The 51,578-nt window shown below is 46.9% G+C and overlaps 3 protein-coding genes across 3 annotated transcripts in view; 2 read left to right on the forward strand and 1 right to left on the reverse strand.

Moving 5' to 3' along the window:
• Positions 1 to 2,911, forward strand: part of ankrd33ab (ankyrin repeat domain 33Ab) — a gene marked incomplete at both ends in the record, with an annotated part of 3,480 nt that extends 569 nt beyond the window's left edge. The window contains 3 exons of the mRNA XM_084445422.1: positions 1 to 9; positions 188 to 328; positions 2,094 to 2,911. The exon at positions 1 to 9 is cut by the window's left edge and continues 121 nt beyond it. Coding sequence (XP_084301548.1) covers positions 1 to 9; positions 188 to 328; positions 2,094 to 2,911 — 968 coding nt within the window. The remainder of the gene's footprint in view (positions 10 to 187; positions 329 to 2,093) is intronic.
• Positions 2,912 to 5,385: 2,474 nt separating this feature from the next.
• Positions 5,386 to 25,533, forward strand: LOC311315068 (activin receptor type-1B-like). The gene is made up of 9 exons (XM_084445669.1): positions 5,386 to 5,511; positions 17,342 to 17,587; positions 17,821 to 18,087; positions 18,555 to 18,785; positions 18,940 to 19,107; positions 21,826 to 21,982; positions 22,108 to 22,232; positions 22,402 to 22,532; positions 22,740 to 25,533. Exons 1-9 carry the CDS (start codon positions 5,421 to 5,423, stop codon positions 22,863 to 22,865), a joined length of 1,542 nt encoding a protein of 513 aa, XP_084301795.1. The 5' UTR covers positions 5,386 to 5,420; the 3' UTR covers positions 22,866 to 25,533.
• Positions 25,534 to 25,824: 291 nt separating this feature from the next.
• On the reverse strand, positions 25,825 to 32,152 carry prkag1 (protein kinase, AMP-activated, gamma 1 non-catalytic subunit). Its single transcript, XM_084446245.1, has 13 exons — positions 31,943 to 32,152; positions 30,987 to 31,044; positions 30,718 to 30,818; positions 30,525 to 30,606; positions 30,367 to 30,425; positions 30,064 to 30,109; positions 29,904 to 29,958; positions 29,253 to 29,379; positions 28,848 to 29,013; positions 28,700 to 28,737; positions 28,423 to 28,569; positions 28,118 to 28,217; positions 25,825 to 28,015 (listed from the first exon to the last, which is right to left on the reverse strand). The coding sequence occupies exons 1-13, from the start codon at positions 31,949 to 31,951 to the stop codon at positions 28,005 to 28,007; spliced, it is 999 nt and encodes a 332-aa protein (XP_084302371.1). The 5' UTR covers positions 31,952 to 32,152; the 3' UTR covers positions 25,825 to 28,004.
• Positions 32,153 to 51,578: the final 19,426 nt, after the last annotated feature.

Consider the following 51,578-nt stretch of genomic DNA (forward strand, 5'->3'; position numbering starts at 1 on the left):
CTCAAGCAGGTTAGTCCCACAGAGAGGACATTTGAGTCGGCAGTATCAGATCAGACTGGTTAACATCTTCTGGATACCTACAATATCACACAAACGCTGCACAATGTGTATGGTTGGTATTCTATTTTGTTCTGTGCTATGGTTCCTGATATTATGTTTGAGTTCCTCATTCTGTGTTGCTGGCCAGGTCACATTAACACGGTGAACTACCTGCTGAACTATTACCCTGGAGCAGACACAGAGGTCCGGGACTGCCGCGGCTTCACAGCCCTCATCAAAGCTGCCATGCAGGGTCGCAACAACGTGGTGGCCGCCCTCATCATGGCAGGTAGAGGAGAGCAGGCTCAGTTCCGTACAGCAGATACAAGACTTGTATAAAAGATAGGAGGAGTACAGACGAGTTATCCTCAATATACCTGGGATGTGCTGGTGACCAGAATATGCAGACTGGCTATGTGCTCACTCTAGCCAATCGGTGCTTCACTCAGTGTGATGCGTCCATTGACATGAGGCATGTACTGTAAGTACACTTATGTGTGTAAGATAACAAGCTCATCAGTCCTCATCAGACGCAGAGTGAGTCCAAGGCCCTTTAAGGTCAATCAGGGTGAAGGGTTTACGGTAACTGTGGTTATAAACAACCTGTCAGACTGGGGGATGTTTATATCACCCAGACAGATGAGAAAAGACATAAAAGGACAGATAGAGAAGGATAATGACAGAGAGAAAGATAATAGATCAAGTAGATCAAGAGTGTAAAATGTGAATCAGCAAAACCATTCAGTCCAAATTTTAAAATGGCACCTGTCATGATATGCACCAAAGAGTATGGGTGAGTTAGAGATTTGGTGAGGTGTGTGGTTACAGTATTGTTAAGCTGACCCCACAATTGATCTGTCCGTGTTTGCAGTCTGCTCTCTGCAGTCTTTGCAGAGTGCACTAGTGACACTAGACAGGGATCATTCTGAGAGCATCATCCCACTTTAACACACTCTCAGTAATCTTTGAATTGACTGCCGGTCCTGCCTGACACTGATTAACTTGTTGGAGGGCTATTTTGGTAAGTCATGACATCATGTCCAAGTCAACATGTCAGCTAATTCATTCTTAAGACTGCCACTTTCCTTAGGTCTTTATCAGAGTGGAGGTATTTGGTGTTTTGATGAGCCAAATGAAATTTACTGTGGGCCTCTATGCCGGGCCAAAACTCTCTTGATCCATCACAAATCCATTCCTTAAAGGGAATGTTTATGTATTGATCATTATTATGGTTCTTTGATGTTTGCCAGCTTTAAAATGATGAGATGATGATGATATCTTAAAATCTGCTAGTTTTTGACAACCTGGACCTTATTTACGACATATTATAAGACGTTTGACTCACCGAGATCACTTTGGTGTAGTTCGGAGGCATGTAGAAGAAATGTAAAATCCAGCTCGAGCCAAGTATATCCATGAAATGGCGGTGGTGGGGGCACCGAGAATGCAGTTTCTAAAAATCTATTTTCTGCTGCGAAACGGTTATTTTCATCAATCTGTCTTTATGAATCGCTAGTTGTGCTTACATAGAGCGTAGGCCTGTTGTGGTTTTTCAAATGCCTCTGTAATATGATCTTTAGAAACATCTTTAGACACGAAATAGCTTCCTCACTTGCTCCAGCACGCATGCGCACAGCGTGCTGGAGCAACGATTGCGCGCTGTGCGCATGCGTGCTGGAGCAAGTGGGGAAGCTATTTAGTTTCGAAAGACGTTTCTAAAGATCATATTACAGAGGCATGTGAACAACCACAACAGGCCTACGCTCTATGTAAGCACAACTAGCGATTCATAAAGACAGATTGATGAAAACAACCGTTTCGCGGCAGAAAATAGATTTTTAGAAACTGCATTCTCGGTGCCCCCACCACCGCCATTACATGGATATACTGGCTCGCGCTGGATTATAAATTTCTTCTACATGCCTCCGAACTACACCAAAGTGATCTCGGTGAGTCAAACGTCTTATAATATGTCGTTAATAAGGTCCAGGTTGTCAAAAACAAGCATTGTCCTTTAACCCTCTTCCCTCCTCTGCTCTCTCTCTCTCTCTCAGGTGCTGACATAAACGCTGTTGACGCCACAAAGGGTCGGTGTGCCCGAGACTGGGCCCTGAAGACGGGCCGCTTCGATACCCTGCAGCACCTCCGCCGCCTCAACCTGCGGCCTGTCGCCGAGCAGTTCTGCGAGAGCTATGTCTGCGAGTGGCCCGAGCTCAAAGTGCTGGTGGTCAAGGCCGTGGCCAATAGGAGCGCAGGGGCCAAGATAACCCAACGGCTCAAGTCCACCTTTGGCTTCAGCTTCCCACGGGACCCCCGGGAAAATGGGGTGCTGGACCACATGGTGCGCATGACCTCGGGCCTCCACAGCCCCCTGGTGGCCACCGCCTGCCGCCCGCTCTGCCCCACCAGCCCCCCTGAGGTGGGCAAGAGGCGTCTGACCGTGCCAGAGCTGGTGAAGAAGCACACGGCGGAGGCGCTGGAGGAGAGCTCCGTGTGCCACAGGAACGACTCCGTCTCCTGCGTCGCCCCCTCCGTCCACTCGGCCGAGGCCATGGTCAGCGCCTGCTGTCCGGACACGGAGCGCAGGGGCAGCGTGCTGTCGCTGACCACCAGCGGGGTGGTGCGCAGCTTTGCGGCCCGCAGGAACAGCGTGTTCCCGTCCGGCTGCGTCCCCCAGATCAAGGTCATCCGGTCTGGGGAGTCCACGCCCAAGAAAGAGAAGAAGAAGAAGAAGAAGAGACACAAGGGCTACCTGGAGCCACCCAGGTGGAAGTACAAAGAGATGAAGGACGAGAAGAAAAAGGAGAAGCAGAAGGCAGAGAAAGAGAAGATGGAGAAGGAAAAGAACAAGAAAGAGAAAGGGAAGAAATGAGAGATCCATTGTATACACTGCCAATACATGTCATTGCCACATATTTCCAGTATATCTCCATATACCGGGTGGTGCTCCTGCCCTCTCTGGCTCGCAGGCCTGCTGTGAGTTTGTCACTGTGTGATGTATTCCTCTGTGGACTCCAAGCTCTCCAGTCCAGGAAGATCCAGATCCTGATTTCACTGTATTATGCAGTCTCTTTTTGCAGTCTTTTGATGAAGCTATCATTGAAAAATATGATTTGGGGCTTAAGAAGATGAATGTATAGACTCAAGTTTTAGAATGACCACAAGGTCAAAAAATATGAGAAGTTCTGCATCTCTCTTTACCTGTGAAGCTTTCTTCCCACGTGCCACACATTTTATACCTTCTACTTCACCACACACACACACACACACACACACACACACACACACACACACACAAACACACACACACAACTCAGGGACGAATAACAAGGCACAGTATACAGTCTCTGGGTGTACAGAACGTTCTTAAAATGTAAATGACTGTAAAGTGCAAAACATTGGAATTATGCTGTTTGTAAATATGTAAATGGATGGCCGATAAGTCTTTACTGAATACATTTAATTAGACATAGCCTACAGTATATTACAGCTGTAACATTTAAGTCAGAATTCTTTTTTTTCTTTTATTCTTTTTTATTTTACAAATTCCATCACACAACTCATTTTGTGAATAAGACTTATTTTGTTAATGAGTGCATCCGGGATCTTATTGTTTATCTTGTAAATAAACCAGTGAGACATGGATGTTAATGTTGTGTGTTTGTTGTGTGGTTGTTGATGACCAAGGCTAAGAGAGCTGAGGCTATTTTTAAGGAGAACATGTAGGACAAGTTAAGACTGTAATCTTGGCTCACACACTTACACAACTGACAGTCTAAGACAGGACATCAAGTCAAAAGAAAATGGGATAGAATTAACTCTAATTTGTACCATAATCAAGTCTGTCATGCGGTCAAAAATGACTGTTTATTATTGTGTTTCGACAAGAAGAACTCTGAAGTTCATTACATGGTTACTGTGATTAGGGGTAAGAAGCACAGCCTATATGTAGATATGCCACATGGTGGCGCTGTAATCAACACAAAGTTCATTATGCGTGTCAACTTGCTTGGATCCTGGTCATTCCCACTTGCTGCAAGTATATTTTTAGCAGGTCCCCGTGACTCTGGTGGTTTGTATACTGTATAATCAGAACTGACCACCAGACAGCACCCTTAACACCCTCCTCGGGCCACTATTCCTCACCAAAGCCAGGCTCGAGGCGAATGTGTCTGCCTGTCTGGAAGTCGGCTGTGTACCCTGTCTGTGTGTGAGAGAGGTGGTGAACTTTAGAGAGAGATAATATCCCCTCAAAGGCTCCGCCTGTCTGGTGATCTGCCAAGCCGCGCGGACAGGATATTTCACGGCGTCAGAGGACACTATCTGCATCAAGTTCAAGGCTTCTTTCAGACTAGACAATTAAGTTATACACTACTGGATGTTGCATTGCATTCATTCAACACATTCCTTAAGATTATATTTGGGAGCTTTTTATAGGCAATTGAATACAGGGCATAGAGTTGCAGAGTTCAGAGGAAAAATGCCACAGACATATCACATGTTTGTCATAGCCTTCCTATCTACGTAGATGGTAAACATCACCAGCACCCTAATTGTTTATCTAATGTATCTGTTCAGTATTCTGAGAAAGAGAGAGAGAAAGAACGGAAGAAAGAGAAAGAATGAAGATGGTTAAGAGAAAAGAGAAAGTGAGTGTGAGTGTGTGTGAGTGTGTGCGTGTGTGTGTGTGTGTGCACGCGCATACACGTGCACGTGTGTGTGTGTGTGAGAGAGAAAAATAGAGGGAGAGAGAGAGAGAGATTTGTGTGATAAGCAAGTGATTGAGTAATACAATAAACTGGATCAAACCAGCTTGCTCAATAAGCGACATACCTGAGTAGGGCCACGCCCTCCTCTCCCCACATTTCACCAGTATGGGCCAGATTGGAGACAGACGTCTCTCTGATGATCCTCATTTGCTCTGACAAAAAAAAAACGCTAAGTGGAAACAAGGGTTACACATCAACCGATATAGGGCCTTGTCTGTGTTTATGAGTGTTATTAACAAACAGACTCAGTCTGGGGAATGAGGTGGGGAAGTTAGCTTGCTGTTGTACGTTTATTGTTTATGTACAAATATTTCATTACTGGAATAAAATACTGCCATTAAATAACAGTAATGGTCTGCTTGTGTGCTTTATATTTAATTCCCCCATTAGTGCAAATTGCCTTCCAATGAATGCTTTCCTGTCGACACACTAGAAAAGAATAGCCTCACCTTACCTTTAAGTCATCCATCCCTTTAAGGCGTCTGACTGCTTGGCTGGCTGGCTGTGTGTGTGTGTGTGTGTGTGTGTGTTGTGTGTTGTGTGTGTGCGCGCGCGCGTTGTATGTGCGTCTGTCTGGCTGCGCTGTCTGTATCATCACACTAGCCCAAATTAATGCAATGCAATGGGAATCTAGCGATCATGGCTAAGAAACTGCTTTTATTAACGCTTTTCTTTCTGTTTGGCATATACGGAACTTGTAATGGTGAGTATATTCAATATTGTTTGTTAGTCCTCGTTTCACGACTGAATAATGATATAATCTCGGTGTGTGGCTCAGCCTAGCATTGCCTAGCACAACAACATGGCGCAAGGATTTGGATGCTATCTAGCTGGCTGACAAGTTAGCTGCAAGCCAAATTGGGAGAGGTTGATTGGTAAACTGTTAGGAAATGCGGCTATAAGTCAGGTCGTCGTTCATTTATCTCAATAAAATATTGTTTGCAAAAAACGACGTTACCGTCGGACATTGAATAGTTGAGGACACCGTCTCCAAAACAACTCTTCTTGATTTGGCTAGCATAGCCAACAGTGTAAACAACCAAATAGAATCACTTCGCTACGAATCATTATGAGCATTTGAACTAGACCTCTCGATATCAGTAGGCCTATAACCACTCTTCTACTGCCTCTTGCTTTGTGGAATTCCTTGAAATTATAATAGTAGGCTACACAGTTCTACACGCATTACTCAGTGTTTTGTGTCCCAATTGAGCCTCTTTATTTTCTCACTGTTTCATGATCTGCCTTGAAAAACAACATATGTTTGAAAAACAACATACACCAAACAGTGTGCAGCTTTTTCTATCATTAGGGTTAGAGTATTATTTCTATATTATTTCTGGAGACTAGACTCCCAACACAATACTCTCTGGCAAGCAGGCACGATAGATTCCGAGTTTGACCTATTTAGCTTTCAAGAGCGGCTGTAGGCTACATTACAGAAGGGGCTATTGTGTTGAGCCTGGGCTAGCCTGAAGCTTATCATAATTTGATGGAGTAGGCCTACGGGCTATTGAGAACAGTACAAAAGGTAAATTAAAGGTTAAATTGGGAATGAGGATGAGACATGGCACAGCTAGGTGTGTGTGTGTGTGTGTGTGTGTGTGTGTGTGTGTGTGCGCGCGCGCGCGCTTGTGCGTGCGCGCGCTTGTGCGTGCGTGTGTCCGAGATAGTGATGAGTGTTGAAATGAGCCTGACAGCTGCCCCTCAGAAGGGTCAGAGATTGAGAGAGTGAATTTATGCATGAGGTCCTGTCAGAAGTCTGAGCTAAAATCGGAGTCTTTGTTTATTTTGTGTGAATGTAGGGCGGGGAGGTGGGGGGTTAGATCGCCATGCACACACGCGTACCTCTTTACTTTTTCCCAAAATTAATAGGAGGAATTCCATCTCTCCTTCCCTCTCTCCTTCCCCTCTCTCCATCTCTTACTCAGTCTCTCTCCCTCCCTTTCGCTGGCATTTCCCAGTCTTCCATCCATCCCTCTTCATCTCTCCCTCCTCTCTCCCTGGCCTTTAGATGTTTTCATACACATAGAGATAAGAGGCTGCAAGGTCTATAAACACAGTGTCCACCTTCTGGTAAAGCCCGGATTGGACACACACTGTTTTGAATAACATGGAAGATAATTATGTTTTGACCCCTACTCTGTCCGGGCACTGTTCTCTTCATTGTTGTTTCATTTATTATGATAGTGTAAACAGAGACTTCCTGTCCTGTAGACCTACTCCCCTTTGTTAATCTGGTTAATATGTGTGGCATAGTCATGTTTCTGAGATTTAAAATATCCCAACAATGGGATAATGGAGATCTTTGTCATGTTATCTAATCTGCCAGATAGAAGGATGTTGAGAGCCAGAACTAACTGGAGAATCACTGCTCCTCTCCTTCAATATAACAAGCAACGATGACACAATCTGACCTCCATTTATTAAACTAGCTCCTGACTGCTATTTGACGGCTGTTTTTAATACCACAGAAGGAGAATGTGAAACAGAAGAGGTGGCTTTTTAATGAATTAATTATGTGAAATTAATGATTTTAAGTTAATCAAGGCTATGAGTTGAGAACAGCTGTGCGAATTAGGTTATAGTTCGGCGATTCGCACCGCCCGTGCCGCCCGCCGCCCAGTTCGCGCAAATTGTATTGTAACACAGCATTAGTAGTTGTTGATGATAGATAGCCTCTGCTTTGACATCACAAGAAAAAAAGTGATTGTGACATCACAAACAGCAAGTAAAACTGCACACATCAAAGGTGAATGGAATAGAAACGATAAACCCCTTGGCTCCACTGCATCTGTCAGCGTCAACCATCAGATGCTAAGGAAATTAATCCATTGTAATTAATGACAGTGGCTCCGCTGCAGCTGTTACGTCGTGTTCGACGCCTGTGTCCGACATTAGAGAAGAATTGCCGACGTTCATTTTTTGATTTTTGACACTGATGATTGACACTGATGGACGCAGTGGAGCCAAGGGGAAAGGGTGCTCAGAGAGCACAGACCTCCGCCCATGAAAGGCATTTTGTTGGTGTAACCGAGTTGAAATGGTTAAACTCACTCCCAGTGCTCAAAATTAAGGATGTCCCCGAGAAATAGTACCTGGGACACAAGGATACTGTGTCTGGGACAGTAGTGAAACTTTATCAATCACAAATGAAATTACGTTCATGCGTCATGGAATTCTTTTAATTGTTGGGTGTTCAAATTTGAAATGTCAATTCATTACTCAAACTATTAATATGAGCTGTGCTCTCTTCTCCCCAACACAACAGCCAATTGGCACATGCACTGCAGTTCCCACATAGCCCCGCCTCCTCACTCATTGTAGTGCTGTCTTCTCGTCACACCGCATAAATAACATTGTCGGAGCAGTGTAGCATTTCATGACGATGGCAGTTCCAGACTTTTCCCCCAACGTGTCCCCCAATTGTCCCAAATTCTACTTTCAGCTGTCTACTTTCAACTATCCCAGACTGTTGTGTACAATAAATCGTTACTTACGTAGCTATCAACTAGCTATCTGACCTAGACTAGCCAAACCTAGTGTAGTCAGCTAACGTTAGCTTCTGAGGCTGTAGCTATGTAACATTCGTTCACTTCATGATAGCCTGGAAGACAGACTCATCTAAAAAAAAAAGAAAGATTTCACGACAGAGTCGTGAACTATTTGAGTTTTCCCAGAAAATGGGGCACCAATCAGGAGGCTGCATTTTAACTGCCATTCGCCCCCAGTCCCTGATTGGTTCCTGTAGATGAAATACAACAGGAGTCTTCTAGTAGAATGAAGCAAGCAGTAAGTAAACGAGAAGAGAAGAGAATAATTAGAAGAATAAACACAGCCATAAGTACAGTTATTGCAGAAATAGAAAAACAACTTTCTTCTGACTGGATTTGGCAAAAGTTTGCTCTCTGTTTTGTTACGCTGATTGGCTGAAGGAGTTTGTCAAGGCAAGTTACTCCCACCCACTCAAATCGTTCTGGGTGGCTGGAAGTCCAGACTATCGTGAAAACAACTTTTTTCGCGATCAGTCTGGCTTCCAGGCTGTCTTCATGAATCACTGATGGTTGTAGCAGCTTGCTATGCATTCCCAATTGTTAGTTTAGTTAGTAGCTAGCTAAAATTTTGTGAATTTATCTGATGATAAGGCTCAGCGTGTAATTTTGCATTATCAGCTGGCTAGCTAGGTAGTGCTAGCTTAGCTGAAGCTTAGATGATTTTAAGAGTTGAGAGACAGGGCAACACACTGGTTTAAATTGTGTATAGGCAATACCATCCACACCTCTCTCTGTGCTACCTGTGCTTAGCCTAGTTTGCTTGACTCTAGTTAATTCCTCACTGTGCTGAAAAAGCAATATGATACCCCGATGCCATAGAGCACTCACACTTAACTCAAAAATTGAACAGAGTGAGTGAAGTGATGTGAGCTACTGAAACAAAGTTATTGAACTAGTTATTATGTATAATGAAAAAATATTGGGACAGTGGTTGTCAAGTCTGGGACAGTTGTAAGTAGAATTTGGAACAGTTGCGGGACACTGAGGAAAAAAGTTAATTTTGAGCCCTGCTCACTCCTTAGTATAAATATTGCATGCTTGCACCATCAAAGAGTAAGCTTTTCGGTGGCGTAACTGGCAGTGGTGTTTATGACAGGTGATCATGTATGAACACAAATCAGATGACCTGGATATGACTGTTAAATCAGCAGTTGTTGAATGTGTAAGTGGATAAAATAATCAGACAGTGATAGAAAGCAGCAAGGTCTCTCTCTCCCTCTGTCTCTCTCCCTAGGATATCAAAGTGCATAAAAGGCGTAGGGTACAATAAAACCTCAATAATAAATCTTGACACATTTATTAAACATAAACATAATTTACAAAGTATTAAAACAATCATGAAACATGATTAAATACGAATTGAATAATATTCAACATTTAGTCTACTATACAATCACTATTTCCTCTCATCAACACTACACTACACTTAGTGTACTACATACATTACTACACTATAAACTACTTATTCTGCTTGGGCCTCTGTGTCCTTTACAGTCTTGTGTGCTTCTGCTTGGGGTGCATCTCTTCTCTTTCTTGGGTTGCTGTGTCCTTTACATTCTGCTCCCCATTGCCAGACTCTGCATCCATGTGTTCATGAAGTACAACATAATATTGTTAAAGATACAAGAAGTATGTACACTTATAAGTATTAGGTGAAGTCTGGTAGAAATCATCCATTGCAATTGCATTATGCCTATATTTGAATATTCAGGGGATAGTCAGGAATCAATAAGCTATGGTCCGACACCTAACCTGAGCCTAGCCAAAGTTAGTATTACATGTTACAAAGCTACCATGTCGGTCCCAGTCAGGATTCGAACTGGCGACTCCAGTATGTTAAGTCGTGCTTTCCCAGTGCTCAAGACATGTGCTTTCCCAGTAGGCCACAGAAGGCTCTGGTTTTGTAATGGAAGTCGCATTGATAAAGATCTGAGCTTAAATCCAAAAGTGAAAGTGACTGGGCAGGCACGTTTTGTTATAGTTTGTGGATCTGCCCAGTGATTTGGATCTGCTCTGGGTCCTAAGTTGGCCCATGCTACACCCCACCACCAAGTTTCGTGAAAATCGGTCTGGTAGTTTTTGTGTAATCCGGCCAAAGAACGAATGAACGAACCAACCAACACGCAACCGAAAACATATCCTCTCTCCCTGTGATGATGTCTCTGGGGCGAAGGTAAGAATGTTACCTGTGAACAAGCATCCACAAATCATTTCAGTCAGGCTTATTTGACTAAAGTTAGAAAACTTGTCTTGCTTGCCTCCTCTCTCAACCACCCCCCCCTGCCCCCCTCCTCCTCCCCACTCCTTTGTCCGCATAGAGCTCCGTCACCAAACAATACCTGCCCTGTCCCGGTGAAACATACCACGCCCCCTCTTGTGACCATGGTCCTCAACCTCTCCTTCTGTTCCGCTGTTGGCCCAACAGGTTGAGCTGTTTGTCAGCACTGAAATCGGAGACATATTGCTGTAAAACATGTCCTCCCACTCACTGTACTTCTCCTTGTCTCTGCCTGCCTGTTGGTCATTGTCTGTCTGTCTGCCTGTCTGCCTGTCTGTCTGTGTGGGTGTTGGATGTTAAAGGGTTGTTGATGTGCGTGTGCCACTTCCCTGTTCAAACAGTCGGATGTCGGGCTGAAGAGTTCTCCAATTTCAGAAGGGAAAAAGAAAGTTTTAGGAAGCTGGAAAGATGAAAACATTGCTAACATCCTGCCCACTAGAAAAACCTCAATAATGTGATTTCATGCTAACTTTTATCTAGCTTGGCCCTCTGCGCACTATGGTTTTCCACATGCGTATGACTGCTGGAGATGGCCTTTTACAAAGCCACATCAGTAGGTGTAGCCTGTGTAAGTCAAGACCAGAGATGTCTTCAGAGCAGTTTCCCCCTCTGACGTACGTAGACAGTTCCTACACACTCTGTTAGATACCCTTCCTCAGACCGCACCAGCCGAGGAGAGATGGCGTGTGTGTGTTCAACGCCATGTAGAAAAGATCAACCCCAAATGAACCCCACACCAATCCAGTCCAGGGGAAATGTGAACCCTCAGCTGTCTGCTGCGGTGTCAAGGTTGGCGAGGGTGGAGGTTTCTCTCTCGTCAGGCCTCTTTTGATGATTTGAAAATCCTTTTATGTCTCTGTTTGCGCATGTACTGTACAGGTATGTGCCTGTTTAGACCAGAGCATGGAAGCAACATGCTAGAGGGGAGTTTAAGGCCGTGCCTCAGACAGTTTTGTTTAGTGCAAGATGTAGCGCCTAGACTAGCTGTTTTGTTTGTTTAATTCTGTTGAGAACTGAAGTGAACACCTGTTGCCTAACGGACCCTGAGTTTGTAGTGGGCAGTTACTGTCTGAGAAGTGCATGGATGGAGACTGGCTTGGGATGCTCAGGGTGAGAGGAGAGGTGAAAGCTAGACAAGAAGATAAATAAGCATATACGACTCTAGTTCATGGAATCTGGGAAAATGGCTGCCTAATCGCATTGAGAGACGTATAAGATGCTTTCATCGGCTATCTTCTGCCAAATTAGTCAATTATATTCGTTGTTTAAAAGCTCTGTTTTTCCCTCTCCTATCTCCCTTCTATCAGCACCAGCATCTAGACCCCTCCTCTTCTCCGTCATTGATTTCCATCGTTTTTTTCCTCACAAATTGAGATGCGGCTTCCTGTCTGAAGTCCAAGGACTCGTGTGTCAGGGCCTCGGGTATCTGAGGTCAGCCTCCCATGGGGACCATAACGGAGAGACTAATCTAATCACGGAGGCCGACTTGTAGTCCAGCTTCAGTCTGTACCTGCATTAGGGGCTCTGGCTTGGTTACAGGCCTGGTTTGAAATCAGAGCAGACTGGCACAGCGGCAATCTCTGTGTTTCATACTCACATGCACGACAGCCACACCATTTGCATATTTTCCATTATTCCCGTCCATACACTGATTGCAAACCTGCTTCCAGCCAGCAGTCTCTTGCTGGACTGTGTAACGTGCACACACACACGCACGCACACTCGCACACACATACACACACACACAGTCGTCAGTATCGATCGTGTAGGGTGGGGGGGGGATGAGTGGAGTGGAGTGTGTTTTCTGCCTGGTGGCGTCTGGCAGTCTTAATCAGCTGCCTGTCTGTGTGTGTGGATCTCTCCTTCCGCCCTCCTCCTCTCCCCTCATCTAGGCTAACAGCACTTAACAACCCACCCAATGCCCAAACGCCCTCACCATGTCCCTGGTCTCAGTATCTCCACTCTCAGTATCTCTCTGCCTTTGCTAGGCCTACAGTATCTTTTTCATGGCCTACTCTTCTCAGGGGGCAGAGTTTCACATTATGATAGGTCTATGATCATTAGATTAACCCTATACTCTCCAATATATCTGTGCTACCCCCATGTATTACATAGCCAGAGCCTGTGTGTGCGTGTGTGACTGAGTAAAAAATCCCCCTTTGTTTTTTTGCAAGTGGATCTACCCACAGGAAGAGCTTTTTTGTTTGAAACCAAAATCCCAAGCTTGTTTCATTGGGATGTGTGGTTTTTCCTTTTCTTCTGTGCAACAGAGACTTGAGCGTTTAGCCTACACATTGAGGTCATCTGCTGACAAGACGAGAGAGAGAGGGAAAAAAAAAAACATTACCAGGATTACTGGAATTTCACACCGTGTCGGCGCTTCAATGAAATTATCCCAAATTTCACAGTGCTGGTCTTAGTCTAGACTGGCTTTAATGACGGTCACAGACACGCACCAAAAATCCTGTCATTCCCTTTACCTCCCCCCGACAGCATTGCTGCTGGGGGTTTTGTAAAGCTAGCTACAGTGAACGCCCATGCCGGCCCCCCTCCCTGTCTGTCTGTCCTCACCTCCCCCCTCTTCCCCCTCTAGATGCAGGAGTAATCCCAGAACATCCCCCTAGAAACTCTCTGGCTCCCTCACTCCCCCCATCTTATCCTCCCACCCTTACAACCATCTAACCTGGATGGTGGATTTTCCTCTAATCGCCACACAAAGGCCCTGTGTGATGTCACAAACTGAGGGAGAACGATTGCTGGGTAGAGTTCATTTTTGACTGACCGGCAGTCTGTACGGGGTGATTAAACTCTCTCTCTCTCTCTTATACAGAGAGGCCTTTTGTGTTTTGAACTTTATTCCCTCACACAGCACATGTGTGTCTACTGCTATACAGCCTGTAGGCTGACTATCAAATTACCCAAGTCTCTTGTATGTATGTGTCTTTTGTTGTCTGAGCCAGCGCTTCATTGAGTACAGCGTTAACCATGCCAGGTTTGAGCTAATATTTGGTCAAAAAGTACTATAAAACATGCATTCTTAAAGCTCAATGAGATCTCTCAATGAGATCATTTTTTATAGTTCAATATTCACCTTTACTTGCATTACTTGAATTCAATTAAATTCAATTGGTTTATGAATTGGCCTTAGCAGGACCACAAAAATCTTTTTTGTGACATGAGACCCTGTGAATTTACTATTTTAGAATTTCTGAGTACTGGCTTGTACACTGGCGGGAAATCTTGTGGTGGAAACGGAAGTGATGCGTTTTGCGTGTCACAATATCAGGAAGAAAATAAACACTTTGCCCCGTGAATTTATCTACATGCACATAAAAGAAAGAAGACCGGCATTTACCTGCATTGAAGCCATCCTTCCAGAAAGTCCATTGAAGTAGCTACAATCTTCCAATCCAGTCTGCTCCACCCGCGTTTGTTATCATATTTTTTCCCATCATTACAGTGAGTTAGTGGGGGATAGTGGGAAGTGTGGTACTTAAAATGCAGTGCCGATTTTATCACGACCAGAGGGGCCGCTAAAGTGCCGAGGTATCTCTAGTTTTGGCACCCCTACAGGTTCACTTTTGCACAACTGTCGTAAAACATAAATACTGTGCACATTCAGTCCAGCTGAACAAATCATATAATGCTGCACTTCATGGCTCCTGACAATCCACTTGTGGCTACTAGCCAACTAGTGCTGCAAAGATAAGTTAGCTCACAAAACTAACTTGATTCCACAAAATCTCACAACTGTCAACACTTTGTCAGATTGCCAACTCTAACTCAACTAGCCTTACACTAGCTAGCACACGCCTAACACACGATGTAGTCACTATATCATGCATCCTCAGACATTCACAGCTAATACAGCCAAACCTCAAGCAATTCTCACAACATAAGAGATAGCTAGCCAGCTTAGGCTAATAGCTAGATAGCATCCTCCTCATACATTCACAGCTAACACAGCCTAACATCAAGCAATTCTACAGATAGCTCACCATTTAACATTAGGCTAGCTACATTACAAAAGAGGCCAGATCGGCGTCAGTCTCATAGCCTTTCATTACACTTCATCAGCTCGAAATGTTCCTCTTTGTTCTTTTCGCCTCCATCACGATGTGTATAGCCAGCAGAAGGTGGTGTGTGACGTAGTGCTGTAAAGCACAACAGATTCTTCCACAAATAGCGGCCCACTACACCAAACTTAGTCTCAACGCCAGACCCATGAGAGTTTTTTTGCTGATACACTACGTAAGCTAGGCTAACTACGTTACTGCATGCTGCAGATCTCTCCATGGGTCTGGGACACTTCATGCAAAAATCTGGTGCTCAAATCCTGGCAATTCATTGCTTTCGGAGGAATCCCTGCAACACCAATCAGAAACGACTTAAGCGGTCAGGCGTTCCCACCCATAGATATGCCCCGCCCACCTAACCTGAGCTAGTGTCTCTCATTTTCTGCTGCGACCTGTCACTCTTTCAATTTTGAACCGTCGATACGCCCTCAGAACACCAGCTTGGGCAGCAAAGTGGCACAGACTCTATGATGTAGTATGCGAAGCACAGCGACTCAATGTAATATTTGAGTCTGGAGAGAGACTACACCAAACTTATTATTGCAAGAAGAAGCGTTCGGGGGGAGAGGTGGGAATGAAAGAGGCACCATTCTGCCTATTACAAGGCAGTGTTATCAAAATGATTTTGAAGCTGTTATTTTAAGGTTAAAAAAATTACATTTAAAGGCCTGCCCCCATTTCTCTTAGGTACGGCTTATTCAAGATAGCCTATCTTTAAAGAGCTGACCCACCTGTCTGGGAAGGCCAGCACTGGTTAAAATGTGCATTTGGTGGCCATGAATAAGTGATGTGTTTTCTGGAGAGCTGTAGTCTAGTTCAAAAGGTTGTTGACCGGTCATTAAACTAAAGGTTGTTTTCCTCGGTAACTGTAGGCCTGTCTGTGCTCCATGTCAGTCCCTTGTACTTTGGCTGAAATATGCTCCCTGTAACTGTAGCCTATGTCTGGAATCTTTGGTCACTTGTATTTATTCAATATAATGCTGGATGTCCTGACTGCACTGCTTGCTGGGCCTTCTCTGATAAATTATCAGGCTGTGTGTGTTTGCTTTCAACTGATTTATAAGGCTGCAAGATTTCACTTGGTGTATTGCTTCATCTCCACAATATTAGGCCTATTCAGAGAGCGTTTTATCAAGGGCACTGTGCTCTTATCTTGGCAAGTATGCATGCCTGTGCAATAGCCTACAGACTTGCAGAGGTAAGATGGTGTCCATTAAATTGAATTAGCCAGATTGTGTAGAGCGCTACCTCCACCTGTCCTGTGCTGCAGTCTTTGACTGCCCTCTGCTGGACATAGCCCAGCCCATATTTTAAAGTTGGAGAATGAGGTGTACAGCAATGTAAGTCTTCCTTTTGAATTCATTACTGTTCTGTAGGGTTGAAAAATTCCGGAAATATTCAAAGTTGGAAACTTTCCATGGGAATTAACGGGAATTAATGGGAATAAACTGGGAATTTTGGGGCTATTTATACCAACTGTATTTACCTCATCATAAACATACATAAATATAAACATTTTGTATTGTCCTAAGCAGACATTTCTAATACAAAATTTAAAGATCACATTTTTAGCTTAGTCTATTTGTGAGTGGATTCCACACCCCTCTTGGTGTGCAGGATTCTAGGGATTTGCTGTGCATGTGATGGAAGAATGCCACTGCACCTGTGATGGATAAATGCACAGTACAGGGTTGAAATTCAACTGAATTTGCATTAAATCTGGTTGTTTTAACCAAGATCATGCTGCAAGATCTAGAATTGCATTTAGTTTTTTCCCTGACTAGGCTACATTTAAGTTCCCTGCTATAGGGGTCTGTGGTGGTGTAGCAGTCTAATGCATTGTGTTCCAGTGCAGCTGCCCACCGGGAACCGGTGGTCTCGCCAGATCCGAGCAAGGCCGGATCCCAGAGCGGCCTATTGGGCCACCGCTCCCCAAGGATGTTTAGTTTAATCTCAGCTTGAGAGTTCGTCACACAACAGCAATCCTGTCTGGTGTTGGAAATATGGTTGCGAGCTGAGATAGTCAGGGAGTTGTCTCTCCCTTTCGCATTGCTGACCGGCCGGGTTGTGTGACGAATCCTCAACAGTTAGTAGGGGGAAACTGGACACTAGGTCAGGGTCAATTGGCTACCCAATTGGATGAAAAATTGATAAAATACTAAAATAAGTATATCAAATAATATAAAAAATAGTTGAAAAAAAGCTGTTATAGGCTACAAAAAAGGTCAACATTTCCTAAATTCCTGAGCTTAACTTCCCATGGAAAATTTGCTTTTACTATTGTCAGTTTTGCCATTTGTATTGCAATGTATATACTTTGTCTATATATCACTTGCCCGTGTGGTTAAAATTCAATACAAATATTTTGAAAAGAAAAGAAAATTTCCGGAAAGTTTCCGGAAATTTACCGGAAAATTTCCACCCCTTTCCAACCCTACTGTTCTGTTTCTGTTCTGTTTTTAGTCATTTAAATAATTCTGCCCCTCACTCCCTCCATCCCTCTCTCCTTCCCTCTCTCCCTCCATCCCTCCCTCCCTCACTCCCTCCATCCCTCTCTCCCTACCTCCATCCCTCACTCCCTCCATCCCTCTCTCGCTCCCTCCCACCCTCCCTCTCTCCCCCCAGCTCTGTGGTGTAACTGCACTACGGTGCAGTGTGCGAAGACGGGCTCCCAGTGTGAGACTGATGGGGCCTGCATGGCCTCCACCTCCTTCATAGACGGACAGGAGCAGCACATCCGGATTTGCATCACCAGGGACAAGCTGGTACCCGCCGGCCAGCCCTTCTACTGCCTCAGCGCAGAGGGGCTGCTCAACACGCACTGCTGCTACCACGACTACTGCAACAGCATCGACCTCAAAGTCCCCTCCGGTGAGGGTGCACAGACTCGCATAGAAAGGGCAGATAGGACAAGATCATGCCAATGCACTCCAGTGCTGCACGCATGCACACACACACACACACACACACAAACATACACACTCCTCCGGAAATAGGTGTTATATTGCTGACATATTAAATGTGTGTGTTTCTTCCCTGCCTCCCTCCCTCTCTTTCTCTCTATGTCTTCCTCTCCCTCTCCCACTCTCTGTCCCTCCCATCAGTGACGCCTCGGCTGGGCCTCGGGGGTGGCTTCGGCCCCGGGGGGGCGTGGGGCCCGGTGGAGCTGGTGGCGGTGATCGCAGGGCCGGTGTTCCTGCTGTGCGTGCTGCTGATGCTGGGGGTCTTCCTGTTCCAGCACCACCAGAGGGCCTACAGCCACAGGCAGAGGCTGGAGGTGGAGGATCCCAGCTGCGACCACCTGTACCTGGCCAAGGACAAGACTCTCCAGGACCTCATCTATGACATGTCCACCTCCGGCTCTGGCTCCGGTCAGTATGCTGTACACGATCGTATGGTACTGATCCGCGACAGCGCTTAGGGACTGACCTGGTCAAACTATGCATGTGTGTAGCGCTGGAAAAGTTGCAGAAGCTTACATTTAGTTTTTTTTTTTAAATCTAAGATATTTTAGGGCATTTCTGCTTTATTGGATAGGATAGTGAAGATTGACAGGAAATGTGGGGGAGAGAGAGAGAGGAGAGGACATACAGCACATGGCCAGGGCCGGATTCGAACCCGGGCAGCTGCGGTAAGGGCTAGCCTTTATGGTACGCGCCTTAACCCGATGAGCCACCGGGGCGCTCCAGAAACGTATGTTTTCATGTGACCTTTTTAGCGCGGAGGTTAAATTGAGGCAGTGGTACTGTATGCTAAGAGGGAAAACTGGGGGCTGGGACCGGGCACCACCGCTGTAGCGCTGGCTGTGCAGTCTGACTGGCGGTCTCTCTCCATGCAGGTCTCCCTTTGTTCGTGCAGCGGACCGTGGCGCGGACCATCGTGCTGCAGGAGATCATCGGGAAGGGCCGCTTTGGCGAGGTGTGGCGAGGGCGCTGGCGCGGCGGCGACGTGGCGGTGAAGATCTTCTCGTCGCGCGAGGAGCGGTCCTGGTTCCGGGAGGCGGAGATCTATCAGACCATCATGCTCCGCCACGAGAACATCCTGGGCTTCATCGCCGCCGACAACAAAGGTAACGTCCAACCCCAGGAACCCCAGTTTTGACAGCACGGCCGTCTGAGGAAGCGGGATGGATGTGTTTTTGTGTTGTGCGTGTTTAGCTTGTTATGGGTAGAAGGGATAGAAAGCATGTCTCTAAAAGCAAATTCCCTTTGCCCTCCGCCTAGATAACGGCACATGGACGCAGCTGTGGCTGGTGTCAGACTACCATGAGCACGGCTCTCTGTTTGACTACCTGAACCGCTACTCGGTCACCATCGAGGGCATGATCAAGCTGGCTCTATCCGCAGCCAGCGGCCTGGCACACCTGCACATGGAGATCCTCGGCACGCAGGGTGAGAGCTGTGTGTGTGTGTGTGTGTGTGTGTGTGTGTGTGTGTGTGTGTGTGTGTGTGTGTGTGTGTGTGTGTGTGTGTGTGTGTGTGTGTGTGTGTGTGTGTGTGTGTGTGTGTGTGTGTGTGTGTGTGTGTGTGTGTGTGTGGTGTACGCACGTGTATGCAGTACGTGCATAAGCACATGTTAACTGGATGAGATAGCGAGTCCATATGTTTGCCCAAGGTGTGTTTGTCTTCTGTGCTGTCTCTTTCTCTCTCTCTATTCTCTCTCTCCCTCCCTCTCTCTCCGATCATTTTCCCCACTCCCCTGTCCCTTGCCCCCAGCTCTATAACAGTGAATCTAGGCCATGCGGCCCAGCTGGTAGGAGACTATCAGCTATCCCAGTCAGCAGCCAGGCAGCTGGGTGATTGATCTGACCGGGATGAGTTACACACCACGATCACTGAAGCTCCTCTGTTGAGTGTAGTGACTCCAGGACTTTCCAGAGAAGCAAATTACTTTGCATAATGTTGGAATGGAATTGGAATGTTTTCTCTAAAAATGTTTTTCTGGCATCCCGTTCTCACTACATTTGGCATCCAGTCACACCCGACTAGGGTTCCTCACCGGGAACTGGGGTCCCGGGATTCCTGGGACAATCATCAGTCTCCTGAGTACCGGGAATGAGCAACGAGTCCCGGGGTTTTTTTAATGTTGTATTCGTTTACCTTTTTAAACTTCAAGACACTCCAAGTTACTCTTTACAGTAATGAGATTTTGCAGGAAAACAATAGCGTTATGTGAAATCGATTTTCATCAGCAGCGAAACGTAGCTAACATTATTGTTGCCTACAACTGGCATAACCTAATTTGCTAGCTAAGTTAGAACTTGCTAGCTAACATTAGATAGCCATGCTCTGCCTTACAACAGAATCTTACAACGTAGAAGCCTTATCTGGTGAGAATTCGGTATGAACGCAGAACAACGTGAATGAACAATTTATAGTTTTGCAGACAAATAATCCAATGGAAAGACAGATGAGATGAGTAGAAAACAAACATTAGTTTTGTTTAAGCAACTAATAAGGCTCTGCGTCAACATGCAAAAGCAAGCTGCTGGCTAGCAAAGTAGATACTGTAGCCATGTCAACGATTACACCGTAATATCTTTAAATTAAAAGTTGATTGTTGCTGTTGTATCCTAGTTTTTAGAATAATTTTGGTTAATACTGTTGTTAACAGTCAGTCCAGTACAGGGCATACCTACACTGTCTTGAGTGCAGTTACGGTAGAAGTGAAAGGTCAATATAATTTTATTTCTATAGCACCATTCATACAAATGGAGCGGTGTAGCATACAGTGGAGGGGTGTCGCATGGGCCAACTTACAACCTCTTGCTCTTACTGTATATTTTGGAGAAGATCCAAATCACGGGTCGGGTCCATGGGCCGCCCAAACACACTCGGACTGCCCATTCACTTTCATTCATTTTTTGGACTATGATAACGCAAAAACTACCAAACCAATTTTTATGAAACTGTGAAGGGGTGTATCATGGGCCATCTTAGAACCCTTAACATTTTGGAGCAGATCCGAATCAAGGGCCGAATCCACGAATGAAAAGAATACTTAGAACAAAGCCAGCTCCCTGTGTGGGGGTGCTAGAGACACAGGGTTTGGTCTGGGGTGAGAGTGCACTGCTCTGCCCCCCGCTGGCTGTGAACCGAGCAAGCTAAATACAGCCACCCTTTCACCTCCAGTCATTTTTACCTCTGCCTCAGTGAATCATGAGCCGCTCAAACACGGCCATTCACCTCCATTCATTTTTGGGACTAGGATTACACAAAAACTATCAGACTGCTTTTCATGAAACTCTGTGGAGGGGTGTAGCATGTGCAAATTTAGAACCATTCAATTTTGGCATGTTCAAAGCCACAAAACTCTCAGCCTCATTTTAAGTGGTGGGTGAACTGAGTTTGCTTGGGTTTACCCTCCACTACACCCCTGGCCACACCAAAAAGAGTTAGTAAAGTTCCTTAAAAGTTTTGAATGTTGTGGATTTTCATTTCTTCAGAAGTTACACCAGTCGCATGGTTGACAACAAGTTTACCGAAGCATCAAGCTGCAGGGAGCAGCTGACACACTTCCATATTTGAGTCATTCAAACATGTTTCCAACCCCAGATCCCCTTGTTGTATAGATATTGTGTTCCAGTTTCTACAGGAATCCCAGGAATTCCCGGGAGGGGGCTTCCCAATCCTAGGATTTAAAAACGGTCTGATTCTGGAATTTTGAGCAACCCTAGACCCGCTCTATTGTCCAATTGTCCACTGTCGCTGCTGTGGAGCGTCCGGTGATCGGAGATCCAGAAGAGACAGCCAGCTACCTGACTCAGACACCAGGGGTCACTGTAGAGCGGCGGACCCACGTGCCAAAATGAAACTAACTGCCAAAATTAAACTAACCACCCTCGGGCGTGGTGACCCAATATGCTGCTCTCCCGTGGGACTTGGCCATATTCAGATCGGGCAAGTCCAGGGCGCAAACCCTGGTCCCTGGTGGGCAGCTGCACCAGAACCCAATGCTTGGACTGCTACACCACCACGGACCCAATAGTCTGTGTTGTTATGTAATATAGTGTATGTAGTGCAGAGTTTTTGTTATGTAACATTGTTACATTGTTATGAATGCACAGATGATTTTCAGCAACTGTGCTGTGCTGTGCTGGCGGTCCCTAGGTAAGCCTGGCATTGCCCACCGAGACCTCAAGTCTAAGAACATCTTGGTGAAGAAGAACAGTACGTGTGCCATCGCTGACTTGGGCCTGGCCGTGCGCCACGAGTCTATCACCGACACCATCGACATCGCCCCCAACCAGCGAGTGGGCACGAAGAGGTACACACACACACACACTTAGACTGATGGGTACCTACCTCCACAACCTTAACCACCTACCAACACCTTTAGTAGACTTGAATGAATGTCCTTATCTTGACCTACTGGTGTTCCTTTTCTCCCAGGTACATGGCTCCTGAGGTTCTGGATGAGACCATCAACATGAGACACTTTGACTCCTTTAAATGTGCTGATATCTACGCTCTGGGCCTCGTCTACTGGGAGATAGCACGCCGCTGCAATGCCGGAGGTTGGTCTCTCTGCACAACTCACTCACTCAGTCACTCACCCAGTCAGTCAGTCTTGATAAAATAGTTTGTATTCGTTTCAGTTAGCGCCGATAGATGTGAATTGTTGTTCTAACGAGCTGAAATGGAGTCGACCGAGATGGTGACCTGACCTTCGACCCCTGTTCCCAGGTATCCATGAGGAGTACCAGCTGCCCTACTATGACCTGGTTCCCTCTGACCCCTCCATAGAGGAGATGAGGAAGGTGGTGTGTGACCAGAAGCTACGACCCAACGTGCCCAACTGGTGGCAGAGTTACGAGGTAAGGCAGGAAGGCGTTCAGTCATCTGAACAAGTTTGAACTGAGCCCTGTGCATGTCTGGCCCATATTTGCATATTTTAAGTTCCTTCAGCTCATTTGACTCATCTACTCATTTTATCTACTCATCTGCCTATTTCACTGAACCGTCGCTCCATGTTTCCTGCTCGGAGCTTTAGATGAAACTGTCTTGTCCTCTCCTCCCACCAGGCCCTGCGTGTGATGGGCAAGATCATGAGGGAGTGCTGGTACGCCAACGGCGCCGCCCGCCTCACCGCCCTGCGCATCAAGAAGACGCTGTCTCAGCTCAGCGTCCAGGAGGACATCAAAGTCTGATAGATAGAGAGAGAGAGAGAGAGATGAGCAATGGCCCAAAGACTTGGGGAGGGGACGGGAGGGGGAGGGTCGCGGGAGACTGTCTCTATTCTAAGTCTTATTCTAAAGAATGCACAAGTTAAAGAAAGAAAATACAGCATTGTGATAAACTAAATGAAAAGAAAAAAAAAGATCACTCCGTAAACTCTCCTGCCAGTTTTCCAAGCCACCTGAGTTGTGACCAGCCCTACCTCGCCTGCTCAGCCAAAACTACCTGTCCGGTCCTCTAGCATCCTAACAGCCTGTCCCTGTCCCTGCCCTGGCTCCATACTCTGTGTTCATACTAAAATGGCTGCACAATGCAATTACCTACTATATACTACTACTACTATTACTACTACTACTACTAATATTACTATTACTACTACTACTGCCCTCTACTATGTCCCTGGTGGGAATATACTGTATACAGCTGCTCAGTTAGTAACAGGAGATGTCATTTAATTGCATCCTTTTTTTCACACGTACCTTTGACTTGTCAAATCATACTTCTGATTGTACCTATTGCATTGATTTATATGTTGTTCTGTTGCCTTTTCCACAAGTCTGTATGTGAATGCTCCGTAGTATCTGCACACTCAACACACACAGAAGTCGGGTTTTGAATATATCACTACCTTGTCTTGGTTGTTAGTCCTGCTGAATGATGGTTTGAAGCTGAACAGTAGGTTGACCGTTCCTCTGCTCCCTACTGCTGCAGCCATCACTGTTCTTATTTATTTATCCCTTCTCCCGTCACCACAATCACTTCCAAGGCAGAAACTGACCCAGACTAGACAGGCCTAGCTTTGCTGGGCCGTCCCTCTTCAGATCCTTCTGTACTGTGGTCTCCAAGTGTGTATTGAAACACTGAATGGCCTAATCATTGTAAATTGCCAGGTATAAATTGCTGTCCTGTCAGACAGCGTTATGCGTGGGGTGCAGCAGCACATGGGTTCACCCGGGCACCACGCTGCGCCGGTCAATGCACCAGCACCTGTAGCCTACCACCTATGGAAGATGAGTGGCCCATTCATCCTTGTGATTAATATATGAATAATTAACTTATCTCAGGGGGATTCTCCCTATGATATCCTCAGGGGGATTCGGAAGCTGGTGGACAAAGTTAGGGAGCCGTGTCGGTATCAAGTAAGTTTTGCCGCGTGCTCCATTCTCCCCCAGTCGGTAGACGATGCTACCACCAAACAACATGGTTAGGGCCACAAACAGGCTTAATCTTCAAATGAACTCATGTATGGTATTGACTCAGTGGCGTGCAGATCTATGGACTGTATAGTAGCCAACAGACTTCTGAATCTTATTTTGGTTCTGTCACACGTCCATGTCGTTTTCCCCTCAGGGTTCATTGTCCCTGGCCAAGTTTAACCACTGTAGAACTACTTTAGAAGGCCAGACCATGTACATAATTCCTGGAATTTATTTTTCTTTGTTATTTAAATCATGTTTTAGAATTCTGGACGTTGTGGTTGAACCTTTTATACTAGTTGTAGATTGTGAGAACATGGGAATGATTTATTTGTGCTCGATTGTACACTACTAAACCAATGGATTGTCTGACCTCCAAAGCAACACTACTGTATTTGTTACTCCTGAGTCAATAAGAGCATATACTGAACCCTCCTGTGGTCTCATGAATGTGGAAGAGTATTCTAGTTTGATTCAATATTTCACTCCATATTCTGTAATTGTGCTCTCTACTCAACCCAAAACCTCCTTGATATGCAAATTGTAAATAGTTTGTATCATGTAAGCTGATGTTTCTCTGATGTCAAATATTACTGGTTGTTTACTCCAGATTATTTTTTAATTTGGTTTTGTCATCAGGAAACATTAGGTTTGGATTTATTTGTCTCTTTTTTTGTTAGAATTTAGAATTATTTTATGAGCATAATCTGAAAAGGTACTGCTGACTGTTCCTCTGCATATTCTCAAAGCGTGCCACTTGGCTGAGTTCCCTATGGAAGGCCTTGTCAGCAATACTCGGCCCACAGCACCAGAACCAAACTGTTCTCAACACTGAAAGTGAATCTTCAAGTCACAACCCTGACACCAGAGGAGATGAGTGAATTACTTTGCATTTGAATCACAGCTCCTGGAAGTGGGTGATACTGGGAGATTTTAAGTAACTGGCAGTGGCAGGGTCAAAACTACTCCTGAACCTCTGGCATGCGCGCTATTCAGTGTGTGTAACTCAAGGTTGAACTTGATTGTGAAAAGAAAAAATATTACTGATACTTATCAGTGCTATCTCACAGATGTGTGTGCCCTGTATTTATTTTATTTTATTCAAATTGTTAGTCTTTTTCATGTTTTTGATTTCATGTCCATGCACTGTATTTTGTAGTCTTTGGGAGATGTCCTTAAATCCTAGATTCCTGAAATTGATATAGCTTGTGTTTTTGACTGTGAGTGGAGACCAGGGCCTGGGTGTATACTGTTTTTTGAGTGGATTGTGGAATGATGATTTTATGCACATACTGGTGGTAAGGCCAGAGGTTTTTCACCTGGCAATTTGTATTGCACTACTGTTTGTTTTCGATAACGCACTGTCAATGAGAATACCCAGGTCTCTATACAGGCATGTGGACTAAAAAGCAATTTATTCCAAGTAAAAACCATTTCAGGACTAGTTTCCAATCATGTAAATAGGAAATATTACATAGAGTAATAAATACATGTTTTCCTATGTCGTCTGTTTCTTTAATCAACACACACAGGGAGCCATGTCCCTGTCAACCCCTGTAAAATGCTGTTATTTACTGAATGATGAGTCATATTCATATAGGGCTAGTCTGACAGAGTATTACATCACTTTCTGTTCTTCAATAACCTGTTCGACCTACACAAAACGTCATAACTTAGGCCCCTTGAGTGCTCAAAAAAAAAGACAACTGCATAAGAGAAACAATATTTATTGCTCATGCATTAAATTAAAATGTATTTCACGAGTGGTAGTAGAAAAACTGTGCTTTTACACTCATATACATCTTATCCACTTCATGACCAAAGAGTAGAAGTTGAAAAGGAAAATTGAAAATGAGACGAATGTCCAATGAAGTCCCTTTTATACACTGTGGTATCACTGTGTGGCCTCGGAGCATGTACAAAAGTGCTGATAGATATCTAATATTCTGATAGAGATCTATGTTCTGATAGTTAATGGAGATCTAATGTTCTGATAGTTAATACAGATATAATATTCTGATACTTAACAGAGATCTAATGTTCTGATGCAGCATGGTGACAATGTACAGACACTGCAAAAGGGGAATGTCCAATATCCCAAGTTTCAGCGACAAACCATGAAATTAAAAATAACAGCACACTTGCATTTAATACATCCAAACAGGTGAGAGAACTGGGTAGGTTTCAAGAACATGAAAATCTTATCACAGCAGAGGAAAACATTTTAATCCATTGAATTTTTCTCCACTGGACGTTTTGAAATTAGCACCTTGGTCAAATTAGTCTTGAAACATTTTTCATGAGGGATTTTGCAATGCTATGCAAGACCCAACACATTCATTCCTACTTATGGTGTTTAAAGGTGCAATAGTCAAGGTGTTGATGTATAGAAATATAGAAATAGTAGGCCTACATCCAGAGCTTTTAGAAAGGTGCGGAATAAAAGTATTGCTTTTACCCTCAAAAATTTATTTGATGGGTCCAAAATGAATGTTTTGTTTACATCTGAGATGTGAGGTTTGGTTTGGTTCCCACCTCTAATAAGGCTTGTGAGCCAATAGTATTACAACAGTATGTTGGGAGGTGGGAGCGATCAGGAGTCCTAATACTATTGGCTCACAAGCCTTATTAAACGTATAAGGTTATTTACGATCATATACAACGGCCGATATCAAAGTTTCATCAAACGGTGCACTTTCAAGATATAGCCTGTCGCCGCTAACACACTCAATGAGTATGCATAGGCGCACAAAATCCCTAAAAACACCATAAACTTTTTCAAAGACAGGAAACTCACCAAGTGGTCAGTGGTGTCCGTTGATGTTCTGACAAAAAAATCACCACAAAGTCTGCTTCCGATCGGTAAAAGCAATACTTTTTTCCGATCTAGCTTGTCTTTCGTCTGGATGTGGGTGTAAAGACAAACACGCTAACATAAACCTTGCAACCAGTGATCCAACTTGCTTGTCAAAATAAAATAAAACATTGATAATGAGGATGTATACATAATGTCAAAGAGTAAATCAGGGATGACTTACATATTGCGTGGTGGTGCATTAAAATAAAGAATAATTTTAACTCTAAAATGATCAACTCCCAAAAGCAGTCCCATCTCCGACATTTGAGGCTTCATCTCATAGCTGCTAAAGGTGGCTTCAGGTTGCGTTCCCAGCTGGCTACACTGCAATCAGGCGGCACAGCCTGAGAAATGTTTATGTCAGTAACCACATCAATATGATATAGTAATCTAGGACACTGCACAGGGCACTGCACAATAGCGGAGCTGGAACGCAACCAAAATCTTTCTAGTTGCACTATGACAGAAGTTGTACTAGGATTGGCTAGTTGTGCACCAAGACTCACTCCAGCCCTGAAGGACGATGACAACCAAGTAACTAAACGCTGGTTGATGAAGGAAGGCCGTCACAGGAAGTGACCCCACAGGTCTACTGACTAAACACACTACAGAGTAGTGAGAATGAATCTGTCTGACAGGTGAATCCTCATTCTCTTTATATAAAAACATCTGATTCATGTGAAGCTCCAGCACCATAGCAGCCCCGGGAGCCAGACGGGCTGGGCTGACTGGAGGACACCGCGGTTCCACCTCTGCTCCCGTCTCTTGTTGGGGTCTTTTTGGCTTGGTTCACAGACTTTCTGTATATCCCTTGGTTGTTACTGTACATTATGTGTCCATATTGCTGCATTGAGAAAAGTCATGGACTTCACATTGTTGCAGAGAGGGAGTGAAAGAGAGACCCGTGTGCAAATGGATGAGAGCTGTACATGAGGGGGACGATATGAGCATGTTCATATCCATGTCCTCACGTGTTACTCCTCTTTCCCTCTCTCCCCTGGCTTCCTGTGTCCTGTACTTCTAATTATCGCTGGAGGAGTTTTCCCTTCGCCAATCCGTCATGCACTTCCTAATGGAAAGAATAATGACCACGTAAGTTCACCTTTAAATCATTCAAGTCACTCGAATGGTCGTGGCTCTGCTGCTAAGCGAAGCAGGGAGTTGTGCTCACCCTCGTCTCCGTCCGTGAGCACCAGAGCCTGAAGAATGTCCGAGAGGGAGACGATGCCTTTCACCACCTCCAGCTCGTCCACCACCACCAGCCTGTGCACCTGACGACAAACCAGCATGTTTCGTTGACCACAGGTTACCATGTCCACAGCACACGTGGTTGTATCAGTGATTTTTCTCTTGTACTGAGAGGATGGGTACTGTGCCACAGCCTAAAGCATACATGTTTTATGCTTTGAGTAAAGTTTGCTAATCATGTTTCAATATTGGGTTTTGGACATTAATAATAAGTTCTGTCTCTCTCACCTCTGCCTCCACCAGTCTGTTGATGATGGCCTCCAGGGTGTCGTGTCGGTTGCAGGTGAGCACTCCCTCAAAGTACTGGGAGCGGTGCTGCAAGGCTTTGGTCACGGTCACGTCCAGGTTGTTATACGTCTTCTCTGCTGCCAGGTTCTGAGCAGACACAGACACACAAACTGGGGGCGTAAAGTGTCTCACAAACATTCTCAACCAGCAAAAGCAAGACTTCTGTTGATCGCTGTATATTTTGCTGTCCACTGCAGCACAGCTGTCCAATACTTACAATGACGTCAAATTTGGAGTAGATGTCCACCACTCGACCTGTGCGTGGGAGAGAGTAAATAAATGAGTAGACGGTAACAAACAAGGGACCAACAGGTGTGTTGACTGGACGTACGCTTCGATCGTCCCCTCTTCTCTGCCTCGCTTACCGTTGTCATCCACTACAGGCAGAGCTGAAACTCTCTGCTCCACAAAGATGCCCAGTGCCGTGTAGAGAGGCGTGTCGGGGCGCACCGAGGCAATCTTCTGGAATGTTCCAATGCCCAGATCCTCCAGGGTTTTACCTAAGAAAGCCGGTTTTGGCATCTCCGATATCTGAGAACAGTAACACACACCGACCATGCGCCTTTATCAAGTGGCCTGGCAACTTGGCAATGAACCACAGTGGGTTACCTTGATAAACTTCGGTATAGGTTTCATTGGCTAGGCCTGAAAGATCTTGCACTGCCCTCATCTTACCCTCTTTACTGTTGACAATGAGATGCTGCAGGAACAGTAGGTGACAACATGGGATGAAAGAATCAGCAAGAGGCAGAATGAGAGAGTAGACTCACAAAGAGCTTGAGGAACTTGAGGATCCTTTTGTGTGTGAGAATGTAGAGGGTGTTCCCTGTGAGGGGGTCGATCACAGGCAGCCTGTGGATCTTGTTCTTCAGCAGAGACGACACAGCGTCATACAGACTAGGGGGGCAAAAGCAAGGTGTGTCACCATACTGTCAATGTGGTCTATTAAATCATGAATAAGACATGAGACATGTGACTCCTTCAGCCCTGCTAGCCAGGTCAAGCAGTCAAGGGCCAATCATTTCATATACACTATGTAATTGGTTTATTTCACAGTATACAGTATGGAATTTAAATTTCACAAATACCCTTTTGCAGTTTAACATGAGTTAAAGTGAATTGCTGTGCACTTGTGGGATACATCAAAAGTTAACCAAATAAACAATACAATCAAATATATTTAAAAGCATTTAGTGTTTTCTAAGGAAAATCAATCCTGAGATAATGCAGCACATTTGATATTTGTGTGCTGTCACTGTATCTAGTGAGTCCATGTTCTATATTTAACAAGTTCCAAATGATGTTTTTTTCCTTCTCATCTACGACACCAGACAAACTTGCAAGTAGTTGTGTTGATTGATACAAGTTACTTGGACCCAGAGTCCTGTGACAACATTACAGTATCAGACTACTGGACTCACCTGGCATTGGGAGATATGCTGACGAGGGGCTTGAAGGAGTCTTGAAGGTACAACTCTGTTACAGAAAAAAGACACCACTAGCAGTTGTAGTTACCCCTCTAGTGTGCTAGTCAGTGGATGATCAGTCACATATTATTACCCAGTAAATGAATGGCCTTACCTCTCCATGTCTCGATCTTGTGTTCTTCCAGCTCGTATATCTGGACCTGAAACATTAGCAAAGTTTAAAATGCTGACCCACAGAGCAAAGACAGAGGGGGCTGAGTCAGGGGTACAGTGAGCTGAGAGAGGCATGAAGGTCAGCTGTTCACTACGTGGAGGGACAGCTGTGCGTGGTCATCATTGCTCTTGCCCATTACTCCTTCCACCTCTGGTTCAAAGTGATATGTAGTGAGCCACCAGCAGAAGTAAGCTATACACAGGTGGAAGATGGTGAAGGAGAGCAGCAGCACAGCGGTCTTACCAAAGGTGACTTGTAGTAGCGATGGAGAATGTTGATGAAGTCTGTGATGGTCAGCATACCTGTAAGTAAAGAGCAGCAGGCATTAGTACTTCAGTACAAACCAACAGTGACCTTGATACTGTATATTTAAAATCAAGCCAAAGGCAAAAGACTCTTACCAACAAAACATTGCTTCTTACTGTCCCAGAGAGGGGCTGCTCTTACTCCATTTGACACCAGCGCAAAGAATGCCTTCTTTACCTGTGAAGTAAACCGAAATTCACAAAAATACATTAGATCTACATTTATGCCTGAATGAATTTAAAACAACTAGGTTTGAAATTCAAAAGAACCATGACTCTGTCTTCTTGCCTGAAGTGATGTATCAAAAACCACCAGCTTGGAGCTAGTTGGGACCAGGTCATAACACCGATGGGACTTCATAAACCGGGTGTACACATTGCGTTCCGGGTCTAACAATGAACAATGAAGAGGAGAGTGTGGAGTTAATAGTCATAGATATTTATTAACGAGATAACTTACTCAGTTTGACTTGTGTTAAATTTCCATAGGCTACATTCTGTATTTTATATTCTGTATATTAACCTATATGAATGACGGAGAAGAAATATTATATTTACCCTCAATGAGTGTCTCTTTTTTACTTTCCAAATCTTCAAGACTCAGAGCTGCTGGAATCTGAAGCGAGAAGGTCATACTCGGCATGATTCAAGTTGCCAAAGAACACTTGTGTTTGTCCTGCACAGTGGCTTTATAAATAGCAGCACTTGTTTTTTCACTTTCTAAATTGTATTATCATTAGCTGTCTAGACAGACGCCAGGCTTTCTCAGTAATATGCCTAATGGTTTACACATGGCAATAAGTCACATATTTGAGCCTTGATTGAGGAAATGGTTCGCATATTTTCGATGTTAATAATTTAAAACACAGGGAGCACGAATTACACGTTGCATGAATTATACGTGACTGATATCCCCAAGTCAGAGCGCTGCGAACCTGGCTGGTGTTGAACAAGGACAGCTTTGATTGACTAACTCCGCCAAGTCCCCGTTGCTAGCATGCTTAAGTCATGTAGCATAGGTAGATACATACGTAATACTGATAGCTAGCTAGGTCTCTTCGTCTTCGAGAATTAAAGGTCAGCACTAACTAGTAGCTACACCCTTGGCTTAACGGTAATTAGCAGAATTAACCAGCAAGAACGCTGTCAACAGAGTTAACGAGAGCTAAACGGTGCTGCTGACCAGTTAGCTATCCCTACCCAACAACCGGCTAGCTAGCTAAATAAATAATTGTGTATAGCTAACGGTAGCTAGCTATATACGCTAGCTAACTATATTAAGCTAGCTAGCTAAGGTTAACTTGGCCAACACAGAGTTCTAACTAGCTAGCAAGCTAGTTTGCCAGTCGTGCAATAAAATGATAGCTAGCTAACGTTAGCTGGTCACGTTAGCTCCGAGGAAATGTTAATCTAACTTGTTTGATAACTTGCTAGATAACGTTATCTAACGCGCTGATGTAACGTTACTTAAGACCGATCCTTTGAACACAAGAAGGCTTAGCGAAACGACTTACACACTCCATATTCCATTCACTGTTTTGTCATTCACTTGGTAAATCCACAAGATAGACCAGAGCGTGCTAGACTAACTAGCCAACTAGATTGATAGCCTTCCACGGCCGCAACGGACTTGTTTCCTGAAAATATAGCTAGCAGGCTGGCTGGCTGGCTGGCTAACTTAACTAGCTTGACTTCCGTGTGCACAGTACATGCACTGTTTAGTAGCTAACTAACCAAACACTTCTTCGACTTGAAACTACACTGCTGCGATGAGTTCCGATGGTTCCGATCCCACAAACCCCTCCTCTTCCCGAGCTGCCGCTTCTCTTCCGCATGGATGTCAAATCACTTGGATGCGCATACGGAACGTGGTCTGGTCCAGACGTCAATCGAATCTAATCATTTCACATGCATTAGGCCTGTCTCTTTCGCAGTTGCGCCGGTCTGGAGGGGAAGCGCCTAGGATGACGCATCGAGATCATGGATGTATTAATAGAACTGGATACAGCCACTCCATTCACTGAGCGCTATCACAAATGAAGCCCTATTGAACCGCGCCATCTTGGCAAATTTGTAGTCATTTGACTATTTCCGGTGACTTTTGTACTTGCGCAGTTGTGCTTTTCTGGCTTTCCGGTGACTTTTGTACTTGCGCAGTTGTGCTTTTCTGGCCTACGCGGGTCCACGAACAAGTTCACGAAATGTAGACGCACGTTCCCGGCTCTCCCCGCTTTGATTTAGCAATGAAAACCAGCTTGCATATCAACCTGTTTTTGTCAAATATATCCATTGGAGACATTATTTTTTTATCCAGGCATCTTAGTTTTAACAGGTTAATCATAGCTGAACATGTTTTGTTTGCTAGTAGAAGGTATTCATTCCGTTCGCGATAACGTTATTGCAGCCAGGCTAATTTCCTCCAGGGAGCCGGTGACAGGCGAGTTGAAAAGCTTCACTCCCCGCCAGCAGGAGCTTGGCTGTCGCATCTCGGATAACCCGCTGAGTTTGTGGCTACTATTTCACACTCGCCCTTGATCAATCCCAATACCGATCCATGGTAATAATGAATCAATCGTATATATATATAAACATATATATAAACTCGGCCCCACCTTGTGAACCTTAGTAATGCCGAAGATTTGACCCCGTGTAAAAGGCTTGCTCAATAAATTGTTGATTCGACCGCATTTTTCTCCTGAAGTACTTTTTTACTCAAAGTTGTGCATTTGAAATATACGACATTTCGAAGGCAAAATTAATTTCATTGCATTGACTGTACTTTTAATGTATATGACAACAATAAACTAAACTAAACTTGTATATCCTCATTTTGATAAGGCAAGTTTATAGCACATTTCAATAACGAGGCAATTCAAAGTGCTTATATGTATAAAAGACATCAAGATAGTGTATAGCAACATATGGTTATATAAAAAGACATACATTTAAGAGTTAAATAGAAATTATTTTTCTATCATCAAAAACCACACAATAATGTTTCTTAAGAGAATGAACCTTTATTGCACAAATGAGACTAGTAAAATCTAGCGTTTCATACAATAGAACATCAGTATTTTCTATGAAATGTGTGGTTTGTGGTCATAACTAAGGGCAAATCAGCTCTTTGATCAGGCGACAGTCGAGCGTTTCCCATCATGCCCTGGGTCTTGCAGCAGAGCCAGGCGGCTGCAGTTGCTCTCCACTGACTGCAGCCGCCTGGCTCTGGGGACCGGGCCACCTTGATCTCGTGAGATTATCGTTACCGGCATGACGTCAGAGCAAGTCGGATGCACTCGGGTCCACCACATAGATGTAGAACTGGATAGGGTCACTCCATTCACTGACTGCTCAAAGAAGTGAAGCCCTATTGAACCATGCCATCTTTGGAAAAAAAAACGCGTCACTGATACCTTTGACATGCGCAGTCAAAGGTATCAATGACGCGTTCTTGTAGTCCACGAACAGATGGCTCTCCCCGCTCTGAGTTAGCGATGAAAAGCGGCTTGTTTATTAGTCTACTTTCGTCAAATATACCCGTTGGAAAACCTTTTTTTTTTATTCAGGCATCTTAGTTTTAACAGTATAATTGTGACTGAACATGTTTTGTTTGCTAGTAGGTGGTATTCATTCTGTTTCGAGCTCGGCGGGTTAGCCGCGAACCAGGTCCCCTGGAGCTATTTCGCCTGGCTGCCCATCGCGTTGTTGTGAACAGAATGAATACCACCTACTAGCAAACAAAACATGTTCAGTCACAATTATACTGTTATGGTGCGTTCGTTTATAACTGGGAGGTGGCAAATTGCGACTTGCTACTAGGAATGATTAAATAAAACGCTGCATGAACTCGCACTTCCTTGTCGCAAATTCGGATATGTTTCTCAGCCCCCAGTTGCTCGAATGCACTAGATATAACTAGGTAACTGTGATATAATGGTATATAGCTCGAATGCACACAGGTCGGAGGTAGGTATTTTGCCACTTGCGACTTGCCACCTCCGACCACAAACGAACGCACCATTAAAACTAAGATGCCTGGATAAAAAAATATGTTTGGAAATACATCGGACTGAATGCAGCTGACGGCTAACTATGGCTCATTTCACCTCCATGTATTTCCAAAGCGAAAACAACGGCAGTGAAAAACAATCAGAGTCTGGTAATGATGAGTTTGTAACTCCGATAGTGTATTCAGCCTGTTATTTTGACTATTTCGGTTCTTGAAGTGGTGTTTTTTTACAGCGAACCTTTGACATTGAAGTCAATGGGCACGCATCCGCACCCCAGACTGACCAATATGGCTGCCAGGTGAATAAGGCGAATAGGCTTCACTTTAGATTTCGAGGGCTGCGTTCCGAATCGCATACTTCTACTTCTTACTACCAGTACCTACTACAGCTGCCCTTAGAAAGTACGTACTTTGCAAGGAGTAGACATCCAAATGGGACATACTACTCTGTCATGACATTGCGCCCTGAAATCTGACGACATCCGTCGCAGTCCATAAAGCGACATTCGCCCACAGCTGTCCGCAGAGACGCGCAAGATTCGAAATGGTTGGCGCAGTAAATCCCTTGCAGATGCACGAGAACGCCATTCGTCGAGCTCGCCAGAGACGCCAATACCGTCGGGGGACAAGAGCTCCCCTGTTGTTCCTTTGTAATATATGTAGTTTGAACTGAATTGTACATTTTAACCTGATCAAGGTATTTATCCACGTCAGTAAAATTACATAATGCATTTCAGTCATTGTCATTCTATGTCCTGTCTGCATGTGAAGCAGCCTCACATTTAACTTAGTAACCTTAGTGTAAACATTCTTGCCAATTCTGTTGTGTAACTTAGTTGACTGAACCTACATTTTACAAACTTTGATATGTGACAGTATATAATCAGATCATTGCAGTCGTAATGTAGTGTCCTTGTATCTCAAACTGGAAATAAACCATTCATGCAATTAAGTTAATGCACCCATCCTGCAGCTCTACTTTGATGGCGTGTCCAACCTCCGCCCTGACAAGAGCATCCATAGCAGCACTCACAGGTGCCCTTACCCTGGAGGCTGAACATGGCTGGGAAAAAGAGCTGAAAGTCCTCATGTTCCTGTACTGGCTTGCCCATGCAGCCTCCTACAGGGTAGTCTCCAGGGCTTTCGGCATCCCCAAGACTACAGTCCACAGGACCATACACAAGGTCAGCTGGGCAGTGGTTGGGCTCCTGAAGAGGATCGTCCGCTTCCCTCAACCAGACCACATTGAGGAAGTGGGTGCTGGCTTTGCCCGGCTAGCGGGCTCTCCAGCATTTCGCGTGGCAGTCGGTGCCATCGACGGCTGCCACATACGAATCAAGCCCCCTGCAGAGGATGCAAACTGCTATTTCAACAGGAAGCTGTTCGCCTCCATCCAGCTCCAGGCTATCTGTGACCATCGTGGCAGGTTCATAGATGTGTTCTGTGGTTTCCCTGGGTCTGTCCACGATGCCCGTGTGCTGAAGAACAGTCCTGTCTATTCCCAGCAGCTCTACCCACCAGAGGGAAGATGCATCCTGGGTGATGGTGGCTACCCCTGCCTGACTGCCCCCATCCGTCTGATGACGCCCTACCGTGAGCCTGTCCAGAACGCTGTGCAGGCCAGGTACAACAAGAAGCTGTCCAGAGCCAGGGGCATCATAGAGCGCTCTTTTGGAATGATGAAGACCCGTTGGCGTTCCATCTTCTTCAAGTCCCTAGAAGTGAGCCACACTTTTGCACCTGTTGTCGTCACCTGCTGCACCATCCTTCACAACCTCTGCCTAGACAACGGCGACATTCTGAAGCCTGAGGAAGATGATGATGAGGCAGGAGAGAATGGCGATGGCCCAGAACCTGGAAACAGGGATGTGGAAGCAGGTGAAGGTGTCAGAGATCTCCTGGCTGCAGCAGTTTCTGCACCACTTGACTGTGTTCCAGCTCTCCAAGAACACGATTACACGATCCAACATTAGGATACACAGCATCACACCTCATTGTTTCTTCACCAAAACCAAGCTTGATGCCTGTTAATTTGTTCTTCATTTTGTATTGTCACCCTCATTTTCCCAAGCTACCATTATGCATTATGTTTTGTTTAACACGTGTATAAATCCAATGATCAATCATGACTTGTGTATTGTGTACTGTGTAATCCACACATCACTTTGTCCCAGTTTCACCTGTAACTTTGAAGGAAAAGGTGTGGATGCTTTGAAAGACCATTTCAAGTCCAGTGGAGGCCAAGCTACCCCTGTCAGTCAACAATTATTCAACACTCAGGATACAGTATATTTGACTGATTGAGCTCTAAGAAAGCACAGGTTAGTTGGTCGAAACATTTAATGAGGCATTTTAAGCAAACAAATGAAGCTAATTAAATTAAACATGCTGCAACACAAGACAAACAAAACAAACAAAGCTAAATTATTATTTCTTGGCGAGTGCCTCCAGCAGTGCCAAAAAGCGGTCCTCCCGCCTCTCCTCTCGACCGAGACTCATCCTCTCTCCTCCTGGCCTCCTCGTCTCTTCTCTCCTCCCTTGTAAGTTGTATTAGTCAGGTGCACATCATACAGGTATAATATGCACTGGAATGCAATTGCTAGCTCCCAAATGTGCATAGTACAGTAAAAAATAGAAGTAATTAAGTAAAAGACACTAAAAATTGAAAATAGAGTAAAAATACAGCACAATCTTGTTATACTGAGGGAGACTGGAGTAGTCCACACCATCTTGTATTTGTCATACCTTATTCTGGCTGCCTCCTCTCTCCTCCTGGCCTCCTCTTCTCTTCTCTCCTTCCTCCTCCCTAGCCCTGGCCACCTCCTCTCTCCTCCTGGCCTCCTCTTCTCTTCTCTCCTCTCTCCTCCTGCTCTCCTGGTACCTCTCTTCCTCCCTAGCCCTGGCTGCCTCCTCTCTCCCCCTGGCCTCCTCATACCTTTGCCCCTCTAGTGCCTGCTGTCTTGCCTCTCTCTTCTCCATCTCTCTAAGGTACCCCAGTACCTGGCTACTGGACTGACCTCCCTCCCTCCTTCTCTTTCGCAGTTGTATAGCAGGACACTCGTCCTCCACAGGAATGGGATCAGACACAGAGGGAGTTGAGACTTCAACAGCCTCCTGGCTTGCTGATGAAATTAGCAATGGTGGGGTGATGGATGGCTTACTGCCCAATGCAGCATCCATCACCCCATACCATTTCCAAAAGGCTGCTGTTGACTCCCCTCCCTCTGTGCTGACCCCTGTTTTAGGACACTTCAAATCCTGCAAATTAGATGACAGGATTAGTTAATGACACTAAAGCATAGTAAATGGCTAATCGAAGGCATACACATTACACTGGTGACTGACTTTGTATTTTTGTTTGAGGTTCTCCCATTTCTTTTTAATGGTGGCTGGTGTCACCTTCCCCTCCAAGCCATGCTCGACCACAAACATCCTAAGGGGACAAGGAACATGCCCAGCAATGACAAATGCTCCTTTCATCACATTTCGTAAAATAGGGTCAAGTGTTACTCACTCAAACCCCTTTATCGCTGCATTTCTCTTCCCAGTGAACAGCTCCTCCTTCTCCATCCTCCACTGAATGAGTTGCTCAGTATGTTCATCTGTCCCTAACAAATTAATGTTTTCCAGTGAGACAAAGCAGTTGACTGACTAGTACTTCAACTACCTAGTTAACGTTAGCTAACTGACGTCCTGGATAGGCTCGTGCATTATCAGCAAACTATTTTCTGGTGAGCTGAATTGGTATGTCGTACGTTCTATTAATACATCCATGGTCGTACCTTACATAGCTAGCTATACTGACTTGGCTTGCACTGTCCCTAACAAATTAATGTTTTCCAGTGAGACAAAGCAGTTGACTGACTAGTACTTCAACTACCTAGTTAACGTTAGCTAACTGACGTCCTGGATAGGCTCGTGCATTATCAGCAAACTATTTTCTGGTGAGCTGAATTGGTATGTCGTACGTTCTATTAATACATCCATGGTCGTACCTTACATAGCTAGCTTTACTGACTTGGCTTGCATTCTGCTTTTTGGCAAATTTGACAGAAGAGTGAGAGGTAACGTTGTTAACTTCAGTGCACAACATAGCTAGCTAGCTAACTAGCTGGCTAGTTGATGTTACAGAAGTAAGTTACGCTAGTAGCTACCACTATAGATACCACTAGGCCACTGGCTGAGGTTATAGGTTTACATTTGCGCTCATTTATCTACTTAGCTTCGTGCAGCAATAGTATCTTTTAATGTTTCAATTATACACACAACACGAGTCGCTACAAATATGTAGTAACGTTACTGTACTTACACTTGAATGCGCTGCCGCTGCCGCTTGCGTCCGCCATCATTGCACATCCGCAGGATTCATAATAAAGCCTCCAGCGCAACTCGCACGTGATGTAATTTCCGCTGCGCACAGGATTGTGGGTCAGAATAGGCAGAAAAGCCTGCTGGCTTGCATACTGCAAAATACGACCGGATGTAGTAGGACATCCTGGTATTTTTGCCATACTGCATGAGGCATACTATGTATTGGGACATACTAAATTCTGTTTTGGCATACTATATAGTAGGGTAGTATGCGATTCGGAACGCAGCCCTGGGGGCCTGGGTCCACCTCGGACAGAAAACTAACCGGCATGCACTGTGCGCTGACCACCGCTGATCGATTCTGCGCAGCACTGGCTTATCTCGAACGCACCTTCTTCCGGTTTGGACTGGAAGAACAACAGTTGTTGTATCTATAAGACGCTGCAGTGGCTTCAAATTTGTGACATTATGTATCCGGCACACTTCTTCCATGACTTCTTGAAATATTTCTTCAGGTATGTCCATGTTTTCTTCCATCGATGTAAATAAAGCAAGCGGAAGTAGGAGGCGGGCTCTACAGGCTCGAGCCGAAAGAAGGGGCGGGCTTAAGGCAGTAAAGTAAATAGACATCGGAGTAGACTGGTGACGCGAGGCTAATGCATTACAAGTAATATAGGCTACGCGTGATAAGATAAGGAAGGGTAGAATAGAGCAGTGCCTATAAAATGTATTCACCACCTCAAACCTTTTCACATTTTATCACATGGATAAATTTAGGTTTTTATTGTCACTGATAAATACAAAGTACTAAATAATGTCAGTGAAAGATATATCGACTTAATTGTTCAATTAATTACAATGAAATAACAATTAAGACGCCTCCTTCCCTCCACTAGTCTGGGGGTCCACCTTGGGCAAGTGGTAGTACCCCCTAGCCCCCCTACCTGGGGTTACAGGTAACATCCCCATGATGATAAAACAACCAAAAGGAAGAGAGACCCGGCCCGGAGGAAGCCCGGGGCCCTCGTCTGGAGCCAGGCCCAGACGGAGGGCCCGCATGCGAGCGCCTGGTGGCCGGGCTTACCACGGAGCCCGGCCGGGCCCAGCCCGAATAAGCAACGTGGAAGCACCATCTCCTCCTCCATCGTCCCGTGGACCCACCACCCGCGGGAGGAATTGTCGGGGTCGGGTGCGCTGCCAACTAGGTGGCGGTGAAGGCGGGGGACACCGACGGACCGGACCCGGGCGGCAAAGGCTGGCTCTGGGGACATGGAACGTGACCTCGCTGGGGGGGAAGGAGCCGGAGCTTGTGAGGGAGGTGGAGCGATACCAATTACACCTGGTGGGGCTAACCTCCACGCACAGCACCGGCGCCGGAACCAAACTCCTGGATAGGGGTTGGACCCTGTTCTTCTCCGGAGTTGCTCACGGTATGAGGCGTAAGGCAGGTGTGGCTATACTAGCTAGCCCCCAGCTGAGCGCCTCTGTGCTGGAGTTCACCCCAGTGGACGAGAGGGTCGCCTCCCTGCGCCTTAGGACTGTGGGGGGGGGACTCTGACTGTGGTTTGTGCTTATGCACCGAACAGCAGTTCAGAGTACTCAGCCTTCCTGCAGACCCTGAGTGGAGTCCTTTTGGGGGCTCCTGCAGGGGACTCCAGTGTCCTACTGGGGGACTTCAATGCACACGTAGGCAATGATGGAGAAACTTGGAGGGGCGTGATTGGGAGGCATGGCCACCACGATCTGAACCCGAGTGGTGTTTTGTTGTTGGACTTCTGTGCTAGTCACGGTTTGTCCATAACAAACACCATGTTCGAACACAAGGATGCCCACAAGTACACCTGGCATCAGAACACCTTAGGCCGAAGGTCGATGATCGATTTCGTTATCGTATCATCTGATCTGAGGCCATGCGTTTTGGACACTCGGGTAAAGAGAGGGGCAGAGCTGTCCACTGATCACCATCTGGTGGTGAGCTGGTTTCGATGGCGGGGGAAACTTCTGGACAGACCTGGAAAACCCAAGCGTGTAGTGAGGGTGAACTGGGAACGTCTGGAGGAAGAGCCTGTCCGGAGAGATTTCAATTGCCACCTCCGGCGGAGCTTCTCAGGCATCCCTGTGGAGGTTGGGGACATCGAGCATGAGTGGTCGGTGTTCAAAGCCTCCATTGCTGAAGCTGCGGCTGGGAGCTGTGGCCTGAGGGCCATAGGTACCTCAAGGGGCGGTAACCCTCGGACACCGTGGTGGACAGCGGTGGTGAGGGAAGCCGTCCGACTGAAGAAGGAGGCCTTCCGGGTTATGTTAGCCCGGGAGACCCCAGAAACAGTTGCAGGGTATCGACTGGCCCGGAGGGCTGCGGCTTCGGCCGTGACCAAGGCAAAGCAGCGGGTGTGGGAGGAGTTCGGAGAAACCATGGAGAAGGACTTTCGGTCGGCACCAAAGTGTTTCTGGAAGACCATCAGACACCTCAGGAAGGGAAAGCGGGGGACCATCCAAGCTGTATACAGCAAGGAGGGGACACTGCTGACCTCAACTGAGGAGGTTGTTGAGCGTTGGAAGGAGCACTTTGAGGAACTCTTGAACCCGACTAATCCACCCTCTACGATCGAGGCAGAGCCGGAAGATGATGGGGGGTCGTCAATGTCCTTGGAGGAGGTCACTGAGGTAGTCAACCAACTCCACAGTGGCAGAGCCCCAGGGACTGATGAGATCCGTCCAGAAATGCTGAAGGCGCTGGGTGTAGAGGGGCTGTCTTGGTTGACACGCCTCTTTAACATTGCGTGGAATTCTGGGTCAGTGCCGAAGTAGTGGCAGACTGGGGTGGTGGTCCCAATATTCAAAAAAGGGGACCAGAGGGTGTGTGCGAATTATAGAGGCATCACATTACTCAGCCTCCCAGGGAAAGTTTACTCCAAGGTGCTGGAAAGGAGGGTCCGGCCGATAGTCGAACCTCAGATCGAAGAGGAACAATGCGGATTTCGTCCTGGTCGTGGAACTACCGACCAGCTCTTCACTCTCGCAAGGATCTTGGAGGGGGCTTGGGAGTTTGCCCAACCTGTCTACATGTGTTTTGTGGACTTGGAGAAGGCTTACGACCGGGTCCCCCGAGAGGTCTTGTGGAGGGTTATGCGGGAGTATGGGGTGAGGGGGTCCCTACTTAGGGCCATCCAATCCCTGTACACCCAGAGCGAGAGCTGTGTCCGGGTCCTCGGCAGTAAGTCGTCTGCCTTTCCGGTGGGTGTTGGCCTCCGCCAGGGCTGCGCTTTGTCACCAATCCTGTTTGTGATTTTCATGGACAGGATATCGAGGCGTAGCCGGGGGGAGGTGGGTTTGCAGTTCGGTGAGCTGGGGATCACGTCACTGCTTTTTGCAGATGATGTGGTCCTGATGGCATCAACTGCCTGCGACCTCCAGCACTCTCTGGATAGGTTCGCAACTGAGTGTGAAGCGGCTGGGATGAGAATAAGCACTTCTAAATCTGAGGCCATGGTTCTCAGCAGGAAACCGGTGGCCTGTCCGCTCCGAGTAGGAAATGAGTCCTTACCCCAAGTGAAGGAGTTCAAGTATCTGGGGGTCTTGTTCACGAGTGAGGGAACCATGGAGAGGGAGTTTGGCCGGAGAATCGGAGCAGCTGGTGCGGTTCTGCAGTCGCTATACCGCACTGTTGTGACGAAAAGAGAGCTGAGCCAAAAGGCAAAGCTCTCGATCTACCGGTCTATCTTCGTCCCCACCCTCACCTATGGTCATGAAGGATGGGTCATGACCGAAAGAACGAGATCACGGATACAAGCGGCCGAAATGAGTTTTCTCCGGAGGGTGGCTGGGGTCTCCCTGAGAGATCGGGTGAGAAGTTCAGTCATCCGGGAGAGACTCGGAGTAGAGCCGCTGCTCCTTTGCGTCGAAAGGAGCCAGTTGAGGTGGTTCGGGCATCTAGTGAGGATGCCTCCTGGGCGCCTCCCTAGGGAGGTGTTCCAGGCGTGTCCGGCTGGGAGGAGGCCGCGGGGTAGACCCAGGACTAGGTGGCGGGACTACATCTCCGCACTGGCCTGTGAGCGGCTAAAGATTCCCCAGGCAGAGCTGGTTGATGCTGCTAGGGAAAGGGATGTCTGGGGCCCCCTGCTGGAGCTGCTGCCTCCGCGACCCGACCCTGGATAAGCGGATGAAGATGATGATGATGAGATGATGAAATAACAATTTATTAATTGATTGAGTTCTAGCATGCCTCTATACCCCTCCGTTGACCACGAGATCAGATTGAGCGGAGTGAGCGCTTTTTCATATGCAAATTGAAACCCATTTACCCAGTACTGTGCCTTAATTGCTGTAATCTGATGTATAGTATTGTGTTTTAATTAATTAACCTGTTGTTAATGTTTTTACCATATTTGTTTGTACTGATTTTAATTTGGACCACAGGAAGACTAGTCTGTCGCTTGTGCGTCGACTAATGGGGATAAAGGTGCTATGCTAGTTGGCTAGCCTCCACACTCAATGCCACTGTGACAAATGTAATTGTCCTCTTTCCCTGACTAAACATGATAGCGTTAGTGCCCATGTTATCTCCACGGTTGCATGTTCTATTTCACTATAGGGACTATACTAGCCCAGACTCTAATGGGATTTTCCGCCTACGGCGGATCGCCAAGGAATTTGCAAAGATCAAAGAATTTGCAACGCAAGGGGGTGATGCGGCCATAGCCCCCTTATATAGCCGCGCAGGATCACCCCCTCTTTCCTCCCTCGGCCTTTGCAAGGTTGGGTGAGTTTCATGTTGACCGTGCGGTATACTCTGTTACGGTGAAGCTAATTGTGCTCCTCCCGTAGAGTGCCGCGGTGTCTTGTGTTGTCTGTTAGACTTCTTACAGGTTACTTTTGTGACGTGCCTCGGTTGTAGAGTCTACCTCGGAAAGAGCTTGAGCTTACCTTGAAGGGACTCTTCTCAACTGTTGGTTGCGTGAGCTAGCTACGTTACTCGCGCCGTTTTTGGTTATAGTGAATCGCCTCGACATTCCCTGGAATAACTTGTAGGGATTCTCTCCCAATTATTGTCCGGTCGTAGGGAACCGCCTCGATATATTCCCTTGGAATATTTTGTAGGGGTTCTCTCCCAATTACTGTGCCTGGTCGTAGGGAACCACCTGGGAATTCCTTGTGAGTTTTCTCTCGAGAATATCCTTGTATGGATTCTCTGCCCGGCATGACGGCGCGAACTATTAAGCTGCTGCTAATTAGTTCACTGGCTAGTCTCGCATCAGGCATATAGTTGTTGTGTCTTGTCTGTCACCGTTGCCCCATGCTACTAGCGCTGTACGGGTTAGCTCTTGCTAATTCAGTCTGTCGCTAGCTGGCCTTAGCCAGTGGGAGAAGGCGCCTATCCCAGCTATTTTTAGCTTAAGGTCCTAGCCCCGGAATGCGGCCGTTAGTCTAACCTGTAGTATCTGTACAGGCTGGTTGTTTGGTTCCCGTGGGGCGTGGCTACTGAGTGTAACCTGTATCGCCCACGAAGGCCTGAATTGTAGTCCGCCATACGTGTAGCGGCTTTCCAGTGCTTGGTACGAGCTAGCTGGCTTCACAGCTCAGCTGGCTGCCTTGCAGGCGCCATGGCGTACACGTGCGCTCAGTGTGGCTTGACCTTGACATCGGTCGATGGTCATCCTGACTGCATGGTCTGCCTTGGACTGGATCACGCCAAACTAGCAGTGGAGACACCTGGGTCTTGCATGGCATGTGAAATCTTCGGTGAATGTATGTGCAGTGCTCATTTGGCTAAGATGCTTGAACTTGACAGCTCTCAGGGGAGGAAACGCTCAGCTCCTCCCACTTTGACCTTGACTTCAGGTCCGCCTGTTAAGTCATTGAAACGAAGTTTGGACCAAGCAGCCCCTGCTCCACGAACTTCACTTGGACAGGGGACCTCCCATCGCACCGACTCGCAGTCTGGCCTTTCCCAGTCTGGTTGCCGTTTGGATTGAGCCCAGACCAGCGACCCCAACTACCCAGAGAGACATTGTGGTGACTTAAGCTCCCCTTCACTGATGATGATTGCATCTCACTGCTTGCGGGCTCTGAACTACAGGAAGATGAGGAGGGAGAGGTTGTGGACGATGCCTCCACGTCTGGCTCTGCCATCCGAGACTCTGAGGTGGAGGACGACGTGTCCCCCCGTTTCAGACAACCTGCACACTTTATTGGTTAGAGTGATGTGTACTTTAGGGGTATCAGCTGACCTTGCTCAGACTGAGATTCCCCTGTCACCGCGCTTTAGTCTCAGACATGGTCTAAGGCCAGCACTGGTAAGTTTGCTGTGTCCGGTCCGTGCAGGAAATGGGTCCATATGGTAGATGCTGCCAAGTTGGGATTTAGCCAATACCCTCCCATGGACCCCATAATAGCGGCCATGGTCCTCCCTGACAGAGAAATGATTGGCAAGGTGCCTCGACTCCCCTCGGGCCCATCCCGGATGGCAAACGAGTGCTTTGGGAGACACTTACTCCTCGACTACGGTGGCAGCCCGTCTGCTTAACTCGCTGTTCATCCTTCAGTCCTACCAGGCCGATCTGCTCAGTCGAGGTTCTCCTGAGGACGGGTCGGACCTTGGGAGTGAGCTATCCGAAGTCTCTAATCTGACGCTTCTCCTGCTGCAGGACTTGGCACGTGCCCAAGGCAAGACCATGGCAGCTGTGCTCTCTTCTCGCAGGTTGCTCTGGCTTGCGAGGACTAAGATTCCTCCCCAAGCGCAGAAGCCTTTTCTGGAGCTCCCAGTCACCCCAGGCCACGTCTTCGGACCCGATGTGGGAGCCATTTTGGAGCAGACCTCGCAGCTGCGCAGAGATCGTGAGGTGTTACAATCCTTTATGCCTGAACCACGTCACCCTCCTCCCGTTGGGCGCGGTCGGCCACGAGCACAGCTCTCTCACACTCCTCAGCTCTTCGCGGCCATGAGAGGCTGCCTTGGGCCACCTCTTTGTGCACCTCCTCATGCGCCCGCTGTAGCACAGCAGTCCTTTCAGAACCCTTCCCGGCGGCCACCTAACCGTGGACACAGGAGTGGAAGGGACAAGGGGTCCCGCCCCGCTGCTCCGGCAGCAAAGCACCCCTCATGACGGGTTTGTTCCCGACACCGGACGCTTCTCCCATGCCCAAATGGGAGGAGCTTGTAGAGTCGCCCTGGGTTCTGCACACAGTCCTAAGAGGGTACAGACTCCAATTCCGGTGTCGGCCTCCCCCCTTTCGAGGGGTGCTCCAGACCACTACCGCCGACCCTTTGAAGAGGGTCGCGCTGCGGTCAGAAATATCCGCTCTGCTAGACAAAGGGGCCATCAGGCTACTCGGGAGATCAGAACAGCACTGGGTTTTACGCCACATATTTTCTGGTCCCGAAGAAAGAAGGCAGTCTATGGCCTATTATGGACCTGAGAGACCTGAACTCCTTCTTAAAGCCTCTCCCCTTCAAGATGTTGACTCCACCATGGATCTTGCGGGCTATCAGCCCGTGACAGTGGTTCACCACTATCGACTTGAAGGACGCATACTTTCATGTTCCGATACACCCCGAACACAGGAGGTTTCTGCGCTTCTCGTTCGACTGAGCTGCATACGAGTATGTCCTACCCTTTGGTCTCTCGCTGGCTCCGAGGACTTTCACAAAGTGCATGGATGCGGTCTTGGCCTCGCTCGCCTCTCGCGGGATGGTGGTCCTCAACTACACCGAGCAGCTTCTGAGACACATAGCAGGGCTGGGTCTCACACTCAATGTATGGAAGAGCAATCTCATTCCCACTCAGAAGGGGATCTTCGTGGGCATGTGCATAGACTCCGTGCTAATGAGGGCCTCCCTGACTCAGCAGCGAGTTCTATCCATCCTCAATCACCTCAAACTATTCAGGCTGAGCCAGACAGTGACAGTACTTCAGTGCCAGAGGCTTCTCGGCCTTCTGGCCGCAGCCTCGTCACTGACCCCACTGGGTCTCCTGCGTCTATGACCCTTTCAGAGGTGGTTCAACAGCCAGTGTGTGCACCCAAGAGAGAACAGACATTGTCGCCTGCTTGTATCCAGGGAGTGCATCTCGGCACTGTCGCCATTGAGTTCCCCCTCCTTCCTAATGGAAGGGGTGAGGCTAGGCTGGGCCCACCGAAGGGAACTGGTTCAGACCGACACCTCCCTGACGAGATGGGGTGGGGTACTGAAGGGCAGGCACCTGGCTCTACAGTCCTTCCTCCCGCTCCTACGGAACAAACACGTTCTAGTCGAGTCGGACAACACCACAGTGGTGGCCTACATCAATCATCAAGGGGGTCTGAGCTCTCAAAGACTACATCTGATGACTCACAAGCTCCTGATGTGGTCATGGAGGAACTTAGCATCCCTGCGTGCTGTTCACCTCCCCGGAGTGATGAACACAGCGGCGGACATGCTACCCAGGGGCGGACCGCCACAGAGGGAATGGAGACTCCACCCCAGGACGGTGCGTCAGCTGTGGAACAGGTTTGGGCCAGCGCAGGTGGACCTGTTTGCATCTTCAGACAACACGCACTGCCCCCTGTGGTTCTCGATGTCAGACCCCCTGGGTCCGTTGGGTCTGGATGCCCTGTCGCATGACTGGCCGGATCTGATGCTGTACGCCTTTCTCCCCGTCCCTCTGATTCCAGAGACTCTGGACAGGGTATGAGCGGTGGGCCACCAGCTATTCTTGATAGCCCCGAAGTGGCCCAGGCGTCATTGGTACGGGTCAGTACTGTCTCTCCTAACGGGTACGCCATGGTGCCTACCTCTGACAGAGGACCTGTTGACTCAGTGCGGGGAACACAGTGGCACCCGTGCCCCTCCCACCTGCAACTGTGGGCCTGGCCGCTGAGCGGCGCAAATGGGCAGGCATGAGCTTTCACCTTGACATGCTGGACGCTCTTCAGAAGGCCAGAGCTCCATCCATCACTTTGTGCTATGACAAACGGTGGCAGACCTTTTGCTACTGGTGTGGCGAGAGAGCCATTTCACCAGAGTCTTGTGACGTCAGAGTGGTGCTCGACTTCCGGAGATGTCTGTTTGATAAAGGGCGTGCAGCCTCTACACTTAAGGTGTATGCAGCAGCGATTTCCGCTTGCCATAATGAGGGACCTGAGGGCCCTATCGGCAGCAACAAGTACCTCACTCGGTACCTCTGGGGGATATGGCGTATGCGTCCCCCGAGAGCTCCTTCGGTTCCACAGTGGGACTTGGAGCTAGTACTAGATGCCTTGTCCAAGCCACCGTTTGAGCCTTTGGTGTCGGTCAGCCTTAAACACCTCTCACTTAAGACGGCGTTTTTGCTTGCAGTAGCGAGAGAGAGTTGGTGAGCTACATGCATTATCCATCAGCAGTGACTGTTTTCGGATGAGCCACGGCAGATCGAGTGTGACTCTGCGACCCAACCCCTCATTCTTGCCTAAGGTGCTACCTCCTGGCTACATTAACGAAGGTATGGTGCTGGCGGCCCTTGCCCCTTCCTTTGAGGTTGGAGGTGTTGAGGGGCATGTTTTGTGTCCGGTAAGAGCTCTGGACACTTATGTCAGCCGAACCCTGTCTGCGGCGCACAGATTAGCTGTTTGTGTGTTATGCTAAAGGTGTGAAGGGGAAACCCCTCTCTAAGCAGAGGCTGTCGCACTGGATTGTCGAGGCTATTTCCAGTGCTTATGTCCTTGCAGGTCGCCAACCGCCCTACACAGTGGCACACTCTACTAGGGTGTGGCAACTTCCTGGAAGCTACTGAGGGGAGTATCCCTGCCTGAGGTCTGCTCTGCGGCCAGTTGGACTTCTCCCGGGACTTTTGCCAGGTTCCACTGACTCAATGTGGCCACCCCTCGCAGGGTCTGTTCGGCGGTGCTTGCAACAACCTCTGCTCCTTAGCAGTTGGATTGAGCTAGCAGATCGCAGTGGTGATCGCGCTTGACCTCTGCACAGCAGTGGGTCGATGCTAGCGGACCATGGGTGTTTGTGCGTTGAGACCATATGATTTATCTTTTCAGGCCGTAAGACTGTCTCTGGGGCGTCTTGCCCCATTCCAGCTGTGAGTCCGAGGTTCTGTTGGCTCTGCCCCTTTTTTGGCTCAAGTCCGGCTCTGGAGCCTGCTCTAACCTGGTCATTGAGACTGTTGTTTTTTGTTTGACTATACCTTCTTTCCGTCCGTAAGTCTGGCTCTGGGACGGTGCTCCTATCCCAGCTATAAGTCCGCGTGTTTGTTTCCATTCCGGCTGTTAAGCCCGGCTCTAGTGCGGTGCACTGACCGGCTGTAAGACCGTGGTATAGTTTGGCTTGTGCCTCTATTGTGGCTGTAAGTCTGGCTCTGAGACGGCTGCCGTGAGACCGAGGGCTGACGCCTTCCTTTGTTCCGACAGTAAGACTGTTGCTGTTCCAGCAGTAAGACCGGTTTGTTACGTCCCTATTCCGATTCAGTAATATGTCTGTCTCTACTCCGGCGGTTAGCCTGGTGTCAGGGTACCCGGTGGAGAAGGCACTTCTTTCCCCCTTGCTGCTCTCAAATCTGACTCTAGGGTGGTGACCCTACTCCGGCTTTGAGGCTGACCCTGTTCCTAACAGTATGGCTGTGGTCACGGTTTGGTGCCCGTTGACCGCGGTGGGTCTGGTGTGCTGACTCTGTAGTCTCTGTTACCCCTGATGTGGTCAGCGCGGCTGGCTCGTTCAACTGTGTGGTTCTTGGAGACTGCGGGAACTGACGTACCCTGATATTGTCATCCCATTAGAGTCTGGGCTGGTATAGTCCCTATAGTGAAATAGAATGAAGGTTACTGTCGTAACCACGGTTCTATGAACTAAGGGACTATACTAGCCCTTCCTTGACAGTTTCCTTGTGGCCTCGGGAACTGTTTTGAGGAAGTGGGGGTGATCCTGCGCGGCTATATAAGGGGGATATAGCCACATCACCCCCTCGCATTGCAAATTCTTTGAAATTCATAATCTTTGCGATCCGCCCATAGGCGGAAGATATCCCATTAGAGTCTGGGCTAGTATAGTCCCTTAGTACATAGAACCGTGGTTACGACAGTAATCTTCGTTGTTACCTCTAGCTACATTCGCTAGCTACTGTAGACGCCACCAGGCTATATGACACAATTCGACTACAAACAATAAAAGCTAGATTCTGTAGGCCGAGGGGAATCCAATGATGTCCACTTCTTAACATTTGATCATTTTTAATGACCGCTCGATGAACTAGAAGTCTACCAATTTCATTCCACTAACGCTTGTCTAATATGAGACGAGCATCCGGGTTGAGGCAAAAGGGGAGTTTGGCTAAGTGACACAGACACGGGTTGTGCCTAAGTGTAAAAATCTTACTCCAAGCTTTTGGTCAAACTTGGCAGCCCTGCTGAGATGTCTGAGGTTTGGTTCCCACTTCTCTAACAAGGGTTGTGAGCCAGTTGTAGGCTATTACAACGTGGGTACCATGTGGTAGCCTATCCTATCTCTGTGTCGGGAGCGATCAGGAATCGTAATAGCCTACTATTGGCTTACAAGCATTACAAGCATTTAGCTGACGCCTTTATCCAAAGCGACTTACAATAATTGCATTTAACGTAGGAAATGCCAATGCCAAAGCCAGAACTCACAAACGCATCTCCTTTCTAAAACAAGTGACTAAGAGCATAATGTAGCGCTGAAGGAAAAGTGCAAGAATAGCAATCTAAAAATACAATAGTTAGAATCATGGTTGTAGCCTACTTATTGAAGAGATGAGTTTTGAGCCTGCAGCGAAAGATGGGCAGCACCTCTGCTGTGCTGACGTCAGTGGGCAGTTAATTCCACCACTGCGGGGTCAGGACAGAGAACTTTGGAGAAGAGCCGTGACCGCGACGTGGCAACCAGTCGCCCTAGGGCGAGATTACTTTTCGCAACCCAGTTTAGCAAGAACTCTATTGAGTTTAGAGTTAAGGTTATGATTAGGGTGAGGGTCAGGGTTAGGTTTAAGGTTAGGGGTTAGGGTCTTCCTGACTCAACGGATGTAGGTTTTGGCAATAAACCTTGTCATTCATTGTCACACTGACCAATCAGTGGCGAGACTGGCGACGCAAATTAATCTGATTCGGGCCGAGAGATTCTCTCGGCATCAATCAGATTCTATCCAGACTATTTTGCAAGAGCACCTTCGCTGCGTCCGGGGCTGGCTCTGCCCAAGACGACTGTGATTGGTTTAAAGAAATACTGCGTCGTCGTCCCCTATTGCAGAATGGTGATATGTCCAGCCAGACCTGTCTCCGGCGCTGGCACAGCGTAAACGAAGTGTGGATATCTGGCTATGCGAGACTAGGGTCTCCCTTAAAGGAGCAGTAAAGGGAAAATCATGTTTAGCCCTGTTTTAAGGTTACTTGTGATCATATACAATGGTTCAGATCAAAAAGTTGACAAAACTAGCACTTTTGAGAAAGTTGATAATTGCTCTACCACCGTTTAGGTCATACAATGGATGTGGGTGGGCACGGTGAAAAATCATTCAAAAACATGTTAAACTCTCGATTTCAAAGACAAGAAGCTCACGGTGGGGGTAATTGGTGTCCGTTGGTGTTCTGACATCAAAAGTATGTCCCAAAGTATGAATCCTGTAGGGTTTTATTGATAATTTTATGAAATCCATTGACTTGTATTGACACGAGCGTTGTAGATGGGTAGATCAATCCGCAGAGGGAATTCAGGAAGCGGAACTACTTACGGTAGCCTATATTGTTCAAGCGGAAGTTTACACACGTATGTGCTGCGACTAAATAGTTATATGCTGAATATTTTAAAAAGCCTTTCCAGATGAACTAGAATCTTACTTTATGGTGAATTATATGTCAGAATG

The sequence above is a fragment of the Borostomias antarcticus genome, assembly GCF_949987555.1.
Source record: "Borostomias antarcticus genome assembly, chromosome: 11".
Classification (NCBI taxonomy): domain Eukaryota; kingdom Metazoa; phylum Chordata; class Actinopteri; order Stomiiformes; family Stomiidae; genus Borostomias; species Borostomias antarcticus.

What these genes read in the sequence shown, in the direction of transcription:
- LOC311315068 (XM_084445669.1), top strand. Translation starts at nt 5,421, where the DNA reads ATGCAATGCAATGGGAATCTAGCGATCATGGCTAAGAAACTGCTTTTA. An exon ending in CGACCTCAAAGTCCCCTCCG is followed by an intron (nt 17,588 to 17,820) that starts GTGAGGGTGCAC and finishes CCCTCCCATCAG; the next exon opens with TGACGCCTCGGCTGGGCCTC. An exon ending in ACTGGTGGCAGAGTTACGAG is followed by an intron (nt 22,533 to 22,739) that starts GTAAGGCAGGAA and finishes TCCTCCCACCAG; the next exon opens with GCCCTGCGTGTGATGGGCAA.
- prkag1 (XM_084446245.1), bottom strand. An exon ending in AGCATATCTCCCAATGCCAG is followed by an intron (nt 29,380 to 29,903) that starts GTGAGTCCAGTA and finishes TTGCCCCCCTAG; the next exon opens with TCTGTATGACGCTGTGTCGT. An exon ending in GCCTGTAGTGGATGACAACG is followed by an intron (nt 28,738 to 28,847) that starts GTAAGCGAGGCA and finishes TCCCACGCACAG; the next exon opens with GTCGAGTGGTGGACATCTAC.